Genomic DNA, 72,089 nt, shown 5'->3' on the forward strand with positions numbered 1-72,089 from the left:
GATGGATGGATGGATAGGCGGACGGACGGACGGACGGACGGACGGAAGGACTGACAATTTGCCTCAATTATCATCATTCACTCCATGGATATGTTGTGAATTTTTTCGCAGCACTTCATTCTCGATAGCCACCTTCTGTTGGGAGATATCAGCAAACAAACATTTTTTTTTTTTTTACGGCTAGGAGAGACGGATATGTCCTGGAGTAATTTGAGTGCTGTGTTAATGAAATGTCCTCTGACTCTCTGTCTTTCTCGACAAGAATCGTTGTTATCCCATTTTCGGAACATTTCGGCTGAAATGAAAATCATCGCCAACTTTGCATGAAGGTGTACAGACAACAGAAAAAGTAGCAACAGTCTTTCTTCACCGCTTCATATTCCAACGCGGCGCGGCGCCACTTGCGACCGCGGACGCTCTCTGCCACGCACTTGCGTCTCCCCTTTAATAAGTATGACAGCTTTATATGGTATACAGTGCGAGTGACGCCAATAAAATAACTTCAACATAATTCGAAGCAAACCTTCTGTGTTCTATCCTTGCCCCATATCACAAGCCCGGTGTACCACTAACTAGCATGCTCCGCTTGATTCATTGATTGATTTGTGGGTTTTAACGTCCCAAAACCACCGTATGATTATGAGAGACGCCGTAGTGGAGGGCTCCGGAAATTTCGACCACCTGGGGTTCTTTAACGTGCGCCCAAATCTGAGCACACGGGCCTACAAGATTTCCGCCTCCATTCCGCTTGATTCAGACGAGGTCCTATTTTTCTAGGGGTTTTCTCAGTATGTTTCACCACGACGTTGACACACAATGTACTGAACACTGAGCATTGAATGGCATGCTCTGGAAGTGGCCCGCGTTGCAAGATTTTACACTAGAAAGCTGCACGACGGACAACAGACCCCAGACACGAGAGCATAGGCAGAATTTTATTTTAAGGGGGGGGGGGGCTTAATTTGTGGCGGGGCACCCACTTGAAATGGTCATTTTTCGCACTGTATGCAATGGTGAAAATATATTTCGAGGACGAGGGGGGGAGAGTGGGGGGAGGGCACGGAACTGGTGTGCGACCCTCCGACATAGGACTAGTCAATGGCTCTGAACGGAACTACCTGGTAGGCCCACTGCATAGCTTCTCAGGACTTCAATAAGCTTGTTTTATTATGATAATTAGCTTTTTCTCATTTTTATTGTGCTCCCTTTCGTGGTATAGACAAACCATTAGTGACGCATTACGGTTCCTCAATGACCCCTCGAATGATGGCACCTCGCTTTCCAGCATCTTGGGATTCTGCCGAGCAGCTCCACTGACACAGGCAGTGCCCACATGGCAGCGGCAAAGTGCATCGCGTGACCATGCGTCAGAGTCGCGCACAAGGAAACTGGTTACCTTGTCAACAAGCCACGTCGGTCGCCAGCTGACGCCTGCGACGGCGTGGTCGCGAAAACGGTGAACCCCGCCGAGAACAGTCAGGGTACAGTCGGGTGCGATATGAAGGTAATCGCGCGAGCGTCTACTAAGAGCGAGAACAGCGCCACGGCCCAGAATTCTTTTTTCGGGAGAGGGAAGTAGTAGGCAAGCTTCCCTCACTCTTTTTGCTGTTACTGAAGCTGCGGTCACTCCCGTCCGAGGAAGGTGTTTTTTTATTTCATTTTTTTTCTCTTTACTGGCTTCCGATAATAGAAGGGGATGGTATTTTATGCAACGCATTCTTCGCTATTATCAGTAATCGGACGGCATGAAGGCTGCATCTAGCGTGTGCATTACGTCGCTGCTGCCGTGGCAAACACTGCCAGTGGTGACTACTAAAGGTGCGGGCTCTCTTCAGTTTTAATTTTTCTTTTTGTTTCGCAGAGTCGCGTACTTGACAAAAAAAATAGAAAGAAGGATTGTTTGAAACATGGTTTATTTTTGGTTCACAGTCGTCGAGAAGTTTGAGGGACTCAGAGCATCGCGATTTTCGGACGAGACAGCATGACTTATATCATCATAACAAAGGAACATTTGAAAATAAGATGTTTTTGCATACACGACAGAAATTATTACCCAATATTTTTTATTGGAGACTAAAAAACTCAGGGGTCCCTCTAAATTCACTGTTACAGAACATTTAGTGCTTACAACTTAGTCAATACTTCGATACGCCGCCCGAGCTCTCCTTCACGTCGTTTAGCCTTTTCGGGATAGAAGCAAACAGTGATTTCACCAAATCAGGGTCTCGTCTGAGAGCATTCCACTCCATCCCAACATGTTTCCGCAAAGTGTCTACGTCATTGTTTGTCAAATTGGCGCGAGCCAATCGTGCCTTCATGAGTGCCCAAACATTCTCGATGATATTGAGGTCGGGGCTTTTAGGAGGACAGCAGAGCTGTGCAATGCCAGAAGCATTTAAATTTTCTTGCACGGTGGATTCATTGTGAACAGGGCAGCCATCATGTTGGAAATAAAAGCATCCGTCAGGAAATAGTCCATCGATGGCGAAAGGTAGGAGAACATCGCCGATGATCTCTTTGTAGACTTCGGCCGTAAGTCTTCCGGGGATGCGGAAGAGTGGACCCAGACCGGCATATCTTACTGCGCCCCAGACGTTGACCGATACACGCCCGTTTGCAACGACACTGCGAATGTTTTCATGCTCGTACCTGCAATAAAAGCGATAAATCCGTTTTCTACGCACAACACTCACAGCGTGGTAACTATGTAGAAACCCTTTCGTCGAGCCACAAAAATGGCATAGTGGGTCAAAAAAAAAAAAACGTGAGTTACTGACTAGTCGAAATGGCGAAGTGGGCTGAACATGAAATGAGAGAAAAGGATAATCAATTGTAATTAGTGGTAGCAGAGTGGAATGCAAGAAAAGGCAAGCACAGCTCGGCACGGCAGAAAATCAGTTCGACGGATGAGATTAAGAAGATCAAGTGAATTACGGGACCATGGCCGGCAACAGGACCGGGTCATCTAGAGTAGTATGGGAGAGAGCTTTGATGCAGTTAGGTTACTCAGGGTGATGCTGCTGCGGATTATGATGATTATAAGTACGCTCCTAAACCTAAGAGCGGTGCCGAACCACTGTCTGTGTGAAATGATACACAAGCAATATAAACCTCACCGGCTGCCACGGACTCTCCAAACAAAAAGTCGCTGGTTCCAGCAAGAGGTGAACGTCAATTCATCACTGAAGATGACCTGCTGCCAGTCTTCAGCCCTCCTATGTTCGTGCTGACGCAAGAAGTCCAAACGTTTCATTCGATGTTCACTGGTCAAAAGCGGCTTTCTAGCCGCAACGTGGCTTTTCACACCGGCAGCACGAAGTCTTCTTCGGATAGCCGAAGGACTGAGGGAAAGGCCAAGTTCTTTTTTTTAATTTTCTTCGTTGTCGAGAAAGGGTCTTTGACCACGGTAGCTATTATTAAGGCATCTTCCTCCACAGTTGTCTTCTAGGCCTCCTTTGGTATGGTGCGCCCCGCCGCGGTGGTCCAGTGGCTAAGGTACTCGGCTGCTGACCCGCAGGTCGCGGGTTCGATTCCCGGCTGCGGCGGCTGCATTTCCGATGGAGGTGGAAATGTTGTAGGCCCGTGTACTCAGATTTGGGTGCACGTTAAAGAACCCCAGGTGGTCGAAATTTCCGGAGCCCTCCACTACGGCGTCTCTCATAATCAAATGGTGGTTTTGGGACGTTAAACCCCACAAATCAATCAATCCTTTGGTGTGGTGCATCTTCCAAGCGGTTTTCCTGGTGAAATGCTCGAAGAATGCGATTGATTGTCTCTGTGGCCGGTTCAGCTTACGGGAAATCTCTTGCTGGGACATAAACCTTCCCAAAGAAATAATTTCACGGCGTTCCTCTAATGTAAGCCATCGAGGCATTTTCTTGCGGCATGTGGTCTGTCTGGGGTCACATCCAGCATTGCAGCATTGACACCCCTGTGCGAAAACGTTTGGCACAGTTCTATTGGCTAGTGAAGTCAGTATTACGATGCGATGCCTATATTTTGCGCGACATAGCACGTCACCCAAATGAAGGTTGACAAGAGCTTTCCCACCAACGTTGTTATCGTGCGGAAAGATAACAGCCTACCAAGTTACGCTTGATCGCAACGAATGGAACGCTTAGAATAGAGAGAAAGGGGAGGGGGACGAGTTCGTCAACGGGTGATTGTCGTACACCATAGAACAGCCAACTAGGGAGAGAAGAAAGCGAAATCTTGATTGTTATTCTTCCTAAACATTCCACTAGGGCCTCTGGATGCTTGGCCGGTCGACGCTCGCGTGATAACCTTCAAATTGCACCCGACTGTACGGCCGTGAGCACGGCTTGTGGGAACACCATATCACGTCTGATAGAGTTTTAACAGCGGACGCCTCCCAGCACCAGGCGCGACGCTCGGAACATGTGCGACTATTTTATCACTGCGCACGCTGCGCACTACAGCAAGGTAACCACGCAGCAGACGAACTTCGCATGTGCCGAGCTTTGTGACGGTGCTGGTACATGCTTCCACGTTGAAGGGCCTCTAAACAATCTCTGGAAGAAAAAAAACGACTGCTTTATTATCTCCCAGCGTTTCGCATCCTCCCGCCACAAGGCGTGTAGTCAGCAGTGTGCTCATGTGACGTCGGGATCAAATAAGCTCCTGATCGATCGATGTGCGAGACATATCTTGCGAGTTCTTTCGTACCCTGCTTTGCCATGCAATCGCACGTCCGTTCACCATTATCTCGCATGACTACAGTGAGCGATAAGTTGATTTCACTTCATTTTCTGCATTTGCGACTGCGCAAGCAGAGATAGCAACGTACATTAGAAAAGCTCGAAACACTGACTGCCTCAACGCTTCAAGTTGACATTCAACTTGCTCTGCGAAGAAATAAGTGGCGAGGTGAAGACAGAACCAGTGGGAAGGGTAGTGAAGGCGAGAAAGGAACTACTGTTTCGTCTTCGAACTCGGTGGGAACTAGGGGCCGTATAAGCTGTACGGAACATAATGCCTTGTTCAGGTTAACCATGCTCACGGATGTAAATGACGTGTACTCGCACCAGAGCACACTGGCCGCTACCGTGACACTGCAGCGAAAGCAACAAGAATGTGGGGCAGCACTCTGTAGAGTGGACGTGTTATGCCTAAAGGAAGTATAAAGAATCGAAGTCAAGTTGTACGATATAACCTCGTGGAGGACCAGTATTCTACAATAAAAAAAGAGAGATGTCCACCTCTGGAAGGGTCATAATGGTTGTCCTGCTCGGCTGTAGACCCGAAAGCCATGGGTTCGATCCCCGCCGCGGCGGTCGCATTTTGGTGGAGCCTACATGCTAGATGCCCGTGAACTCTGCTGTGTCAGTGCAGGTTAAAAAACATAAGATAGCCGAAACTTCCCAAGCCGTCCACAATGGCGGGCCTAATATTGTCATGGTTTTGATGCCGTAAACCCGAGATAACATAATTCAATAGAAAACGACAAATGAATGATGCAGTGTGTCTGCTGCACAAAATAGCATCGGAAAGACTCAATATATAGCATGCGCTAGCAACTGGGCATGCAATAGGAAAGTTAGGTGCTGGAGACACAGAAAAACAGAACTGCAGACACGCACAAAAGAAGTTGGAAAAGCGCCAGATAGTGCTCATGTGGAAAGATTTGTGGCGTCCAAGAAAACAACGCATTCATCCTTTTGTTAGAGACTCGTGGTGCAACTCGAGTGCAGGTGGTGAGCATTAAATGCCAGAAATATTGCTAAAGACGTGCTCATTTAATCAGAGCAGAATATTTGCACCCTACTTATTGGGCCCTTTATCATATGTGCGTTTTTGATGCAATTTATAATAACCTGGTAAACTATTAACTTATCAGAACCACTTTCATCTTGCTAACATAGCTTTGCAACACTAAAGCGTGTGTTCTAATATACATATACTGCTGCTGAGATGCACACAAATGCCTTGAACGATTCACCGTGTATTGGCACTCCAGAGTTTTCGAAGATATTGGGTAAGACATTAGGCTGTCGTTTCCCACCGTAAGGAGACGGTTCGTTTTTCAATTAAGTCTACCTCTATAGCGCATAACGCATGCACACGCCATAACACATCAGCACTAAAATCTGCCCAAGCAACAAAACATGAAAAGCTCGTTAGCGTGCCCTTATTTCTGGACGTATGCGTGCATTACAAGCGTGTCGTGCATGCTAGTTTTGTATGCTACCTGACTGCGGCGGGAAAGCGCGATGATCACCGTCGTAGCCGACGACGCAAATATCCTTATTCCTCGTGAACTTACAGAGCAACACCAGAAAAAAATACAGGACAGGGAAGGAGCAAAAGAGAAAGAAAAGACGGCGCTGTCTATTGCTCCTTCCCTGTCCTGTATTTTTTCTGCTGTTGCGCTGTAAGTAAGTTCACGGTGAATCCTAACCAACTGGCCCAACTAACCGTCTTACCCTTATTTCTAGCGGAGTGCGTGAGCTTCACATTTCGAAAACGTCAACGTTAGTCAAAAAAATAATCACAGTATCCACGGGGTGAATGGTGATGAGTGGGCGATGCTCCAGAGGGAATCATCGATAAACCATGAATCTTCCGTGTATTTCGCCCAGTAGATCATCATTTAAAGACGTGAGAAACGCTGTGTGTGTGTGTCGTGCCGCTTGGGCCCCCCGCTCTTGTACGGCAGGATCTTGGCGACGGCATCGCGATGCTACGCGGCGCGCTTCTGCCTCGCGGGCTCGCACATCAGGATTCTGCGAGAGAGCGCGCTGCAGCCGCCTTGCGCGCTCGCCGCTCTGCAGCCTTGTTCATCCGGCGACTCCAAGCACGCGCCAACAGCGAACGATTTTTATTATTGCAACGCTCCCTTTAGCGTACGTCGCCGCACTATATCGAACGATAGCTTCCACGAGCGACACGTGCCATATTTGACATCACTCCTGTTATAACATCTCGCATCTTCCATCATCAACTACAAGTACTGCCATCTAGTGAACACTGCAATAATTAAACTAGAGGAGGCTATATTACTACGACTGCATACCTCAGGGGATGTACAGACCCACACCCTAAGGAGCTTCACCCCTAAAAAACGTAAAATATCAACAAGGTGCAGAATTCAGCTAGTCGGCGCCATACGTCGGTAAAAGTGCTTGAGCTCAGACTCGTCCCGGAAATATACCTTGAGCTTTGCACTCAAACTCCCCGAAACAATACTCACCCGGACTCGGATTCACCTCTCAATCTGAGTTAGTCTGAGTGGGTCGACTCATGAGCCCGTTAGCCAAAGTTCGCTTTTTCGATCATGGTGTCGGCGTTCCTTAACGACAATATCTCGTGTAATTTGGGCTTTTCTTGGCGCCGTCGGACATTCTATCTTCAAAAACGAGTTCCGATAGCTTGAAAATTAGTAGGGTCATTTTTCTTGGAAAAGATAACAGCATGAAATATATTTATCAACAACTTCCCTTGAAGTTTTGGTTGGTTGGAGGTCAAGGCACCTTTCCTACATAATTCGCACCTTTTATCAATATTGTAGTGTATGACCGCCACTGCTTTAGAAAACCTGCAAGCAGACGCGAGTATAAGCGGTAAAACATGCAAGGCTGATAGCAATTCTGAAGATAGCTAGATAGGAGTTCCTCAGGTCAGCAAAAGAAGGTGCGACTCACTCAGACTTACTCAAGAAATATATATTGCGGTTTCGACTCACTCGGACACACGCTCACCAAATGTTTTCAGGGCCGAACTAACCCTAACTTACATTTGCGATAGTTTTCTTCAAGCAGACTCACTCAGACTCAGATTGACCAAAATATTATTCACCTGTACTCACTCAGACTCATTGCTCGATATGAGTCGGAGTCAGTTGATTCATGACTAAATTAGCCAACCTGTGGTCGACACTCCATGACTCGCTAATTCTGGCACAAAAAAAAATTTAGGCATCAGACAAAAGAGACATGGATGGGCGCATGTCAGAATCTGTTTCGTCCGTGATCTAAGAAATGTTGCGCAAGAATTTGTTCATCATAGTGAATCATCAAGCACCGCGAGAACTCTTTACATTAACATTCGCGGCAACCACTACGCAATTTAGTTAAACTGCTACGTATTAAAGAAGCGTCAGTGTGTGTACTCCACACTTGAACTAAAGAAACGTAATACCTAACTATCTGCTCTTTTCCTTAAAGCAACCCAAAATAAACCACCTGACAGGCATGAAGAATGAAGCACAGTAATTTTCGCAGCCACCACTTTATTGAACTGCAGTCAACACTTCGCTAAAATAATGCAAAACGCACGCGTCTAAATGGACATACGATGATCGAATAAGAGATAAGCAATGACTAAAACTTGAGCTAGGCGCTGTAGAGTTACGAACGCGCAGTTTGGTTGTGCGTGAGTTCGATCTGGAACTGCATCGTTCGGTCGCGGAAGAAACCCTTCCTTTTCAGGTAATATACGTTTCCCGTGTAAGTACGGCGGAAGTGCAGCAACCGGTCTGCGTCACGCTTACAAAAACACGGATCTTCGCAATAGGACATCTGAAGGCCGTTGCTCGGTTGGCCGTCGAACACCGTCACCCCCAGAGAAATCAATGAGCCCTGCGGTCCCTGCGCACCCGCCCCGTGAAGCTCAATGCGCACGTAGATCAACCGGTAGCCCACAGAGACTTCAACGGTAAAATAGCAGTTGAGCGTGTGCAACACGGTAACCTTGGCGAGAAAGACGTCCTCTCCCTTCAACGGCACATCGGTGTCACAGTTCCTTAGGGTGAGCAGGTACCGTGCCGGACCACGAACCTCCGACCAGCTGCGCGTCGTCAACGTAGGCTCGGCCAAATACAGAATACCCTGAACGCCCCCCCGCACCGAGTCCTTGGAGAAGGCGTGCTGTGGGTACACCTGGAGGGAAGTCGGTCGCATAGCTTGCATAAGGTCCGAAGGCAAGTCGGCGAAGAAGATTGGAGGGTAGAGTCGCATGTACGCCGCGTCCTCCAATAAGTCGCCCAAGTTCCTCGGCTGGTACTCCGTCACGGGCGAAATCGGAGCCGAAGCCCGGGAACTCCCGGGCTGTGCTGGTGCCTTCACCTCGCGACTCAACACCGCCAAGCGGGATTCGTGTTCTCTCAACTGTTCGACCAGCTCTTTCATCCAGTTCCGGAAGGTCGACTCTAGCTGGTAGTGGTGCGGGTTCGTCAGAACCGCGTTCATTTTTTTCAGAGAAGCATGCACTATTCTGACAATCGTCGCCGCGGAGTCCCAAGAAGCGTAGTCTTCGCCGTAGGAAGTGAGAGCGTAGTTGCAGGCAGACAAGTAATGTGCGGAGAGCTTGCGGTGCAGGACGCGAGCGCCACAGCGGAAGCAGCGAACCACGTGGAATTGGCATTCGTCGTTGTCGTAGTGGCGCAGCATCTCTTCCATGGGCCCAACGAACTGGCATCCGTTAGCCTCGTTCCAGCAGTAGACCTTGACATGAAAAAATAAAGAAAAAAAAAACGGAAAGCTGCTTATTCATCTGATATCCGCTTTCACTTTGTCAGTATACGCAACAACGGGGATTGTTCGAGAGTCCAGTTTCTTTGTCAGACAACCAATCGAACCAACATTCCTAGGAAAGAGTAGTGGGTCATTTTACCAGTGTATTTAAGGCCAGCGTTATACGAGGTAATCTTGAAGTACGCCACGTATACGCCACGTTTTTATTGGGTGACGCCCGCTACTTCCATCACTTGACGCGGGCAGTAGAGGAGAGAATATGACGCATGCGAAATGGCGACGAGCGCTAACGCAAAATCTTGCGTGCTCCGCTCTCAAACGGCGCATGCTCCGGAGGGTGGTTTTGGTCACTAGCGGGTATACGCCCCGCAAAAACGGAATTAGCTGTCGGTAGCGCCCACATGTAACGCCGTTGAAGCTTTCATGTCTGGCGCAGCGGGTGCAACCACTGCAAGGCTCACGTATAAGGCGCACTATTATCACTGTGCACTTCTGTGCGTCGATTGGTGGAGTGGCCACACGCAGCGACAATGAAGAATCGCGCGATAATGTGATTCTTGCGTACAGTTCTAAGTCTTGCGCTTAATGCGGCTCCGCTACCATGAAGACCGAGGAGGTGCGCAGCAAGGGCCACCCAGCGATTCCTTTGGCAATCACGCACGCTCGTCGAGGTGGTGGCTTCCACTCACGTGAGGCGCAGGTCTCAGCCCCATAATTTGGTAGTCTTTTTCATGATTTTAAGTAAATTATTACGATACCGTGTGGGTTGACTGTGTAATTGACAGTATTTTTCACCTCGTCTGTTTATTTCGCATTGCTTTAGAGTGTCGTTAGCCCTGTTAGTGCCCTGTATTCACTACTGCATGACCATAATATCGTACCGTAGGCTTAAGTAGCACACTATGGTCACGAACAAAGACAAGCGCGTCGTCTTTGTACGAAACACACGACAAGAAAGTCTTGTACTTCGGATAAAGATGACACTTGTGTCGCGCCCGAAGAACACGACAACAATGCCGTGTCCTCCGCGTAAGGACCCCACAAGAGAGACTCCTTTGTCCCCGTCCAAAGTGCGCTACTTCACCTTAGAAGATAAGGATCAGTCACCAGATAGCCTAGCTGTCAACCTCAGTGACCAAGTGACAGGACTGTAAGGGCTGCCCTGAAAACGAATGTCCGGCGGCCACCGAATAGGACACACTGCCTCCGCAATAGAGTTCGGTTCTCACCTTCAGGTCGCCTGGATTCATGTCGCGGAAGTCGTGGCCCCTGCATTCCAACGTTGAGAACGATTTTCCATCCATGGGACAGCGCCCATTAGGGGAAATCCCATCGACGCCTTCGCAACTGGATCTGTGGCACATTACGCACAGGACGTGATCGCACGGCAACAGCTGTATCAACTTCGGAACCATGCGGCAGACGTCACACACGCGCAAATGCGGCAACTTCTCGACGAGCCTTGTGGGCCTGTAGTTGACGCCCATGACGGGGTGCTCACGAAAAAAGTGCACATGTCTGGTATCCGCCGTGGTGGTGGGTGACTGACCTTCAGACATGAAAGTTCCGAGTACGGCGCTGACGAGGAAATGCGCTGGCTGTGTCTCTCAATGATCTTATTTTGGGTAGCCTCGTGAGCTCCACCTGACGTAACCGCAAGAAGATATAAAGTTGTGATTATTCCAAGGTTATCGCGTACCGCCCCTGTGGCTGCCCCATGGCCACGTCATAGCTTCAAAACGTAATAGAAACAGCCCTTTTGCTATCCGTGATCGGTGAACTGTTATCACGCTGTTTGTGAAAGAGAGAATGATGCGAGAGTATATATATATATATATATATATATATATATATATATATATATATATATATATATATATATATATATATATATATATATATATATAATTAAAAATAAAGGAGCACTAAGAATAAAGGAACTGCGACCAGCTCCGTAAAGCAATAACCGAACAATAATATCCTTCACAAATAATTGACAACGCTCTCCAACGGGCCAAATGTCTCGATCGGAAAAAGCTCATCAGTAAGGACAAGCGATTAGCGCCACCTTCCCGAACCAACCTCGTTCTAACTCATTCTGCATCTATTCCTAACGTGTCCCATATACTCAGAAAGCATTACAACTTACTGACACAGAGCTATCGGCTTAAGGACATCTTCACTGAATCACCGCGGGTTGTATATCGGAGATCAAGGAATTTGCGCGACATGGTAACTTCTTCCAAGACTAGATTCATTGCTCCCGTTGGTTGTCACCTCTGTAAAAAAACGCGATGTAAAGTTTGTGCGCACATGACCACTGCGACTGTTGCTAAAAGCACGGCATCTAAGTTTTCACTTAGGATTAAAGTGGACTTAAACTGCGATAGCAGCAACATCATTTACTTACTTGAATGCTCAATCTGCCACATGCAATACATCGGTCAAACCGAGACATCTTTTCGCATCCGACCACAAATCACACGTAAACAGTTTGCCACATCTTCCATTGTCCAAGCATTTTCATCTACCAGGTCATCCGTTTGACAAGATTATGGTGACACTATTAGAATCGGGCTTCAAATCGCACCATGATCGCGAAATTCGAGAATCGTTCTTGATTCACAAGTTCAACAGTCTGTTATCCGGCATTAACGAATGCGTAGGCAAAGTGTCATGCCTTTCTACGATGCCCTGACGTCCGAAATTTTGAAAAATATTTAAAGAAGCATCCCTGACGTATTATATACTTCCTAAAGGTTATCACATATTTATTTATATATCTTCATGCGTGATCCTCGTCGTCAATGGTGAATGTTACAAATGCCTTTTATATGCCCACAATCTTGTCTACTGTATTACATTTTTAATGGTTTTGATAGGGTAGTCACGGCTGTTTCAAAGAATTTTTGTGACACTCACATGCTGATCGCACTTGTTTTGTACTGACGTGTTCATGCCTGCCCATAAAAGCGGCCACATACTCGTGTTTCTGTTAATCCTGACGAAGGCCGTGCCACGGCCGAAACGTAGAGTAAACAATTATCAAATTTTCGTAAGTGTGCTCCTTTATTCCTAATTATATTTGCACCGGGCCCACAGAGTTTATTTTTTTGAATCATATATATATATATATATATATATATATATATATATATATATATATATATATATATATATATATATATATATATATATATATATTGTTATTCTTATTTACGGTACCTTAGAGAGCCCGCAAGGGTCATTGTGATTGTGTAAGGGGGACGTCGGCACAGATATGCTTCACAGCTACATAATTTCGGATAGAATATAACTGAAACGACTCCTGAACAACGGCTACAAAAACACAAAGGGCTAGTGCGTCGTTCATTCACATTGTTTCTCGTTTTTTTTTTCGCCTCATTTCATCACGTCATTGGTTTACAGTCCTGTTTGATCGGTGTTCGTATGGCAATGCTACCAGTAATGATCCAAACGCTTCCGCGTTTCGCTACGCACTTGCATGCATGTTCTTCCTAGCGGAATCGTTTGACTTCGCAATTAACTTATCTCCCCTCGAATTGTCTGCCGTCCCGCAGGTCACGGGATTGAATCCCGGCTGCGGCGGCTGCATTTCCGATAGAGGCGGAAATGTTGTAGGCCCGTGTGCTCAGATTTGGGTGCACGTCAAAAAACCCCAGGTGGTCGAAATTTCCGGAGCCATCCAGTGCGGCGTCTCACAATCTTATCGTGGTTTCGGGACGTCAAACCCCACAAATCAATCGATCGCCTCGCATTGTGAATTTTGTACAGCGTGGTCAGAGAAAACATTGTGAAGCCGGGAAGGACAAAGTCCCCATCTACGCTTTAGTTTTTACAGCGCTGTAGAAGAGAGTGGGCGATAACCACATCTCTCGGAACACCAGTGGAGCTAGTCTTGGATATAACGAACCGTGTAGCGAAGCCTTGAGACTTAGTAGTTGGTTTCACTCTCGAGGGCCTTCTAGTAAGTCATCTCCAAAAAAGATGTCCTGGACAGTCGCACGGACGTCAGGATTTTTGTTGACCACTTCCTCTGGCATTGGCTGGTAACCGCTAGACCATCGTTAACGTCGGACAGCTACCAAAGACCGCTATCACTTCGCAGGTAGCTTCCGCGGTAGACGCCAGAGCGGAGTTACTTCGTTTAAAACACCGTCAGTCTAGTGACGTCGCAACAAGGGTCCGGCAAACAAGGCCGTAGCTTAAAGGAAATCATGCTGTAACTCTGACATTTTGATGGCCACGGCGTACGGGAACCACACATGGCGCCGGCGAGCATGCAGAGATGCACTCCTTGCAGTTGCGCCGGTCGCATGCTTATTCGTTTGCGCCGTTTTCCAACAATTGAAGACCTTTCGTTCTTGGTCTTGCCAGTGATCAGCCGTTTGCCATATGACAATTCTGATCTTTTGTCGAGTTGACTTGCCATTTGCCATTGCCGCGGTTTCACTGACGCCTGGATATGAACGCATGATCGTCGTGTTTGCTCGTGGCAACTGAAACTCGTGGTTGCTAGTTTAATTCCCGCTACAAAGGAAGAGAAAACTTAGAGAAGCATGGCGTGACGTGAAAGAAAGAAAGAAAGAAAGAAAGAAAGAAAGAAAGAAAGAAAGAAAGAAAGAAAGAAAGAAAGAAAGAAAGAAAGGAAGAAAGAAAGAAAGAAATACTTAAGACACGCACACGTACGTAACACTTCGCTTATCCCATTTTTTTCGATAGAGTAGGGGCTTCTAACTTTGTTGTTACGGAACTGACTACAGTGATGGGCGTGGGTACCACCACTTCAACTGCACTAGAGTGACTGAGCAACATATATCGCACACGTGTAGCAACAGCACAGCATGTGTCTGTGTATGTTCCTATATTTTTTAATACTCATAAAATGGGGCCTCTACGATGCCCTATTGCACAAATGGAACGCCATTCTTCAAAATACACCATGCGCTCCAAGTTTATCTCTTTGTCGTGTCCTAATATGCCGAGCAAGCGAACTTCCCGAAGCCGCTGCATACGACGCCAACAAGCAGCCGCCGTTCTATCGGAAGCGACCTTGACCACCGGCAGTGCAACGGCACACGCGCGAAACTCTGTGTGACGTAAACAAGCCATGCGACATCTGCGGCGATGTATGCGAAAGCCGCCAGGAGACAAAGCGGCGCCAGCAAGTAAGAAATGCGAAGGGGATTGCCCGTCCTTGCGCAACAAATTCGAAGTTGGGAGTTCTTCCGTAATTCGGGCGCAACTCCGGACAGGCACCTATAGATAGAGTGTACTAGAAGTGTATCAAAATCCAAGCACGGCAGTGGCTCAAATTTTGGAATTAACTGATTATGGCGCCACCGACTGGCGAAGAAACAAACTAGGACGCTTGACGGAATTTTTGCTTCGCATCAGCTCGCAAGCTTCATGAAGCCAAAAGTGTGCATAACTTCACGGCTTGCCTTCTGAAAAATGACATACGGGTGCAAGACACGCCGGTGTTTCCTAACTGTAATCCTCTCAACATGGGCTCCGAAATTTTTTTCTCTTTTTTTTTCAATACTGCATACGGATGCATGTACACGCACAAATACAAACGAACGCAAAAACATACATTTTGAGTGGCTCAACGCCCCCCCCTCCCCCTTTCTGCTAAATAATTCTTGGATACGCCCTCGTCTCCAATTCTAGCCACCGTAACTTATGCGATAACACGCATGGCTCATTACTCTGCGGCTCAAAGGATGCACAGTGTTTTGTGTCACAGCTCCCAGATGGCGCGTGCCTCTGCTAACCTCCTTTCGTTTGTTTATGGGAATTTCCGGGTTTTGTAACAGAGTTTCTCAACTAGCGCGTCTGCGGCGCACACAGCCAATCGATGCGCACCGCAGACACGCGGCGGTGAGGGCGTTCGCGTCGGCAGCGGTTCTTAAAACTCGCGCTCTCCCAACGTGGTCGCCGCGTATCGCGCCGCGGATAACATCGAGGCCTTCCGCAGCGTTTGAAAGGACGTGCTTCGACGCTGACAGTCGTGAGACGGTAAGCAGTATGAGACTGTTCTTTATAATCTCCGCCATCTGCCACTGCGTCCTTGCTGCACGAGCAGCGCTAAGGCCGCGTTCACACTGAGCATTCCGGGCTAAGGTACTCGGCTGCTGACCCGTAGGTCGCGGGTTCGATTCCCGGCTGCGGCGGCTGCATTTCCGATGGAGGCGGAAATGTTGTAGGCCCGTGTACTCAGATTTGGGTGCACGTTAAAGAACCCCAGGTGGTCAAAATTTCCGGAGCCCTCCACTACGGCGTCTCTCATAATCAAATGGTGGTTTTGGGACGTTAAACCCCACAAATCAATCAACACTGAGCATTCCGGCCGCTGAAAGTGCTCCGAATCCGGTTCGGCGGCGGCCAGATCCGCCGAAAGGGCCCTCTCCGCGCCGATCGCTCTCGGACCGATTTTTGCGGCGTCTGCCGCCGAATCGGTCACCGCGGACCAATAGGAGCGCTAGTCAAGGAATTTTGAAAAATGGCAGCCAAGCCAAGCCCTACTCACTTGTTATGCCGCAGTGCACGTAACTGATTGTTGAAACCAACGGGAGTTTAACCTACTCTGTGCCTACTTCGCCTCCGTATTTCGTGAAAGAGGTGACCGAGCTTGCTGTTGGCGTGACCGAGCTTGTTGCGGTCTTGCAGAGCAAAACGAACCCACCAACGCCGCTGGCGTCGGTGGTTTTTCTGCTCTTCGTGCATTAAAAGACAGTCACTTGCCAGCAAAGTAACCAGTACTGTCTTTTCTTGCTTCTTGCGTACGAGAATCGTCGCAGTATACACCACCGGATAGCGTAGTAGCGTTTGCGAGCCGCCACAAAAACCGGGTGACAGGACATCCATCCCGCGTTCGCCCCGTAGTAGATGGCATATTCGGCGGCGCGGGGCGCGTCAAGTGCGAACGACGCCGCGTTTCGGCGGCAGGGGAATTTCGGTTGCTGTAGAAAGCGGATGTTTCAGTGTGAACTAGGCATAACGGCGTGTTACTGTCTTCCTGCGAATCGCAAGTGTCGTCTAGCGCAGAACTACTACGTAGCAGGGCTGGGACCGATACCGAGAAAGTTTTTCTGGAATACGGATATCGGAATGCACGTGCAGGCAGCCTGAAGTACAAATACTAGGATATATTTGTCCTAGTATTAACGGCATATACCGGACATACTTTTGTTAAAAAGGCGAAATAGTATCCTGGAATGCATATGCAAGATTACAGCTACTGGAATACACTGAATTTCGGGGATGTTGTTTATTGAGTGCGACTGATATTGAATAATGTTGCTGCGTATCAGAACTTGAATGTCAATAATATCACTAGCATCACTAACGACCATCAATGAGTTAACCTCCGTATTCAGAAGTGCTCAACGACTTGATCTTAACTTGCTACCGCATTCAACGCAGAGCATTTGAAAGGCGTTTGTGCTACCTGCTTTGAAAGTAGTAAGAAGTCAATTTGAAAGGAAGGGTCGTTTCTGAATACGAGGATAGGTAATTTTACTCAAGATATGTCATGGGGTGCTGCATTATCAGCACTAGCATATTTTCAAGTTGAGCCCGAACCAGCGATGTTTAGTATACTAAACATCGCTGGTTCGGACTTAACGGAAGACTCGCGAAAGAGAAATGTCTGTCTTCCACTTTAAAGGAATTAGTGTTCGTACTATAACGTACTATACCATGTGCCGTACAGTCCTGCGAAATTTCTTCTCGCGTGAGCTAGGTTGTGGGAAAACAACATTGGAATGCTGCGCCAGCCCCGAGACATTTATCGGCAGGGGTCGACAACACTGCCTCCGCAATCTCGCCATTAACGGCGTTGTGCGCTTTTACCACGTGTCTTCCATACTTTGCATCTATAGGGCATCATTTATCGCCATTGCTCGAATTAGCACAAGAAAGTCTTCCCATCCCCCTTGAAAAACACGTCAACTCACTTTCGCAACAAACAAACAAAATAAAACGTTAGAAGATGTCCGTGTCCTGCACAGTATCGCGATACTGGATGTGAAAAGGATTAATGTGCCCAATTGCACCACAAGCAGTCGATGCATCGTACAAGTGTTTCACGACTGGGCACACAGTTTGTCATGCACGACTGTGTGCCCCGCTCACCTACAGACCTTCGCCGGCAGTTTTGGGCAATTAAAGGCGCCCCTTCTTTCTGTAGAAAGGCCAGCCTGATCGTGGATCACAAGCGCAGTCTCAACAGCGCGCAAGTGCACCAAATATGCGTTTCCTTAAATTTTTGTTTGTGTTTCCTGGCTCGATCATTCAGGCACCACCCCGTTTGCTCTGTGATAGGATATCAAAAATGAGGGAGTGGGGGTGAGCGGAAGTAGTAGGTAAGACGACGCGAAAGCTTGCATACAAAAGCTGATTGATTTGTGGGGTTTAACGTCCCAAAACCACCATTTGATTATGAGAGACGCCGTAGTGGAGGGCTCCGGAAATTTTGACCACCTGGGGTTCTTTAACGTAGCACCCAAATCTGAGTACACGGGCCTACAACATTTCCGCCTCCATCGGAAATGCAGCCGCCGCAGCCGGGATTCGAACCCGCGACCTGCGGGTCAGCAGCCGAGTACCTTAGCCACTAGACCACCGCGGCGGGGCTGCATACAAAAGCTTGCAGTGAGAGAAGAAAAATCACAAGGCTCGCTATGCCACGTAGTTTGGCTAGTTGGTTCATAATGGCAAAAATGTGAAGGACGCAACACACGTAGACCAGGGGGAAAGAAAGGAAGGGGATAGGATAGAGCATCAAATTCAAACTGGTTTGAAAAAAAAACAGTTCCTGTTTATTAGCGCTGTTTATTAGCGTGCAGACAGGTGTGCACTTAGGTTTGCGCAGGTCGTTGGCGAACAATCCTACACATTTGGCATCACAATAGCAAAAAAAAATATACTCTACTGCTTTACGCGTGGTGACAGATGTGTCGGTGATATACACAGTTTAATAAAATCTGCCTTCAAAAGTGATGGTGATGTTCCCTTTCATAATTCTGGCACTCACCCACAAAGGGGGATTGGCCAAGAATTGGACGGCAGGATCCTTAAATCAGTAATGTATTGAAAACCATCCAATGGAAAATGAACTAAAATGCTGCACGAGCGAGTGGTCAGGCAATCAGACAGGCTTGGAGCCGAAGATAATAATATACCTAAAAGTAATGTTTTTTTTGTTTCTATTATGTACGCAAACACAGCAAAGCAAACCTCCCTGTGACCATAACCCAATGTAATCCCTCCAAAGAATATTATTACTGCAACATTTATTTCAAAACTTAGCTTCTCAATTAAATCGAGAGGGTATACTTTTTTTTCTTTGATAAGAATATCGGCGACAGAATGAAAGTAAATGGTCTATTGCTTCTATGTCCTTTCAAAAGACATATTTTTAGGTGATTCCGTAAGAGATCCTGCTTTTTTGTTGTTGTTTACAGCACCATGCCCGATAATCGTCGAACGAGGCTGTACCGGCTGAGCGGGCACGCCATCGGCGGCGTCAACTGGAGGCGCACCCGATTTGCCGAAGACGTCCCGCAGACTCACGTGTGCTGCTTGTGCGGCACGATTCCCGCGAGCACGGTGCTGCTTCCCTGCTCCCACCTGTTGTGCGAACCGTGCCGAGAAGGGAGCGCCGGACTGGGCACCGGCCCGTCGTGTCCTTTAGACCGAGAGCCCTTCGATGTGCAAGAGTGTCACGTCGTACCCATGCCCACCAGGAAGTCGAGCCACCTCAGGGTACAATAGAAATATTTGTGCATGGTTTATTGAAAGAAAGATCGCACGAATATTCGTGTTGCGTGTTTGTTCCTGTTCTTTTTCTTTCGTTTTGTTGAACCTACGTGACTTCCTATTTGTTTCATCATCGTCGGCATATGTTGTGTCCACTGCACGACGTAGTCTCTCCCAATGATATCCAACGTATTTCGTCTTCCACAACTTCATTCAACTTCTTGCTCGACGCCTGCGAACTCGACACTTTCGTGAGCCCTCGTAGCTTATATCTTAGATTTGTTAGCCCTATGAATTATTCTAACGAAGCCTTGTACGCCGTTGGTCCTTCTGTAACCAAGTGTTAAGCTACAGTGCACTATATGTACAGTATTAGCTGCACATATAGTGCACTAAACCTTCACACGTAATTAATGCCATTTTGCGCTAGTAGACAATGGCAAAGAAATAATGGGCAGCTTACACGTTTCAGTGATGTGGGACAGTAAATTCACGAAGTCCTCGTGTCTGTTTTTTTTTTTCTTTTAGGCTTACTGCTGGAATGAAGCCGCGGGCTGTGGGTTCGTGGGTTCTCTGGACGCTCTGTTGCTGCACTTCGAACGAGACTGCAGTTTTCACGTAATCGAGTGCCCACGGTGTGACGTGACACTGCTGCACAAAGACCTACCCGAACACTGCGTCACCACTTGCCTAGCGGAGACCGCTTCTGCGAGCACGCAGCCACCACCTTCGCAGGATCAAACGCTGGCCAGGCATGAATTTAACGCTGCGGTGAGTGACTTGAAGACGCCGCTGATCGACCACAACCAACTGCCAGTCATGCAGTCTCAACTGGACGAAATCGTGGAACACTCGAAGAAGCAAGACGCGCAAGTGCTCGAAATCGCCCGCTTGATTGGCGATTTAGAGCGAACGCTGAGAAATGAACTGGCCCAACTTGTTGGCGGTGTGTCGTCGATGTCGTCACTCTTGGAAAACCTACGCCCAGATGAGCGCCAACGTGACTCCTCAAAAGAGGAACGGTTCCAGAAGGGCCCTGTGGATTCTTCCAGTGGAGTCACCCAAGACTTCATACCTTGGAACATGGAGAAGAAGCTTATCCTACGCAAGTTGGAGCTCCTGTTCCACGCGACCAATGCCTCCCTTGAAGACGTGCGGCAGGGAGCGCATGCGGACCAGAGAACGCCTACTGTTATTTGCAGGCCGGTAGGGCCATCGTTCTGTCACGTGCTGAACAGGACACTGTCCAGTTCACTCCTCCACGGAAGAGCGTATGAGCGCAAGACGTACCTGGCGACCGTCAGAAATGCCTCCGTGTTACTGGACCGTTTAGGACCGTGTCGCAAGTTCGCAACTGTAACTCAATGCCACGATAGAGACACGTACTTCGCGATCCACTTCTCATCCGGAAAGAGAAGTGTAATCGAGTGTTTGATACTCAGTATAGAGTGTGGCGGCTTCCTTGAATCGTCGCACCTGTTGTCGGCAGCCTTCAGCGTGTCGGTGCTCCACGACGAACAAGACAAGGATCGCCCCATGCAGAAACTGCTGTCAGGATTTCCGTTTACTGGCACGCACTTCAAGACGAAACTACTAACACTGAAGTCGGAAGGGTTTCTCCACGACGATGAAATAAAGTTTGAAGTTACTGTTAGTTAATAACTGCTGCTCATAAACTAGAGTGTTCTTTTCTGACGCACAAAAAGTAGGCACCCTGCTCGTGTGATCAGTAGCTAATCAGAGCCAACCGGAAATAGAATGAGAAACTTGGGCTCAACAGAACTCAATGCCGGTATGGGACACAGGCTCCAACAATAGCCTCATAAATACATACTTGCAATTTACGTTCAAACGAGAATTCTTCAGCAGCAGACCAAAGGTCGTAGGTTCGATTTCAGTCACGGTGGTCACGATTTCGGTGTAGAGGGGAACGCTAAGTACCCGCGTACTTGGCTTCAGGCGCAAGTTACAGAACATCAGCTTGTCGAAATACGCAGAGCCCTTCATATCAAGTGCCTTGCAATGATATATTAGTTTTGTCATCTAAAACCCCAGCAATAAATATGATTAAGTGAGAATTACATGTTTATCGGGAACGTTCTCATTAACACATTCATACGAGAAGTCTTTTAATTGAAAGTACGTGAATGATCTTCCGAGACGTCATCAGTGATCACATCTTACGCAATAGAGTTTTGCAGTACCAGACCAAGTGACGCAGGCGACGACTGTGCAGAGCAATAAAAACACTTTGAAGCACTCCCACAAAAACTTCAATATTAAATGCGAAGCATTTCTTTTGTGCAGTGCGGGCATTTTTAGCTTGTCTACACCCGTCTGCCTAACGTGTGAGCGACGACCACAATTTGATAAAACTGAATTGCCGTGCCAACTGACGTGGTGAGTCCGCATGCACGTCCTTTCATTTTCACATATCTTTTTAATCGCCGCGAACTAGGTGACTATATGTAGCGTTTCGCGCTATAGGCACCGCTTTCTTTCTTCAATCCGCGACGCGCTCAATTCGACTGGGTCGTGGCGGCGGTTACATGTGCACGCTACTCGCTTCACAGACCCCGCGCATAGAGTCGTTCAACGCGCTAGTGTTAAAAGATCCTTTGGCGGGAATTCCGGTTTCGGTGTCAACGTAAGCGTCGTTGGTGGAACACAAAAACTACAGCGTTGTACACGAGCGGGAACCCAGTGTAGGTGTAAATAAATAAATCACCAATAAAGAGTATCGGTCCTCGTGAGGATCGAACCAACGCGTTCTGTGTAGCAAGAAGGTGTTCAGTGTAACGCGCACGAGCGTCCTTCCCTCGAGGCACGTGTAAAGAACAGATTTAATGGTGTGTGCGGCACCGGTTCGCCACTGAAACAAGATATGCTATCTTTTAAATCGGGGCAAAGCGAGCCGCCACCGTATAGGGAAACATATATATAAAGAGCAGCCACTCGAGGCTCTTCGCTGCCCAGCAAGATAGGCTCTGATCAACCTCTAGATGGCGCGCCCATTCTCGCCTCCACTTTCCTGAAGAAGAAGAAGGAGGTTTTATTGTGCTAAGTGAAGAAGAATACATGTTCATGATATACGGAAAGAGGTCCCATAGTCAGAGACTGCAAGGAGACCTCTTGTACAATGTAGAATTGAGAATGATTGTGATGTACATAGCAGGGAGACAGAGCTACAGTAAAATGCAATTGAAACAATTGCATATAACAATCACAATCACGGCATATAATAGCAATATAACAATAACAATCACAGCATATAATAGCCGCCTCAGGAAAATCATTGAAAACATAAGTTTGGCATGGAATTTCGGAAAGAAAAAAAACTATATTGATTTGTGCAATTTTCCACATCCGCTTTACAACGTGTCCCACTGAGGACATTTAATGCTTTACCAAAAAAAAATCAGTAAGATGTGACTAGAAAGCGTTGTTTTTCTGCATTTATTTTGGACAAAGGGTACAAAATTCATGTGGTTTAGATGTGCTGCAGATGTATTCCTTTCGTGGCCGAATGGGTGTGTAGCCTAGTGGTAAAGACACTCGTTTTCGAACCATGAGGGCGTGGGTTATCGAAAAGAAAAGTTTTGATATTTTATTTATGCAAAAGACATTATCGGGCCCCGCCGCGGTGGTCTAGTGGCTAAGGTACTCGGCTGCTGACCCGTAGGTCGCGGGTTCAAATCCCGGCTGCGGCGGCTGCATTTCCGATGGAGGCGGAAATGTTGTAGGCCCGTGTGCTCAGATTTGGGTGCACGTTAAAGAACCCCAGGTGGTCGAAATTTCCGGAGCCCTCCACTACGGCGTCTCTCATAATCATATGGTGGTTTTGGGGCGTTAAACCCCACATATAACATATCACACATCAATTGTGGTTGCAGTGGTGGTTTCTAAACTTGACGCGATTACAAAGTGGACAAAAAGTGCAACTTCACGGGTTCCGGAGTGAAAACTCTCGGGGATACCTCCTCACAAAACATAAATGGGGGATTACAGGCAACTAGACGAACAGTGAGTCATTTATTTTATAGAATTTCCGTGGCTTTAGTAATAAAGGATAAAATATTCATAAATAATGAAAAATCAAAAAGCCAACCAACACAATCACAATCGTAAATGATAAAATAATTTTAACAAAGTCAGATAGAAGAAATCACAAAAATAATTCAAACAAGGAATAGTGGCATGAACAGCTACACACGCAAATATGTGTCAAAATGGGCAAAGGTGAAACACTTGGAAGTGGCAAACAGCACATTGCGAAGTAGTAGGGTAGACAAAACCTATTGAATTCTATGTGTCCAACAAAGTTTTAATGAAATGATCCTTAGCTTTACGTTTCAATGAGAATAATGAAGATGGCTTTATATCCGATGACAATGAATTCCAAATTGAAATGCCTAAAAAAGCAACAGTAAATTGTCCATAATTTGTTCTAACTTTAGGAAGGAGTAGAATAAGTCGCTTTTAAAATTTTCAATTTTTGTTATTGATGAAGCTGGAGTTAGTAAAACCTGGAATATTGAGATCGGTATTGATAAGACGAAACATTAGTAGTGACACCTTATGATGGAATAACATGCGCAAGGGTAGAACGTTTGCACAACGGAATATGGGAGCAGAGGGAGATGTGTGATGTTGAAATGTAACCAATCGTAATGCCTGATTTTGCAAAATTTCTAGATGATGAAGATCTGTGCAATATGTATTAACCCTGGGTGAAAGGCAGTATGAGAGGTAACAGTGTATGTACTCATAGCATAAAGATATGAGAATGTCCAGATGAAAAAATAGCGAGTTTTTATAATGATGTATTCATAGTATAAAGACATGAGAATGTCCAGAAGAAAAAAAAGCGAGTTCTTATAATAACATGAATGCTGGATGAGATTTTTTGGAATAAGTGATTGTGCATGATAGTGGAACTTCAGATTGTCATCTAGAACAACACCGAGAAATTTTATCGTCGTGGATCTTGAAATCACATCGTTATTTGAGGAAACTGCAATAGGATGAATCAGCAGATTTTTTGACGAATGGAATAGCATAAATGCTGTCTTAGATGGGTTAATAATCAGCTTGTTTTTTTACACACCATGAATGAACACCAGCTAGGTTAGCGTTTAGTTTATTCTGCAATGAGCCACGATTGTTACCAGATACGAAGATGGGGCTGTCATTGGCATAAAATAGACAATGTGCATGTGTTACTTGTGGCAAATCATTGATGAACGTTAGGAATAAAAGTGGTCCAAGTATTGTTCCTTGTGGAACACCTACATTTATAGTTTTCGATGAGGAGATGACATCATCAATCTGGACTCTGTAAGATCTGGCTTTTAAATAACTACGAATTAATTGCAAAGGTGGTCAAGAAATGTTATAAACTTCAAGTTTGTTTGAAATAAGATGATCGATGGTATCAAATGCTTTGGTGAAGTTAATGAAGAGAGATCCGACTAAAAGACCTTGGTCGATGACTCTATACTTGCTCTATATCTATAATTTTATAGATATTACATATGTACTCCTATTATACAGCCGTCCCGGCGGGTTAACGTCAATTGTAGTTAAGCGCCCTCCGCTGAAGTTGAGGAGGAGGAGGAGGAAGGGAAGAAATGAAAGGCAGGGAGGTCAACCAGACGCACGTCCGGTTTGCTACCCTGCACTAGGGGAAGGGGTGAGGGGATTAAAGGAGAAGAGAGAGAGAAGTGAAGGGCAACGTGGGTGTAGATGTGACCTATGCAGCAGTGCCCAGGGCCACCATCATAGCGAGCACCAGCGCTTCATATCAGCTTTCCGCTTCCGGTATTGCCAATATCCATGCTGCTGTTGGCATCATCACGCCACTGTAAAGAAATGGTTATATAAAGCATGTGCGGCTGTTTAACGTACGTCTGTGCGTGTATTTCTTCATATGCCTGGTGCAACCTCATGGCGTTTCGCTCAACAAAAACATTTCGACACTTTCACCTTCCCCGCGCATGCTTCGCATAACATCGATTCTCATGATACGAACGATCTGCTCATATTCGAAATATTTGGAGTGGTGAAGCTCGACTGAAAATATACTTCGCTAAAGCGCGCACATCACCGCATGAAAACGAATACTGATAGCTACTATGTTATAAAAAATCATGGCTATTTGGCATCAATCACAGAGAAACAACAAAGGCTTACAGTTTTTTTTTTATGTTACCTGTTCTCAAGCACTTATGCACTAACATTGGTTATAATTTTTAAATGTCCCCGTTGACCATTTCATTGTGCCGTCGTACTTATTTTCAGGTGTTACTGGTTTTACACTGTGGCGTTCAAGATTGATGCGTCATACCAGACTGATTACTTCCAAGAACAAATGCTGCCGCTCTCGTTTCCTAGTTTAGATTATCTATATGGTTGGAATGCTGGCACTTTTTGCGTGCATAAAGGCGTTGACTCACAGTACTTGTCTATTAAAGCGTGTTGCTCAGTAACACATGGCTGTTAGCGGTGATGGTGACAGTGAAGGAGTACGTGATACATGATTAATGAATACTGCAGACAATCGTTGGGTGAATTGTTCGCACTTGCGCTGGAAGCCTTCGTAAAGCGTGCCCGCCTAATACAGCCACTTCGCGCTGCACGGGAGCACAGCGTTTGGAATCCACGGCAAGCAGCGCCCCAGCGGCTGCACCAAGAACTACAGATTGAACGGCTGCCTACCCTAAGTACTTGCCATGCTACCCCAAACCCTCTCACCCTTACCGTCATTCTCCTCGCCAGAAGTCACGTGTTGGGAGCATCGCGTTTCACTCGTCGGGCATGGTACGTAGAAAACTTGTCTATTGCAGAAGTAATCGTGCGCAGGCACTGCACCGTGCTCCCTACTGGGCTGCAGAAGTTAGGTGCCTTTTTCCTCTTCTAATTACCATCTAATCGTACGCGGAGGCAAGCATTGCGATGTCGACTGCTCGATTGGTACTCGTCCTTATACTCACACTCTCAATCATGACAATGTACGTAATCTTTTCAACTTGTTACATAGTCATGCATAACTTTTTGTTTCCTGTTCACTCTTTTTCTCTGGTACTTTGCCGACGGTAAATTGACACTGAGACCCCTGACCTTTCTCAAAAGTGATCTATCTATCTATCTATCTATCTATCTATCTATCTATCTATCTATCTATCTATCTATCTATCTATCTATCTATCTATCCATCTATTTTGAAGTGAACGATAGCACGTAAAACAAGGACGAAGAAAAGAATGACAGCACGAGCGCTGAGCTCACATTTCTCTTTAGTGCACGAAGGCAATACATATAGCAATGCAAACCACTTGTCCCGCATGCGCGACACCACACGATGAAATCTAAGCGAAGTTTAACATTCACGAGCCTATAAAAAGCGCCTTCTACACTGTAAAAAATATCCGTGTTTTAACGTCGGAGCAGACCGTAGAAACTACAGAGTAACATCTGTTTCCTGAAAAATAGCGAGACTGGACGTTTAAAGCACAAACTGTGCTGCGGTTTATGGGAAACAGCAGGAGTTGCCGTAAAGCAGCAGTCGATGTTTCCGTTCTTTCGCTCCTTCCGTAAAACACCAGAAAAACGTATGTCTTCTGTACTTCAAGAACACGCTTCCGTGATTTGTGTGCACGGCGACATAATGGCTGAACTTTGACCATTCCCCCCGTTCGACAATGATACAGTGAACTAGAACAGAAAGTTAAGCGACAGCCATGGGCAATGCCTTGAGAGAGCTGTCGGCGACATACTGGCTGAACTTTGACCATTCCCCCCGTTCGACAATGATACAGTGAACTAGAACAGAAAATTAAGCGATAGCCATGGACAATGCCTTGAGAGAGCTATCGTGGCGGGTGGCTAACGTATACATACAGCGGCAACGCTGCAGTCGCCGACTAAGATGAGGCGTCCCACAGTGTGTAAGGAATGCGCAGATTCGCATTGTACGCTCATGGAAAGTCAGAAAACGAAGACGGAAAGTGTGATAACTGGGCAGGCTTTGATGAGGAAATTAAGCTTAGAGCAACATTGGGTTCGAAGATAGACTAAGAAATACGAGAGAATGAGGAAGAGAAACTGTTCATTAACTCACAATGGAGAAAAAGAGCTGCATGCAGGATCACTGGAAAGTGCCAGTATGGATACATATATATATTCGGAGAGGCGGAGAAGGATAGCAGCGGTAAAAAAGAAAAAGAGAACGTTTCAGAGTTTTTACCGATTAAGGAAGAGGATAATTACAGCATTATGATACTTCACCGCAAGGGAAGCTAAATTTACTATTAGTAGCGAAGTCGGGTTGCCATAAAAAGTTATAAAGCGAGACGATATGGTGGGCCAGCCTTCGTTAGTGTGGTCACACTGACGAAGGCTGGCCCATCAGCCGAAACATTTGTAATTAGTAAAGGTGTTTCGGCGTACGTCGTGCTTTTTCGCTTCCGATATATATATATATATATATATATATATATATATATATATATATATATATATATATATATATATATATATATATATATATATATATATATATATATATATATATATATATATCGTCGAAAGGCGCTGCACTTCGTTTTCAATCTTGCAAGATTGAAAGCGAACAGGTACTTGTACTGCGTCTATGAGACTTTATTGACAAAAGATAGTGAAAAAAAAACATACCCGTCCAAGAATCCCTGCATATATGTGAATCTTGATGGTGTGCATAATAGTTTACGTTTTTTTTTTTTTTCGTCACATCGTGAGAATGCACGACACACAGAAGAAGAGACAGTGTACATGTTCTCCTATTTTCGTTCCTTTTTTTTTTTCGTGCTTGCAAGCCTTGACTTGTTTAGTGAGAGCAATCCTATAATCGTAGCTGCGTTGTATAGTTGGCACACCAATTAACACGCAGTCAATGAAACACAGTAATGAAGTGTATTTTAAAAGGGTGCGGTTTGCTGTTTCTTTGTATGAACTCGTTGTTTTCACGCTGTTTCGCACCGTCAAGCCTACCATGCAAGCTCAAGCCCAATAATAAAATTTGGAAGGCTCGGGGAAACGTTTGTTCTTTTTATGAATTCATGAGTCTACTCGGTGAACACCGACGGCGACTTCACTTCGTCACCGAAGAATTCATCGGTTGTTGAATGGTTCTCACTACCTGCGACGAGAACATCGATTCTTCAGAACTATTTCCCTTTACACCACTTTTCCTGAATAACCGATAAATTTTTTGCACCACCATAGCTCTTCCCAACCACAACAGGCCAAAAGAAAAAAAAAATGCGTTGATGGTCACACAAAATAACACGACTGCTGCGGTGTGTCCGGCCATCACTGCCCAATAGAATGGGTGCAAGATAGCATCGGTGCATCGTGGTGTCGGCTAGAATACAAAAACAAATTGTAGGCAGGCGCTAAAGTAGTCAGTTTGCCCCAAAGGGAGCGTCGCGAGTTCGATTAAAAGCCGCACCACCCGCCGGTGCCGTTTCAGCTGAGCGCCTCCCTTCGTAGCCTAAGAGGGCGCTACGAGCGTCGTGTACATCAGTCACGGCTGCATCTGCTCCCACAAAAACGCCGGATTGCCCCGGAACTTCTCTTCCTGCCTCCAAGATTCCTGTGCGCAAGGTCAGTAAAGCTGCTAAGACTCTTTTGCAACCAAAATCTTCGGGACTTAAAGCACAGAAGCGAAAAAAACCCCACAACGAGGACGCGCCCGGGGTACGTTCAAGGCTAGGCCTAACAAAGCACCCGCGCCGACCCAACACTGGCGCGGGCGCAACGCCGGCTACTAGTGACCCCAATGCCGAAGTGCCCATGATGCTGTCCGCGTTCGACATGGACACCACACCACCTTTGAGTGCAACAGACAAAGCACACGTGTTTTCCATGCCTGCACCGCTTGCAAGTCATACGTTCATTACTACAAAAATAGGTGTAGGAGACGACAGGGGCAGGAACTATCACTTGGCTGTGTGTAAACTTATTTTGCCATATTTGGCGGAATCTGAGTGACAGCCGTGAGGTACGATTGGTGCTCGCATTTTGCATGCAGGTTGTGTTGCATCTTGTTATTGATTTACGTGCTCAGGACCAAGTAGTGCTAGCAGTTCATTTGTTTGGTTCCTCACTTGTCAAGTTTTTTGGCGCACTCTTCACTTGTTCAGCTCAGTGGTCTCTGGCACCCTACGTGGTCAAGGCAGGCGGCTATTGTCAGAGCTCTCTCACCTTCCTGCGAAGTCCATCACCTGGCACACATCACAATCAGGTAGGCATTTATTTCACCGTTATCGATCATTACCTATCTTATAAACAGTTATAAGGTGCACTCGCATGCCACAGCTCATACGAGCTAGGCATGTAACATGTCTGTCGCTATTATAAGGTGAATAATGAAACACGTGTTTGCCATGCTTGCATCGCTCATACATACCTTATTACTAAATTAGGCACAGAAAACAGTAGGGGTAGCAACGGTAACATTACTGTGCGTAGGCATATTTCAGTGCATTTTGTGGATTTTTAGTGTCGGCTATGAGGTACGACCATAGTGCTCGCACGCTGTGTTGCACCTTTATTGAGTTGCGCATGCAGGAAGCAGTACAGTGAACAGTTTAATTCTTCGGAATTATATGAAGCATTGCTTGCACTCAGCAATAACGGCATTTTTCCTTTGTTAGTGTCACTTAATTGTATTATTGTGGTGAAGCCTGCTGTTGAGTTGCATCTTTGTAGTTTGAGGATGTCACAGGTCAGTTTGTGCACGCACTCATTAGTGATCTCCTCGGTGCCCATGCACATGGCTGTTATAAGGTGCACTTGTAAGCCGGATCAGCAGGAGTCTGCTGTCACGTACACACCAGGCGTGTACGTGTCTTTGTCGTCTTATCGAGCGCAGACAAAGCACTCGTGTTTTCCATGCCTGCATCGCTTGCAAGTCATACGTCCATTACTACAAAAATAGGTGTAGGAGACGACAGGGGCAGCAACTGTCACTTGGCTGTGTGTAAACTTATTTTGCCGTACTTGGCGGAATTTGAGTGACAGCCGTGAGGTACGATTGGCGCTCGCATTTCGCATGCATGTTCTGTTGTGTCTATTGATTTGCGTGCTCAGCAGTTCATTTCTTTGGAATTGCACGACACATTGCTTACACCCGACAACATTGCGAATTTGCACGTCACTTAGCCATACTACTGCTTAACTGCAGCTAATCCAGCATGGGAGTCCTTGTGTGTACCCAAGAAGTTGGTGTATGGCAACAGAATCAAGCGATCGCATATGCGAAGTTTTGGGTGCCCTATCTTGAAGCCACCCATTTCCATCTCTTGCGCGTACTACTGGCAGGCTACGGTGCAATTCATACTTGGTATCAACTGTTTGATTAGTCAATATATCACAAAAAGCTTTAAGTAATTGTTTAAAGTAATTATGTTTCAAGCTAAAATTTTAAAGTAATTGTATTCAATATTGGACCTGGCTGCACTTGAGAGGCTGAAGCTGCTTTCACATATGTGCAAGATATGAACATCTGTTGTCAACATTAGCGATATAATGGATAGCATTACTTAAGTTGTGAACATGTGTAATGTTGGAGCATATGCTAAGCTCACTTTTGACTGCACATTCAGGAATAGCCTTTTAAGAGACCCAAGTTGCGCAAGTATGGGTGCAGTTTTCTGTAGAATTTGTGCAGTTAATGTTACAGTCTCCGTCATTATTTCTTTTCCTTGCGCCGCCTGCTTCAACTTAGTTTAAACATTTGTAGCAGGTCAAGAATATTTATATTCACTGTGCTCTTATATATAGGACTGCTTAAAAAGCATTGGCTAATGTTCATATGAAATTGAACATAACCTGACATGCTAACCAGATATTGGAATGATTCTACTATTGTAGACTGTAAGGTATTATTACCATTGTAGCAGTGTTTTTATTATAAAATTGGGCGGTCTGAAAAAGTGCACAAGCCAGTGAATGTAATTTAGCAAAATAAGTGCTCTACCTTCATTGCAGCCATAACATCAATGAAGAATGCCCACTTGCCGGCATTGCGCACAGACATTTTCAACATTGACCGACTACTTCGAGCACTACCACTATCACAGCAGTGTGTTGGGCGGTGCCCTTTGCCCTTGTGAGCCTTGTGGAGCTTTGTTTAAAAACTATCAGAGCCTAAGAAGTCACGTCTTCAGACATCACAAGAAGCGATGCAGCAAACAGACTGATGATGCGTTTGTCTGCTCTGTGTTGTCATGCGGGGCGAGTGTGCCTACTCGCACGGAGCTTCTTGGTCACATAGCTGCCCATCTGGAGAGTGGAATTGATGCTGTTATGTGTCCTTTTGTGGGTTGTGGTAGTGTGCTGAGGTCAGCAGGTTCCTTCAGAACACATGTTTCAAGGTATCACCGGGGCAAAACTGCAACACAGTGCACGGAAGTACCTGAAATTGAATCCAGTTCAGATCAAGAGCACAGTAGCACACCCCCTGCTGATGTTGGAGATAACTGTGAAAGGGAGTCTGGTTGTGACAGCGATTTGCCGCTGAACCCCTTTTTTTTTTTATAGTGATGTCATAATCGTGGAGTGCACGCCATTTTCCTGCTCATATGCTTTGGTGTTTACAAAAACAAAAGGAGCCTTTTTTATTTTGCAAACAAAATCTGTTGCAATCAATGCTCTATCTCGTCCACTTCTTTTTTTCTTGTCTATGTGGTTTACGTCCCTACCTTTCTTCAGCCTGAACCTACTAGCCAACAACATGTTCTAGTAAGCTGGTGCAGTAGTTTCAGGGTGGTATTCCCCACCAGTCTGTTTTTTGTCTTCTTTTTTTGGCGTGTCACAGCTGTTGCACTCAATTGTAGGGTGGTAATATAGTTCTACATTTCAATCAGTTTTCACTTTAATATCTCTACAGATGAATTCATCTATTATCAAGTAACTGTTATTTACTTTGATTTTTGGAATAATTGCAGGAAATCTTCCAGGAGAGGATGGCGGCCTGTGCGCCTGCATTATTTCAGATGATGGAGGAGGCGCCGACGAAACATACTATGGAACTGGTGGTGCGCGTGAGAGACGAAGGACAAAGAGAAAAAGCAGTCCAGGTAGCTGTGCTACCATTCCTCTGCGCGCATTTTAAGGAAGACAAGAACTACCTTTACCAAGTATTTGAAGTAAGTTTCACTTTGTTGCATTATGTTAGTACAAAACTGGACAGTAACATCTTTTCAGAAAGTGATGTATTGGTTTGTTGAGAACAGCTTTAGGTTCTAGATTTTATAGAATACAGTCGATCCCGGGTATATCAAACTATGATATATCGAATTATTGGCTATATCAAAAAGTTGAGAGATCCCCTTGAATTTCCCATGCAAAAATACGGGACTGCTGTACACATCTATCGAACTCACGCACAGCAGAACATCCGCTAAATTGAACTCTGAGCCACGCTAAAGCCCACAAATTGCATTTTTCCTAACAAATAATGATCATTTATAGCCACAATTCGACAAGTTCCGATCCCTTTTCGCGTGCAAGTGACTAAAAGGGGGTGCTGAAAAGTGAAACATTGAAACTCCATCTTGCTGATCTAGCTCGTTGCACAGCACTTGTGAGTGCACCGGTATGCTTGATGTGCGATCTGCAGGTTTTAACGTGGGGGCATGGTGATGACCGAGGGCACCAAAACGAAGTGGAATGACTTAAGGAAGTTTAGTGATCTCATTGCGATGTTCGCATTCAATCGTGTATGATGGCATGTGGGACTGAAAAGCGTGGCCTTCGAGATGTGCAACTTCATGAGGTATTTTGGTGCTTCCGGTTTTAGAACGCTCATTTCGGAGGCTACGCTTTTTTCTAGCTTTCCGCACCAAAGCAACAGCTGTCGGTTACAAAATGACAAAGCCACAAGTGACATCGCTATCACCAACATGCTGACGGTGGGAGCTTGCTCGTTTGTGGGCAGCATCGCCTTTTGTGGCTTGTGGACCTGTGTACTTCTCGCCTCGTTACTGATAAATCATCATTTGGAAGTCGGCGCTACACATTGATACGCTCGTAGCGATAAAAATCATGGCTGGTGCTAGGAGCGACCTCAAGTAAAGCACAGTCGTGAACTGTTTCTTTGCGGGCTTTGTGCCAGGTGACGACTTTGAGTGCGTCATGACTGCTGTCAAGGGCGTACAATGCCTCAGTAAATTCTATGCCTTGTTAGTGTTTTCGGGCACCATCTCGGACAGCGAGCGGCTTCATTGGAGCAGAAGACGACGTCGCTGGTTCTGACTGCATGGATGCCGAGATGATGCCCAATGTTGACGGTGCCGTGGAATTATTGCTTTCGCCACCAACGCTCTACGGAGCTTACATTGGCATTCAGTGCCACTCAGCGCTGTTGTGGCCGAATGAGCTGAATTTGCTTACTTGGAAGGGTCCAGTGATATTGAGGACAACTGAAACTTGGTGGCACGCAAAAAGAGAGAAAAGTTTACAGACTATTTTCAAGTGAAATGAAGTGCGATAACTTGCAAAAGTAGATGTTCAGGCCTTGTTCTTTATCATATTGTGAGAGAATCATTCTTTAAGTGCTTGTTAGGATTTCAAAAAACTGTTTTTAGGTCTGAGATGCTCTAATTTATGCCTTAAATACACATATTTTGTGTTTCGACTCATCGATATATTGAACTACATATATCGCGATCCCCTTCGAGTTCAATATATCTGGGATCGACTGAATGCTGTGCAGGTTTTTAGCACAAAACAATAGCTTTTTCAGTTGAATTTTGTGAAAAAAGCTGCTTTTGTATAAAGGAAAATTAAACTTTGACTGCTGAAATCAGTTTTCTTCTAATTTCACAATTTCTGAACTTTGAGCAGACTTAACTTTTTTACACTTCTTAATCGATGTATTTTCTTCCCATAAAGAACAAGTGCAATGCTACCGTATGAGAATTTAGTGACCGCTGCAGCAAAATTTTTTGACAGAACAAATATGCTAAACATCCAAAAATACCTAATTCATGAATTGCTGGACACAAGTTAAAAGGAGGATAGTGTAGCTTTGCATATCTTTTGCCTTTGTGCTTCATTTTAAGGTAATTTTGGTGGCTTTGTACAGCAGCATTATTCATTAAAATTACACCGGAACACGCGCTTTGTCACAAGTATCAGCATTTGAAGATAGTGTAAAAAAAAGGCAATTTTCAATTTTTTTGTGGAACTTACTTTGGTTATCCGCATTGTGTCGTAGTCACAAAAATGTTCTGAAAAAAAAAATACACTGCCCTTGAGCCAACAGTTAGTGCGGGCAGGTGCCATTGTTTCATCAGAGCCACTAGGATAGGGAGTGAAGTCCCCAAGCATCCGACTATAAAGTTCACAGAGTGAATGAGAAGGAACGTAGCGCTGTGAAAAGTGAGACTTCATGCAACAAAAACTGTGTTGGGGCATGGTGCACGCATGGTGAACCACAGTGCACAAACTTGGTTTACTAGCCTTTTTCAGGCTCAATGGGAAAAAAAGTGTTTGTGTGCAATCAGAGTGCTCCACATGCACAAAGCATTAGTTTTTTGCAATGCACTGCAGAACAATGTTTCTCGTCACTTTGGCTGTAGTGCCTCATTACGACGCAGTGAGGAGGGCACTAAGAATGGGAATAGGCCAGAGTTGTTGCAAGATGTTGCTCACTTTGTCCCTTGCTGTCGCACATGCAAAATAATTTTAAGCAATACTATCACCACTAACATTGATATATTGACCTGCAATCATTCAGAGTTGTCTATGATGTTGCTGTAATCCAAAGAGAAAAATGAATCAAAATGTGAGCAGGTTTTTTTGCGTGCTCGCTATCCATTCTACTTTGCTCTAAAATTGTTCCAAGTTTCAAGGCTCCTAGGTAGGTAATTTGTACTTGGTGCACACAGCCTGCAATAGACCAGGAACCATGGTGGAAAACGGAATTGCAGGGATCGCATCTCTGATTTATATATTGGAATGGCCGCAACTGTACATATCTCTTTGTGCTTTTGTGTACATGGGATATTTTTGCTCATCCAGGAGGGAACAAGCATCACTGAAAAGCTTGCCGAGTTGCCATCAACGCCTACAATCATTGCACTGGGTGAGTTCCCTTGTCGATATCATTATGTGTTGATTGTTGTGCGAGGAGGTCAAGTAAATTGATGACATTTTACAACATGAGTGTGAGCCTAACTCCAGCTACAAGGTGCAGTAGATACTTATACACTTAAATAACAGATGTTGTCGGAGGAGAAGAGTGGAAGATGAGGGCAGACCTGCAACTGGGTTTTATTCAGTACACTCATGCAGGGAACCTGCGTTCATTCTGATAGTCTGAGTGAAGTATCACAGACACAATCATTGCTTTTGTTCATTAGGAAAAAAGCCTAGGCAAGCTCAAGTGCCATTGGGTCACAACTGCATCTCAATTCTTGTCTTTGCCAGTAAAGTCTGCCATGGTTTACTAAAAGTAAACAATTCGTATGCATTTAAGTTGGGCAGGTGAGAACCTTGTCTGGTCTTTATCAAGGGCTGGTGTTCCCTACATCATTCATTTATACATTGACCTGTATGACCAATGTTAACATTCCTCCATGTCTGAGTGACTTCGTTATCCTACTTGACGAGCGCACGTCGAACTCAGTGGGGTGGCACTTAGTGCAATCTTGCACACCTCATAGAGGCAATGCGGGGTCTTAGCATTTACCTTGAACGGCACAGAAGAGTAACCTTCACCCACAAACTAGCTCACCAGACAAAATGCTGTGCTTTAATATTAACCCAACTTTAACATCAGATCATACATTCTGAACATATTTACCACGAGCATGTGAAGACTTATTTTATGATTGTGCGTATTCGAAGACTGAAAAAGGCCATTGCACATTTTTTCAAAGGAAGCCTTGGAAAAATTTTGGGAGCGTACAAACCACTAGTAGGGTGTGTAAAATTGCACTAAGTGCCACACCTTTTAGTTTGTTAGTTGCTTATCAAACCAGGAGGAATGTTTACATCAATCAAACAGGCCAATATATATATGAACGGCGCAGGGAACACAAGTTGTTGATTCCTGACAAGGGTCTTATCTGCCTCTGACTTCAGTGAAAGTCCATTGATTACTTGTCAGAAACTATGACAGCCATTACTGGCAAGAATGAAATTCGGAGATGCAGCCTTGACCAATTGGCTCCTAAGCTTGCTGAGGTCTTCTTTTTTTTTTTCAGGAGGAAAATGATTGGGCCAGCGTATTTGGCTCAGATTGTACAAGAATTAATGCAAGTCTATGATGCATAGATGAGGAATTTGCAGACTGTAGCGTGTAACCATACGTGTTCTAAATGAAGCCCATTGACGAGTCTGTACCCATCCTTGTGCTCTTCTCATATGTTTCATTTGAACCACACCTTGATAACCTTAAAGGGCTCCAACACGAAAAAGGGCAGCAGGTGCGAAGGTGGCCAGAAGTCTCGCACAAGTGTGCACACAAAGATAATGAAGTTGGCCCAGAAGCTGCGTTTCAATCAGTGAAAGTGTGAGCATGAATCATACACATTTTCTGATGATATCCGGTTATTAGAGCTGAATATTATCTTGATTGTGGCTTTGCATTTTCAATTTAATTTGTTTGTAAGTATTATGAGCCTGGCGTTTTCTTTTTTTTTGTCCTTCGGAGTGTAGTCAAAATATACTGCTATTATTTCACAAGAGCCAGCACATGAAAATGCACTCTCAATTGAGATTTCTATATACTGTGAATTGTGCCAAGGACATATAGTATGTTGTGAAAAGAGAAAAATGGAAGGTTTGGCCTTAATTTTATCCTAGTTATCAATCTCACTGATGCTTCGTTAAAGAACCCCAGGTGGTCGAAATTTCCGGAGCCCTCCACTACAGCGTTTCTCATAACCATATGTGGTTTTAGGACATTAAACCCCATATATCTATCTAATCTCACTGATGCTTATGTTAAACAGGGTTTGGAAATTCATTCATCTAAACCAAGGGCATACACAGAACTTTTTAGGGGGAGGGGGCCCTTTTTGATCTGAACCAGAGGTCTGGGCAGGCAAATGGTAATTTTGCGCTAAGTATTTCATGGAGAAAAAAGTTTGGGGGGAAGGAGGGGAGAGGCACGGGCCCGGTGTGCCACCGCCTGGCTACGAATAAGTGTAGTGTATATTCACATGATGTTTCTTAGTTCAGGTCAAGCTCTTTCAGTTTTTTTACAGGATCCTCAACCCCCCCCCCCTCCCACCTCAGCATAGTGAAAAAAAACATTCTGTGATCAATAAACAGTGCTTAAAAAATTTCACTAAAGCTGCTGCTTGGGCGAGTTGGTTCATGATTAAAATATGTGCCGTCTTTTTTTGCGCTGGTAAATCTATATTAAGAAAGTTCAGCCATAATTTGTAGCTATATGTGGCACATAGAGCTTAACAGCAGAATGCAAAGTTGAAAATCAGTATAGGTATTCACCCGTGCATTCTGCTATACAATAGCAACAAATATTTCTGAAAATGTAACTGCTCATTCTGAGCATGATCAGAGCCAGTGGGAAACTTCTCAGGAGCGCCGGGCAGGCCCTATACATCCTGTGCATTTTTGCTGATTTTAGGTAGTTTTCTCAGTGACTAAAAGGGATATTCATATAATCCATACATCATTTTCTTCCAAACTTTTTGCTCTTTTAACTTCATAATATAGAATTTTTGTGAATTTTTTACCACTAGAGCTTGACTTTTGAGTTAATTGGCATCTATGAAAATTTGTAACACAATAACGGTAAAGTGCATAGCTTCTATTTTGCTTCAGTAGCTGTATACAAAAAAAATAATCAACTGGTTATCTTAAAATACATGGGAAATAATGGTAGCTAAGTAATAAAAAACTGTTTTGAGATATGGAATAAAGTTCAAAAACAGGTGAAAAGTGATCGCACTGTCAGAAACACTGTTCAATTATTTTGTTTAGTAGTTACAAGCTTGGTAATCACTGCCAAAGTCAATTTTTCGCCGTGGAGCCTCTCGCAATGCTTGTCTTGTTTTTTTTTTTTTGTGAGATGTCATTCAGCTCTATCTGCAACGTATCGTCAAGTGTGGTCAACGATTTCCAGCAAATTCATTGTAGTTTGGCCAAGCTTCAATCCTATCTCAGAATAGAGGCTCGTGTGATACTACCATTATTAAATGCAAAAAAAATATTCAATGTCGCCATTTCTAGGACTCTCACCCTAAACAAAGAAAGGAAAGATTCTGTGACTCAATTCCCATTAACTCAACACTTACACTGAGTCGTTCTCACACATTGTTATTCAGTTGCATCAGAAATATTAGTCCATGTCCATTAGAGCATACCCGTTGTCCCCATGTATATACGTGATTCACCTCGAAAGATGCTGAAAAGGCTGGGAGGTTTAACAATAAAGAGCTTGCTGGTTCAGCACCTCAGTACGTCACAGGGATTTATTCACATTAACAAGAAAACTGTACGGGCTTCAACGAAATTTACACTTCCTCAGAACCTTCTTTACCCCCAGCATCTAAGGTTATCGACAAGCACGGCAAATGCAAGGTGTAATGATGCTAGGAGCTGAAAGTGTTCCAACCTATGTATTCTGAAGGCGGATTGTGAATACAAAGGTGCACAGTGTCTTCGGACTGCTTTAGAAGTTACCCGACAATCTTCTATACACAGCTGACTCTAGACAAGCATTTTGACTTTTGTACGTCAGAAAATTAGGCCGTAAGCATAGAGCGAATGCAAGGGGCTTGCACTAGAGTGTGTTTTCACTGGCTACTTCCTTTTGGAAAAACTGGTTTTGAGCCACCAAAAATGCTGTTTATGAAAAGCACGAATGTGGATGCACAAAGGGACACCCCTCCCCAAATTGCAAAGAAAACAAAGCGATTTTTTTTTTCACATTTTGCTCTACCACGTGCCCCTACTTTTTGTATCAAGGGCCATATACATACACAGAGAAGGCATTATAAAGTGTGTGTAAGTTGCTTCTTGCATTCATTTGATCACTTGTTTTTCACATTCTTTTCAGGCATAAACATGCTGAAGTGATGAAGAATGGTGATGTAGCAAGCTACAGCACATGTATTATATGTAAATAAATTCATCTGTGTTTTGTTAATGTTGCATTATTATTTATATGGTATGCAGCAGCAGGGGTGGTTTACACACACACAGTACATAAAGACTGCATTAGTGTAGGTTGAAACAGTACATAAAATTGGACATAAAACTCAATCATGAGAATCTACAGGCAGCCACATAAACATTCCATTCCATCCCGTAAAACATCGGCTTTTCGACAGTACTGGTCAACAAAAGCTTGTGTTAGTTTTTCACAAATTAAGTTACTACCAAAACTAAGTTTATTTTATGCTCAGTGAAACAACTCTTTCCTTCAAGGCAAAGAAACTACACAAAACCTTAGTCAAGCACAGAAAAGCCATTAAACGAAACCAGGTGTTTTACTGAAGCTTCTGTTTTCATTAATAATAACGGAATAATTTACAGCCAGACTGCTCTACAGCGATCTCCGTTTATTCCTCCTCTAAATACAGCAAATTCTGTATTCCTACAAACAGAGTCATGATGTGTTTGAGATAACAGATTTGCTGTGTTTGGGATAACAGATTTGCTGTGTTTGGAATAACAGATCTGCTGTGTTTGGAATAACAGATTTGCTGTGTTTGGGTTAACAGATTTGCTGTGTTTGGGTTGACAGATTTGCTGTGTTTGGGTTGACAGATTTGCTGTGTTTGGGTTAACAGATTTGCTGTGTTTGAAATAACAGATCTGCTGTGTTCAGGAATACAGATATGATGTGAAAGAGAATACGGAAAAATGTATAACAGAGACTTCGTGATACGGAGCCTGCTGTTACTCATTTACAGAATGCCTCCGGCAACGATTTACCAGCAGCTTTTGCTGTGTACCGAGACATTTTTTTTTACAGTGTAGATGCGTGATCCTTTTTGGGCAGGGGGGAGGGGGGGGGCATGTAGGTATGGACGGGATAGTGACACACGGCGAGCCTTTGTTGTGGATGGCTATATAAAGCGGCTTTTATCAAACCGACGCTTTCTTTACTTTGCGTGCTTAAAATGCAGCAAACGCGTAAGTCTGGTGAGCACCCGCCGGCTGCATCCACAGTGAAGAGCCAAATTGCTCCTCTGCTTATGGAAACGATAGCTGCGCTCTATGAGACGAGTGTGGAGGCATCGACTGGTTCGGGCCTATGTACAGTACGGTCCACTGTTAGGGGGAACACGCGAGCGCGCGGCGGCCGATCCACGGGGCGCAATCTGCTGGCGAGATTTGGAAACGCGAAGCATGCGCACTGAATCGCCAGGGCGGCTCCTGCCCTGCGTCGTCTGCTACTCACCCGCCCAAGCGCTCGGCGCGCGCTTGCGCCGTGCTATGTTTCATGGTTGGAAGGAAAAGCTGGCTGTGCTCGTTGCATTAAGCACTAACCCCCGTATTCACAAACGCTCCTCGACTCGACTTTCACCCTTCACTAGACAGAGTTGAGCAGTGCGCCACTGCTCGGCTGAAAATGACGCTGCGCTACTGAAGAATCGCAGAAGATTATCCATGATATGCAGTAACTTGCCGTTCTTAGAGATGGCGCTCCCATCGGCTTTCTCAAGTGAAGGTGAAGCGTAGAGTGATGAGACGTTCTAGAATACGGGGGTAAGCTTCTTGTCTGTCATCAAAAGCAGCCGGCAGGTTCAAGTGCTTGCGCCACGCTTATGACTAACATTTTGGTGATCATTGACACTAGGTTACGCAAGTGATGGGCTTCGTTATCGCTTTCGCTGAACTGCACAGCTGGAGGCGTGATTCTTCGCTGAACAAATTTTCGGTGGCGCCAGCTCTTGGATATGGCATGGCCAGAATAACTGAGGATGAGAGGCTTCGCATAGTCGAGCTTTACACTATAGAATTACAGACAGCGTGCCACTGGTGCCATAGTACACAGGTCACTGAAGGCTGTTAACAGGATTATCCAGGCTTGAAGGATTGAAAATAAAATTTAGGATGCCCCTCGGAGACCAAGGTCATGAGTGACTGTTCGAGAAGAAGATATGTATATTGTTGCCTGCGTAGCTGACAACCCACAAGCTTCATTCAATGAAATACGCCAGTGCTTTCAATTGACCGCTTAAACGTACTTGGACCACTTGTACACATACAAGAGGCCTTCACGGCTGGAAAATAGAAGAATATTCTCGACACAGGCTGCCTTCCACACATCACCAGTCGCATGACACCTCTGTGTGGCCGTATTTTCTAGCACAACCCCTCGCCGGTTCCCACAGCGAAAAAGGTGGACCACCTACTACAGCAGCGCAGAGTAACTGTGCCCCCACCCTCACCCCAGTCCTCTAACTTGAACGTAATTGAAGACGTGGGGGGCAGAATGAGAATCATCTCTCTTCCGCCTGATGTTATCTGATGTTACCAGATCCTCACCAGCAGCTTTGCCTATTTGCGTTCCCTCCAAGGATTTCCTGACATCTTCTGTCATTACTGGTGGGATGTCTTCTGGGGTCACTGATAGTTCTTAAACGACTTCCATATTTACGAGTCTGCAAATTCGGCCTAACTTGCTAGGTGCCAAAAACTCCACAGCTACACGCAATGTAGCCTTCTTGATTCCGTGAAATACGCCGTGTACGAATAGGATGACGCTTCTCCTGGTCCAGAGACAGTTCCCGCCTGGGCTGCGATAACTTTCGGGATGAGTTCAGCAGCATGTCCGCTAGATCTTTTAAAAGCATGGTGCGGAACCCAGCGTCCGTTAGTCTCCTTATTTGAGTGCGGAAACTTGTGTCAATCACGGGATGACGTGATATACCTAGATTGACTTGCACGGCCGCTGGATAAAGAAAAAAAACCTTGTTTATATATCCAGTGGCCGTGGTACATGTGATGACAAGTACAATGTCAATTTTTATGAAAGGGAACACGCGAATGCAAGGTCCGCGTGCTCCGGTGGCTGCTTGTATCACGTTCAAGCGGGAGCGATAGCAAACACAGCCTGTATTCCCGCCATCTAGTGGCGAGCAAAACACCCGGTCATTGGTGATATGCAACTGGAGGCCAGATAGTGACCGCCTCACTTTCAAGGTGATTTAGCCCGGTCTCTTTAAGGCGAAGAGACCGGGCGTAATCGCCTTGAAGAGGTAAGGGGTTGCAATCTAGACCCCGTCCCTGTTTTCAACTATAGGCACTTTTTTTTGTCTAATTCGTTCTATTACGTTCTACTGTGAAAAGATGAGGTTGAACTTGAGGACAGGAGCGTAGGCGATCGATACACTTCGTTTTTTTACATCAGGCGTAACTCTAAGTGACCAAGCAGAACTTAAGTAGCTGACCTCGCAACAATGATTACTTCCTATTAATGATTTCAACGCCCATAATACCTGTTTTTCTCTTGTTTAGACTGACGAAATTCTCGCAGCCCTGCAAAAGAAACTCGTCTCTTTTCACCTTTCCCTCCTTCTTGTTATGCCATTTTAACAATAGGTATGCAATGCTAAGAACTATATACAATATCACTCTAGAAGCAAACTGCTATTACCCTAAAGAAAATGGATGTGGCTTAACTCAGGCATGCTTCGGTGCGCGTTGTGAAATCTGCCGTTAATCTTATTGGACAGATTTAACTGAGCGTCCGCTACAGCTTTGCCAACGCAGCCTGCTATAGGAAATGGCTGGCAGGCTGCGCCCGCAGAGTTGCTGCGGTCGCCCAACTAAATTTAGCTTGGTTTTCTATAAGGTTACTCTTCCAAAGGCATGCGGCTTGTTCTTCCTCTATCTCCGCGGCTGGCTGCCTCCTCTAGGTATCGTTCCGGTGACGAAGCCTAGCTTCTTTCAGTGTCTCCAATTCACTTTCCCTACCTTCCGACGAATCCCCCCGAGCCGTCACCCCATGCAACGCCGGCTCTTTTGTTAGGTTGGAACAGCGTGACATACCACGAACAGTGTAAAACACAAGCACACACACTCACACACACACAGACGCATATACACACAACACATGCACACACAAACACACAGAGACACACACATACGCACACACGCACAACGGGGTGACTTTCTAAACATGCTTGCAACGCGGTTTCACCCAGTCATGTACCGTGCATGGAATTTCCCCTTTTTCGGGGAATTTCCGCCTGTCATTTCGAGCCATAGGGAAAAAAGGAATCTTCGTGACATTCCAGGGAATTTGAGGAAAGGCCTAATTATCCGATCACGACCGATAATAAGCGATAACAGTGCGCCTTCACCTGCTGTAATCGGTTCTGGCACATGCACCACACAAGCATGGCTTTTGAGATTTCTTTTTTCATATATTTACGTGGAGCAATATTTATTTCACTGTTGGTGTTAGACTTTAAGCCCACATTGCGGAGTGTACTAACAATGTATGAATTAATAAAGTCATGCTTTTGTTGTGCGGCAGTGAAGGGGCTAGTCATGATTTCAAAAGTCGCCAGTACGTGAGACACGTGTAATCATGGTATGTGTGTGCCTGGATGGGGGCGGAAATCAGTACCGTCGTGCAGGAAAATACGCTGGTAATTTCGTCAACGTTTGCAGGGGATAATCTCCGAAATAGAGAATTTTCATGTCTCTGAATGAGAACTCTTTGGCGTGGTGCTGAACATCACTGGTTTCACTGGCTGCTCCTCTGAAGTCATGCCAGGTGTCGCGGCGAGCGGTGTGGAGACTAGCCACAGCGAAACGGCGACAATACAACCACTCTAGCTTTCCCAACAAAATACTCAAATTTTTTGACACAACTTTTGTGTTTCTTGTAGTGAAGGGCTCGATTTCGTTCGGTCCTCATTATTACTTTATTATACACCTGCGTCGTAGAAAGTCTGTTGTATGTTGACGCTCAATCTACAACCATTTTCGACAGAAATTTCCCATGTACCGAGGGGCAGAAGCCAATTAGAATTGAGGTGTGCAGAGAAGTGGGAAACGTAAGTAAGGTCTTGTCTAGTCGCATCTTTGCACTTAATTCACTATTCAGAGTGTTGATTCGTTACTCTAGTTTTCGCACGCGCTGCTTGAGTCTTGTTTTAATGTTTGTAAGAACACCATTTTTCATGGCATGACAAAAACGTGATATGATTTGGTGCTAAGAAAACAATCAGTAAACGAAGCATAGCAAAACAAACTCTTCGGCTTGTTCTCTGAAAGAGTGCGAATATAGCCGCTATGCGTGAGTAAAGCTTACTACGAGGCGTAGTTATTGGTGCAAAAAAAGTGAAACAAACATGTTCACTGTATGCATACGGTGGCTGGCCAAAAACATTCCAGTTCATTTTGCCACACATACAAGTTCGTTGGCAGATTAAGGCTCATGCCAATTCTATGTAATTTATTTTCAGTTCTGCGAACCAACCAAAGTGCTTCCATGTGGCTTGGGGTGCTACTGTAAAAGACATTTCCACAACTATGCAGCGAAGGGCCAGTGCACGAGATTTGGACAAAGATCCCCTTTTCGTTATTTCAGACTGTGAATCAATAAAATGGCTGTTATGAAACAATCTTGTAAATTATCTTTCGTTCGTAGAGGAACTGTAAACGAAAGGCAGCTCTCCGCCGATTAGGCGGAGTTGCATGGGTGGAGAGGCCCAGTGAAAAGCGAGACAACCGGTAATGGGATTACACATATTCCCCGTTCGTAAACGAGGGTAGTCTCCGTCGACATACGGTGTCGCTTTTAGTGACGTCACGGCGCGAATTCTCCATTCAGCCTAAAGCTGGCCACGGCTCAAGCCCCACCAGATCTATACTTATTTAAATTGATGCAGTATATACACACAAAAATGCCCTTAAAGAAAAATATTTCCACTGAAACATACAGGTGTAAGTTGAGGAAAGTTCAGTGCCTATTGCCTAAAGTGATGATGAATGATGCAAAGCAGACATTACATTACCAAATCGCACATTTCCTGAATAAATACGAAGCCATTGTCTGCTGGACAGATTCTGAAAAAAAAATGAAACATATATAGAAGACACATTTCATAACCACTGAAATGGGTGATTAACTGTTTGTATACTATTTTGAGTTGCTTTCTATTTGTTGGCAGTGAATTCGTACGTGCCCTACATTTTTGTAAAGCTTTCTGTAACATTGTGGCTTTGTAACACCGTAGTTCTGTAACGCTGTAGCTATCACCACTATCGTATCGTCTGATTACCTTTCCATTTTATACGTAACTTGTTTTCTGTATATGTGTAGGTTTAAGCGTTACTGTTTGCATCATCATCATCATCATCATCATCATCCTAACGACGCCCACTCCAGGGCAAAGGCCTCTCCCATGATCTGCCAATCAACCCGGTTTTGTGTTTTCCGTTGCCACGTTATACCTGCGAACTGTTTAATCTCATCAGCCCACCTAACTTTCTGTCTCCCCTTCAGGCGTTTGCCTTCTCTGGGAATCCAGTCAGTTACCCTTAATGACCACCAGCATATCTTGCCTACGTGCTACGTATCCGGCCCATGCCCATTTCTTCTTCTTGATTTCAACTATGATATCCTAAACCCAGTTTGTTCCCTGACCCAATCTGCTCTCTTCCATCGCTCGCTGCATCGTCCCTAATTTAAGCTGAACCCTCTTCGTAAGCCTCCAGGTTTCTGCTCCGTAGGTAAGTACTGGCAAGATTCAGCTGTTATATAGCTTCTTCTTGAGGGATAGTAGCAATCTACCAGTCATGATTAGAGAGTGCTTGCCAGATGTGCCCCCCCCCCTTCCTTATTCTTCTGGTTACTTCAATCTCGTGGTTCGGCTCTGCGGTTATTACCTGTCATAAGTAGACGTATTCCTTTACAATTTCCAGCGTCTCTCCACGTATCACAAAGTGCTGTTTTCTGCCGAGATTGTTCCCCATTACTTTAGTTTTGTGCTTGTTAATTTCCAGACCTACTTTTCTGCTTTCCGTGTCCAGTTCAGTAATCATGAGCTGTAATTCCTCTCCTGAGTTACTCATTAAGGTAATGTCATCAGCGAATGGCAGGTTACTAAGGAACTCTCCATAACTCTTATCCTTAACTCTTCCCAGCCTATAGTGTCCTGAATACCTCCTGTAAACACGTGGTGAATAGCATTGGAGAGATCATGTCTTCCTGCCTTACACCCTTTTTTATTGGGATTCTTCGGCTTTCTTTAGGGAGAACTATGGTGGCTGTGAATCATCTGTAGATTTCTTCCAGTATGTTTATGTAGGGTTCTTCGATGTCCTGATTCGATATTGAATGCATTACTTCTGATGTCTCGACTGAGTCAAATGCCTTTTCGTAATCTATGAAAGCTATGTATAGGTGTTGGATGTATTGAGCGTATTCCTCTATTACCTGATTGATAGTATGAATATGGTCTATTGTGGAGCAGCAAGTACGAAATCCTGCTTGGTCCTTTGGCTGATTGAACTGTAATATTGTCTTAATTCTATTAGCTATCATTTTCGTAAATAGTTTGTATAGAACGGAGAGTAAGCTGATCGGCCTGTAAATTTTCAAGTCCTTGACATCTACTTTCTTATGGATTAAGATGATGTTGGCGTTCTTCCGCAATTCTGGTACCCTTCCCGTCAAGAGACACTTTTTATATAAGGTGGCAAATTTTTCTAACACAATTCCTCCGCCATCTTTTAGGAGGTCTTTGGTTAGTTTACCCTCACCAGCGGCTTTACCTCTTTGCATTCCTTCTAGGGCTTTCCTAGATAGAATGTCATTACTTTTAGGATGTTGCATTTCACTGGTCCATTATTGTTTCTCAGAATATCATCCTGGTTCTTTTGATTTCTGTACAGCTTTCTGGAGAACTCCTCCACCATATCGACTATCGTATCCATATTGATTATGACAATGTCTTCCCTGTTTCTCAATGCATACATCTGATTTTTGCCTATGCACAAGTCTGCCTTCGCAGCTTTCAGGCTTCGGCAGGATTTCACAGCCTGTTCAATTCTTTCCATGTTATACCTCCTGATGTCGGCTACTTTACGTCTATTGATTAACTTCGAAAGCTCCACTAACTCGATTTTGTCGGTTGCATTTGACGCTTTCATAGTTTGTCATCTCTTAATAAGATTTTTCGTCTCCTTAGATAGTTTGCCAGTTTCCCGCCTAGTGACTGAACCTCCAACTTCAATTTCACACTCTTTGATGATACTAGTAAGATTATCGTTTATTGTGTCAACGCTAACGTCGGTTATATCATTTAATGCCTCGAATCAATTCCAAAGCAAAACTTTGAATTTCTATATTCTTTCTCTCACCGCCAGTTAATTATTTGGCTTCTTGCGTATCAGTTCTTGTCTTTGTTTCTTTTAATCTAGATGAATACGAGCTCTTACCATTCTATGGTGACTGCATCTAATCTTGCCAAATACTTCTACATCCTGCACAATGTCTGAGTGTGCACACAGAATGAAGTCAATTTCATTTTTAGTTTCGCCATTAGGGCTTCGCCACGTCCACTTACGGTTAGCCCGTTTTCTGAACATGTTATTCAACATCCGTAAATTATTACGTTCTGTGAACTCTACTAATAGCACCCCTCCGACATTTCTGAGCCGATGCCATATTCCCCCACTGCATGGTCTCCGGCCTGTTTCTTGCCTATAATTTGGCATTAAAGTCAATCATGAGAATAGTATACTGTGTCTTTACTTTATTAATGGCTGACTCTACGTCTACGTAAAAGCGTTCAACCAAATCATCATCATGGCTCGATGTACGTGCGTAGGCCTGTACCACCTCTTGTTAAACTTAGTTATGATACTTGCCACCCTCTCACTGATGCCATACTATTTTTCTGTGTTGCCAGCGATATTCTAGTATATGAGAAACCACACTCCTAGTGCTTTTCTGTCAACTAATCCATGGTAGCATAGGACGCGTCTATTCTTCAGCACTGTACAAGTCTCACGTGTCCTCCTAACTTCGCGGAGCCCTATTACATCCCAATTAACACCCTCTAATTCCTCAAATAGTACAGCTAGACTAGCCTCACTAGATAGCGCCGCTTTAGCGTTGAATGTAGCCATGTTCATATTCCAGCATTGGCGCCCACCAGCACAAAAACGTGCGAGCTAAACGTTTTTTTTTTTTTTTAATTCGCCCGCAACGTAAGTTGACTGATGCGGCTCTTGCATTTTGAGGAGTTCGATAAACTTGAACTGCATTCCAACAAATCCATGTATGTTCGCGGCCAAATCACTGTTCCTTAGATTAGCGCTCTAAAAAGAAAAAAAAAATGTTAGAGAACTTGAAACAACAATCGTAGATTTAGTAAATAAAGCTGTTGCTATTTTTATTGGTCACTTATCATCTTTGGTAACCCTTTTACAACGTAAGTTTGCAAAAACTTAAACGTGTAAAGGTTCTTTTGTGCACTGTTACTAGCTTTTTGCCTTGCACCTGTATATCCACGTACACCTTCCCAGATAGAGTCAATATTAGCTGTTGCTGGCGATGAGGGTGACCTCCTGCTGCAACCTTTCTGAAAGCGAAGGTGCGGCGGCTCTTTAACGCATACATCTAAGAAAAAATAACACACCACACTGGAGAAAGTAAAGTCACCAGTGACTTTAAGAGAAAAAGGTATGCCGCGCCATCTGGGGCAATGTCCAGAGTTAGTTGGCGGCCTCTGTGACTCCTCATGCTAGCGAAAGGTCCCGTTTTACCACTTCTGTTTTAAAGACCATTCTCTAGATGGCGGCAGAAGTTGCACGCCGGGGTATCTATCGCTCGCTCGTTTCGGCTCGGAGCGAGAACCTGTTTCGACATGACCGGCGCCAAACTAAACGGATGCAAAAGCGGGACAGAAAATGCAAAAGAAAAGAGAATCCAAAGTGCTGTGGCTTGTCAGTATATCCTTCCTGCTGCTCTCAGTGTAATTACGCCTGGAGCATCGGCGATTATCAGGGCCCCAACCGCCGGACGTCTCTCTGTTTTTTTTTTGTTTTTTTCACTTCTTTGATTGCTTTCCCTCGGCGAAATGGAATTCGCTCTCGAAATGGGTAGCGTCTAACGAGTCGTCTCTGTTCCGTAGGCACGCTGCCCGATTAACATTACGTTGTCCAGAGCGGCAGAGTATGTAGTGAAGGAAAATGTAGATGTTCCCCACTGCCTTGACAGTAACGTTCTTACCGGAAAATGCACGTCGAGGGTCATTTTTCGTTGCTTTTTTTTTTTCTTTTGAAGGGGGCATCCCTAATATTCTCATCCTTTCTCGCTAACGTGTCCTCTCTCTCTCCTTTTGTACTCGTACATTCTGACACGAGCATTGCATTGGGTATTATTAGTAGACTGTATATTCCGTCGTCCACGAGGCTTCATTTTCCATTTATAATTAAACAAACAAAGCGGACAAACGCGTTGTTTCCATTTTTTTTTTTTTCTTGTTCGGGTTCAATCACGAAGGATCACAATAACATGCACGAGTCGTACCACAGCCGGGAAATGTTCGTGGTGGTCGCTTGTCGTGAAATTATTTGACTGTGTGTACAGCTACGTTAGATATCAGCTCCTTGTGCTTTTAGAACTACAGTCACTATGGAAGGTTTTCTTTTCTTTGTTTGCTGTATTTTTTTTCGTCCGTGAAATCTAATTTACCAGTTATAATTAAACTCAGAGCGAAGAAGCCAAACGCATTGTGCTCATTTTTTATGTTGTTCATGTTTCATTTTTTGTTTTATTTTCTGTTTTCACTTTCGCGCTGGTAAACTAATGAAAGTGTGTCCCAACAGTCTAGTCCATCTCTGCGCTGAGCTTCATTCTTTTTTACCTTACAAGCTTGACATCTGTGTGGTCCATCGTCATGCATGTGACCATATTTGTGGCCCTTTTAGCAGCACTATATTCTTCGTTAGTACTGATGACAGAAAGGAAATTGGTTTTAATGAAATACCAATTAACCTTCCCAAACAGCTTTCCGATTTCGTTCCCGTCCGAGATTGCGCGAAATGCGACCTCATAGGAGGATCCACAACTTGATAATAATTATCGCGTGGTATTACGTGCGCAAACCATGAAATTATTATTAGGCCCGAAGTAGCACGGTACTCCCGAACAACTGCGACCACTCCGTATTCCTTATCATGCTCCTAAATCTAAGCACATGATGTGTTCTTTGCATATCGACTTCATCAAAATGTGGGAATCGAACCCGCACCCTCGAACATGCTATAGGGTGTTCGTTTTGACTAGACAGTGCAGAACGTTGGTAATTCCACATGCTTGAGTCTTAAGTACTGGATTTGTTTCACAGCCAAGCTATGTAATGCTGGGCGAAATGGGAATTCGTTAGTCGAATGTTTATGAAAACTTCTCCATTGGCTGCGCCGCCAGTGACGTCATCCCCTGCCATACTATAGCCCCTGAATGTTACGATGAAACTTTTTAGATATCGTGTTCTACGCATGCGCACGCGTATTTTTTTGTGTGTAGTAGTAGAACCTGGTGTTAGACCATCTGCCTGCCTGCCTGACTGCCTGCCTGCCTGCCTGCCTGCCTGCCTGCCCGTCCGTCCGTCCGTCCGTCCGTCCGTCCCTGTCTGTCTGTCTGTCTGTCTGTCTGTCTGTCTGTCTGTCTGTCTGTCTGTCTGTCTGTCTGTCTGTCTGTCTGTCTGTCTGTCTGTCTGTCTGTCGAGTTCAATGTACTAATTTCCATGTGAGATTACAAGTCAATCGGATCAATTATGACAGTGCATCCTCCCAAACGCGCCATTAGGGCGAAGCCTCAAGGCAAAGACGTTATCTTTGGCTCCACTGAATAACATTAATCACACTATGCGGAAAAGCAACTGACCACCGGCAACGGCCACGATGTTTCAAAACACGACGGGTTAATTGGACTAGAGCGTGGTTAAGTTGTCGCTACATGTGCTGGCGGGCAGGTGAGCTAGACTATATTAGATGCGGGTGACGCCCAAAGCATAGATGACCTATTAGTGCGTATAACCGCTAATACATTCAGGGTGTGCACGCCAGCATTCGCGCTTAGAGGCAATCGCCACAGAACAACCGTGTTCTTTGGGGGTATTTTTCCAAGCGTTCCGAATAAACAGCGCCGATGGCTACTGTGACATTAGGAACGACTAGAGGACCTCGGACTTTGATATCCAGATCACCAGATAAAATCTTGAGCTGTTTTTTTTTTTCAGCACGAAAAAGACTACGGCGAATGGCCGAGAAAAAAATGAAATAGGTGCACATTTAACAAATTGTTTTCTTCGTTAGACACAATAATAATAACTAACAGGCAATGATGACAAGAAATGTATAGGAGAGGTGATTGCACGTATAATGTAAATGTGAATAAAGAAATGTGCACGAAAAGATAACTTGCCGCTGGCGGGCATCGAACCTACGACCTTCGAATAACGCATCCGATGCTCTACCACTGATTGCACGTATAATGTAAATGTGAATAAAGAAATGTGCACGAAAAGATAACTTGCCGCTGGCGGGCATCGAACCTACGACCTTCGAATACGCATCCGATGCTCTACCACTGAGCTATGGCGGCAGCCATACCCCCCCCCCCCCCCCATTCTCTTCATAGAGTATATACGTGTGCATTAAAGCGTGGGAGTGTCAGTCAGCGCCGCCAGTAATAGTTACGACAAGTGTGGAATACTCGCCGCCATGCGGGAGTGAGTGAGAGAGAGAGAGAGAGAGAGAGATTTGGAAGAAGGCAGAGAGGTCAGTATGAGTTTGACCTCATACTCTGCTCAGAGGAAAATGGGAAGAAAAAAATTGATGGAAATGGTAATGGGGAGATGGGAAGAGGAAGAGGTGATTCTTAGCTATATATGCATGTGGGAGAAGAACAAGCTGGCCTCTGCTAAAGAAACACGACCTGGATTTATCTTTGGGGCTCCGTATACTATACTATAACCACGTTACGCAGTGCAGTGTTGTGTTCAGAGCCCTACCCTTCAAAATGTGTGCTAATGCTAATATTTACAGTGAAATATCACTAATTTCACTCGGTGTTCTTACTCCGACGACTGGCAACGTTGAAACCATGGCGTCTTTCGTTAATACACGATCAGCGCAGGCGCACAAAATACTGGCGAACCTTGCACTAAGACGCGCTATGGCTTGAAACAACCAAACTGGATTATTCTAAAGGCCAACTTCACTGCTTTTATAGGCCTAGCAGGAACAGGGGATGCAGGTTGTTTCTGGGTGACTTCTAGGTCGTTCCAAGCCTTTAGCTATAGGTGACTCCTAGGTCGTTCGTACGTTGATTTTCAGCATTCAGCGCAGAGGGGTTCATTCAAAACTGCACACAGTCGCAGACACGACGCGTCATTGTCGTATAGGCCTTCTGTCGCTTCGAGATCTTCTCACAGCCTCGGTGGCATTTGCCGTTCTCTTGTATTATCTCGTTGAACGAACCCCGGGTCTTCAACTCGCCGCCATTGCCCTTGAAGCCATTTGTCGGGCTTAGTTGCTTTGTTTTTTCTATAGCGAAATGTTTTAGAGATAACAACGAGGGTGACGTACACCGTAGTTGCCCTCTGCCGCCGGTGTCCGCAACCACTAAAGCGTGAAATGAGAAAATAACTAAGCAAATGAACAACCCCAAGGACACCATGGGATTAGAACCCGGGTCTTCTGCGCGCCAGCCTAGTATTATACCACAGAGTGAAGCCGGCGCTTGAGACTCCGTTGCAAACTAGTCTTAAACAGGCTTGATGCCGGGAAAGAAACCACGTTAATATGAGTACCAAAGCGTTTTAGAACAGCAAAGGACCAACCAGTACAACCAAGCGTCACACAATGTGAATCGCACGACAAGCAGGTCGTCTGATGCTCCAACCCATTACAAAAGATTCAGGTATATTTCAGCTTCGTCAGTCACAGCGTCGGGTCATTGCACGAAATTCCTTGCAAGTATGTAGCGGGTGTGGCAGCTTGGGCTGGTTCGGGTATGACATGACGATAGTTATAGCGCGAGAACAGTACGACGACGCTGAGACAAGAAGGGCACGAGCGCTCGTGTCCTTCGTGTCCTTCTTGTCTCTGCGTCGTCGTTCTGTTCTCGCGCTATAACTATCCTTATGTAGCGGGTATCCACGCTTCTCTGGACAATGACGAAGGACTGCATCGCACATGCCTCCGTGTCACACAAAAGTCAGGATGATTTATCCCGTAGTGGCTACCCAGCAGGTCTGCTTGCAGAAATTACCCAAGGAAGTGTGCAACAAAGGCTCTGAAAGGTCGCTCGCTCTTCCAGCTTTCGCTTTGACCGCGCTGCACGTACGCTGTTGCGATCGGTGAGCCACTCTTTGCCGCGGCCGCCTGGACGGAAGAAAGGTCGCCGCCTCACTTTGTGGCGATAAGGGAATGTGCCGAGACGCCCGGCTGGTTTTTACGTACTGGGCGGGTGCATAGTTGCAATTACTCGACGGAGCACTGCTGTCCCCGGGGCTAGCGCGGAAATGCGACACGTGGCGTCTTTGCGCCCCAGGAAAAACCACAATGCCGAGTCTCTGCCGAAGACGGACGTCGAACCACCACGCTGTGAGTCTCTGACTGTTAGGCCGCTGACGCTCAAATCAGCGCCAGATGTCCAGGCCACACACCGTGGTCCAGGCACATGCCCCCGGAGGCGCCTGGCCTGCGAACGCAACGATAGTTATAGCGCGAGAACAGAACGACGACAAAGAAACAAGAAGGACACGAGCGCTACCTTCCAACTGTGTTCAACTGCTCGTGTCGTTCTTGTCTTTTTGTCGTCATTCTGTTCTCGCGTTTTAACTATTGTCATGTCATGCCACCTAGCCCAAACTGCCACACTGCGAATGCAGTTTGACAACATAAATGGTCGGCCCGAGCGGCGAAATGACGAACTCATTACACCCCACTTGCTGGAAGGAACATTCGCCGTATGAGACAGCATAGCCGGGAACATGCACGTGTTTGGGTTGTGTATTTGTGTATGTTAGGTGTGGTATACCGGCATTATGACCCTCGTGAGTGCTGTGGGACCTGTTATTGGACAGTGCAGTGTGGACCTATTCCCCTGTCTAGAGATTTTGGGAAATGAGACTATTTATATTTAGCCCTTGCGGACTGCTTGTAAAGCTTTTCCATGTAGGGCGTTTTCGATGTATAGCTTTTTTCCATAGAGCTCTTGCCTTGTACATAATGTAAATAAATCCTCTGTTATGTTCACCTTCCACCTGTCTCGGCACCTTAAACCTGGATCTCCGGTGCCTGCGAAGGCCAGTCGCAACGCCGCGCAGGCCTGGCAGTTTTCTAGTGGGTGATGTGTGGTGAGGTTTAACGAATTTCTCTAGCTGAACCAATTTGCGATTAGGATAATCCTCTGATAGGCTGCGCGAGCTTCTGTGACACCGGACTATTAAATAACAGTTGCCTTCATATTTTATTGGACCAGTTCTGAGTAGTTGCATTCACCCTATTTCTGTGGCGCATTCCTGTTTATGACGATAAGTTTAAGGACGGATCTAGTTAGGGCATAGCCTTGTCGGCATCTCTCATGCTATACAAAACCGAAACCGAAACTGAACATCTGCCCAACAGAAACAGAAATATCTGGGCAAACACAGACGACGTTAAGTGTGACTCAATCAAATATATAACAGCACAATAAATGATCGTCTGTGCTACGTGTCTCTCCGTCCACGCATTCGTCCACCTGTCCATCCATCCATCCATCCATCCATCCATCCATCCATCCATCCATCCATCCATCCATCCATCCATCCATCCATCCATCCATCCATCCATCCATCCATCCATCCATCCAAGCGTCCGTTCGTGCGTCCATCTATCCACCATTCATACTAGTCGGTGACTTCAACGTAGACATTATGGACCTTGGAACCTATAGCTTCGTCCACTCGTCATCATTCACTTCGTGGAGATGAGTTGATTTGTTCTGCCATGGATTGAACATGCAACGACTTGCTAGACACCTGCGCTGTCACTCGACGGGTTAAAGTTCTGTAAAGAAAATTTCCGGCTGTTATATTACCAACAATAACCATTCATTCATGAGATGACAAATCAGTTGAAATCACAGCAGCCCAGTGTATGTTTCACAACCGTGCCTTCAGGTACGGCTGTCGCACACAACTTCGTTTCACAAAGCCTTTAAACGCCAACATCGCATATATTCTCTCTCTCTCTCCCTCTCTCTCTCTCTCCCTCTCTCTCTCCCTCTCTCTCTCTCTCTCTCTCTCTTTGTTTACGAATTTGTACAGCCTGATTTTGCAAGCCCATGGCTGGCCGCATCTTATACGATGCCACTGTGTTGCCATTGTTCTAGACAAGTTGCCCATAGACTATGCGGCATCATTGCTCGATCGTTTCGAAATACGTATTTAACGAGAAGGTAAACTATACAACAAAAATAACGGCAATTTTTTATGTAAATGTCATAGTGTACGGATCATTGAATACATCTGCACTTTGTAAGTACGAGTTGACGTGCACTTGTGTATTTTGCGTGTGTTGTGGTAATTATGACATTTTCTATGGTCTATTTAACTTCGTCGATAGTTTTTTTCCGAAATCTGCTCTCTTCAAAATTATTTTCTCTTTATGTAAAACTAAATAAGTTTAGACGAGCAACTAGACATTAGGGTCCGAGAACGGTGTCAGAAAAAAAAAACAATTATTTTTCTTACACCGTGGCCTGACAGTGGAGCCAGAGCACTCGCTTTGCGGCCCAAGTGGCCTATTGTGACTGAGAAGTCGCTTTTTGTGACTAACTTGGTCGTACGGCCAGTCCCGTTGTCGCAAGTGTGAACGAGCCTCTCGAGGTCGCTTCGGTCGCAAATCGACTTCTTTGGCACACTCACTCGCTTCTATATTTCACAGTCACCCGACCGCAGACGCAAACCGTTGAACCAATCAGGTGCGCAGGAACGGGACGTCGCTTTATTTTGTGGGGCAATGGTACGACGCTAGTATAAACCATCGTTTAGGGCGTCAGGGCGAGTCGATGATTCATATTAGTTGAGATACGAGCGCCTAACTCAAAGAGAGACGTAACAAGACAGAGACAAATGCATCCTTGACCTTGACTCCTTAATCTACAACGCACTTGTCTTCAAAGTGCTTCTCCTTGTCTTCTTAAAGGACACTAATGTAAACTCGTAAATTGTTTTATATTGATAAAGAGTTCTTTGAACACTCTAACAGCTCAATCTTACCCTCACAAGTTCATTATAAGAAGTGAAAACCAAGGTCAGTGTGCTATTTTTGTAATTTCGCCCCGAAATCTGCTCGCATGACAACCCGAGTTTCAAAGTATACTTGTCGCATTTAATAATAATAATAATAATAATAATAATAATAATAATAATAATAATAATAATAATAATAATAATAATAATAATAATAATAATAATAATATGCAGGGTATAACGTCCCAAAAACACCTTGAGATTATGAGAGACGCCGTAGTAGAGGGCTCCGGAAATGTCCACCACCTGTGGTTCTTCAACGAGCACCCAAATCTGAGCACCCGGGCCTACAGCATTTTCGCCATCAAAAATGCAGCCGCCGCAGCCGGGATTTGATCTCGCGATTTGCGGGTTAGCAGCCGAGTGCACTAGCCACTAGACCACCGCGGCGGGAGCCTTGTGGTATTTCACAGACATTGGCTCTTCGAAATATCTATGAATATCTTGAAACTTGGTATGTTAGGGGCTTGGCCTAATCGGCAGACATTGTACTTCATCTTTAAGTAGTTATAGAGATACGTTCTTTCTCTTCTCTTTCTTCTCTCTCGTCTTTATACTCACATTTCCCATTCTACACCGTAGGGTAGCAATCCGGCCTTGTGCCTGGTTAACAGCCCTGCTTTTTCTCTTGTTTTTCTTGTCCTCCTCCTATAAAAATGTGTAGCAAACACCGTCACAATTTATGACGTCACGGCGTTTGGTGCCAATATTTCAAGGTGGCGTTACCACCCACATTTTCTTTTCTTTTTGCCCGTTTTCTGGCTTACCTATAGTGTCTTTTCGTGGCAAGTGCAGTAACTTTATAATTGTAAAGCGTATACTTTACTAAGAAGAGAAAAACAGTTTTCCCCTTTAGGGTGACTTTAAGGCGTTCGTCTTAATAGAGCATCCGAAGTTCTTGCTTATTCATACGTAATTCCTTAAAATACTTCAACAGAAACTTTTGACGGCATGCTTGTTTCGTAGCGGCATTCTTTCGACCTTCACTGCGTTTGCGCCGGCTGGCGAATTTCACCTGTGCCCACTCGATAAAGAAAAAAAAAAGAGTAGAAACTGGTTTTTGCTCTTCGCCATCTCGGGTCCGGCCACTCTTGCTTGCTCTCGCCTACGGGGGCCGCACAATGGCCCGGAAAAGGTAACCGAGAGGTGGAGAGGGGGATAAACGAAGAATTTTTCAACTCCTTCCTGTTCTCAATCTTCATTCCTCACTCAGGTCCCCAACTGCAATCGCGCAGTCTCGTCGCAGGCTCTCCGCCCGTTTAGAGCAGGGAAGCGAATGACTACATAACGGCGCGGCGCGGTGATCCGGCGACCGGAGTACTTCTACCGCTTTAAGGGTTTGCTGTTGAGTGGACTTGAAAATGCACCAGATTTCAAGCCAAAACTAAACAGTGTCCACTTCATTCGATATTATTTCATAATTTGTAGCCACGTAGAACAGGAGGGGTATTATGAAAGATAGTCTTTACTATCGATGGTATAATTAAGGTCATTTTGAATATGTAAAACGAGAAGTTTGAAAGTAGCCCCGAAATAGCCATGGCGCCAACTTCAACTTTTCGTTTCAACAACTAGGCCGAAAAGTAGCTTGACAACTTCGTCTGCTACCGAGAATGTACTCCGTTCCGTGGTCGTACTATAGAAAAAAATATATTTGTCATTTGATTTTTTTTATACTGGCTTGTCAAGGGTTTATTGCTGTCTCTACCGAAACGGGTGAATTCTCTGTGTCTTTTTAGGGATTGCCACGACTCTTTAATCATTCATATGAGTCATATACGGTTAGTGTGAGTCACATAATTCAGATTTTAAAAAAAAAATACGTAAAAAGGGGTGGATTGTGTGTTCGAGCCAACATATCAACAAGTGGATCTGTCTTCGCCGAGGCTAGCTTCCAAAAATAGATTTAGACAATCTAGAGATTGTCTAAATTTATCTTTAGACTATGTATAGACCGTCCAGCTGGAAGAGAAGTGTACTTGTGGAAACGTAGGCTCGACCACACAACCACCGTTTACGGATTTTTGTCATCACAATCTTCCAACTTCCCCATCCTGCCGTTTTTCTACATGATTCAGGAAGTGCGTGTAAATGAAAGGGTCGTGTTTTTCTGTTGTTGTACGCAAAATAATGGGAACTAACAGACAGTGATCCTTGGTGTTCCCATATCTGTTGATATGTTAGTTAGTGATAACACCATACCTGTTGATATGATGTTAGTGATCTGTTATTCCCATAAATCATGCGACTCAGGCATATGATGGTATGAATAATAATGAACCGATCATACGATAATATGCTAACCGAACATCTGACCCAGAGTTATGACTTCGGAGAGTTAAAATGGAAGAAAGCAAAATGATCTCTAAGCCGAGTTCACGCGTCTCTTGAAAGAGATTCATACTCGTGGCATGTCAGAACGCACGCACGCACAAAAACACGCAAAAGAGTGCAATGACTCTCACTATAGGGGCCTATAAACATTTCGAAGAGTTTTGCACCCTCTTCAGGGTGTCTTCGAACTTTAAGCGAGTTGACGTGTCTCTTCAAAGAGACTCATATACACGGCCAGTCAGGCCCTGCTCCTCCCTTCCTTTTTTCGTTTTTTTTTAGAGTGTACTCTAGTTACGGTACTCAATTACTGAACCGAAGGTTGCGGTATCGAATCCCAGACGCAGCGGCCGCATTTTGGTGAATGCCAAAACGCAAGAGCCCAGTGTAATTATTAAAACTTAGGTGCATGATATGGAACCCCAGGAGGTCGAAATTTCCGGAACCATACACTTCGGCGTATCTCACAATCGTATTCTGGTTCTGAGACGGGAAGCGCCAACACATATCTTCGCCGGAACGGTTTTACTGCGAGCAGCGGAGCTTTCCTGCGATAGAAAAAACGTCCACATCGCCGCTAACTACCACACGTGAAAACACGTTTTAGAACAATGAAAAATAAAGGTGTTTGTTATTTACTCGTAGTTTCCTAATTGAGCTGCCCGCGTCATTCCTATTGTTGTTATTATTGCTATTGTCAAAGCTGCTGTTATTTTGTGTTATTATTGTTTGGGACCTGTACGGTCGCAAACAGTTGTCCTACTTCTTCGATTTCGTACTCCTAGGAGCAAATCCGTCATATTAAGGTCACATTTTGCGTCGGATAGGCAGGCCGTCGCATGTTCAACTTTGTCTTCAACAGACTACTCGAAGAATAAACGTTTAACCGCAGTGGAGATTTTTTTTTGTTTTTTAAACGTACTGGTTTTGAAACACTGGGGACGCGATCTTTTGAAAACCAGGCCATGTACATTTGACGTACGTTTCACTCTACATCGTTGAAATTGATAAAAAAAGACAAAAAAATCCCTCTCTCGATGCACGGGTGGAGGAGAAGGAAGTCTATTCATAAAAAAAAGCCCTGAATTGGGCAGCTCTGATCGATCGGACCCTCGGTCCAGGGCTGTGCTCGCCCGAGTGGTCCACAGGTCCTGGTTAGGTTAAACTATCTGGCTCTCTTTTTCCTCGTTCGCAAGCCATGCCTCCCACTGCCTGTAGAACGTATATATAATCGAGGCATACTTTATTTCATACTACCGGGCACCAAGTCAGACAATCTACATTAACGCTTGAAAAAAAAAATGGCCTCGTATATGCATGCTTGTTGCAGATATCATCGAAAGACGATAATATTCTTCCGATCTTCTTTCGTGCAGAGCGTCGAAATTTCAGCGCAGCCTAAGAAACACTAGGGCCTTAAGAATTACGTATCTGTGTATTTTGTAGTAAAGGAACACGCCACCTAACACTTACGTATTCATGTTGCGCCTCAAGTAAGCGTAGTATTTGCTATTTGATCAGCAATGTTCGCCAATACTAATCCAGCAACCAGTTCAAGATGGCTGGGCGTACAAAAAGTGCCTAAACTTTGGCCGGGTGGGCCAGGGAAGCCGATTTGTGAGACAGGCAAACCGATAGACCAAAGTTTGCGCGTCCAAGTTTCCCGAGATTATTATGTTTAAAATCTGCTGTCGATCCACCCCGTCAAGATGGCCGTATACAGCGAGACTCTCTGCTCGATGATCCCCCGTGCGGCATTCCTTGCCGAGGCCCTTACTGCCCTCAGTATAGGGTTGTAAATAACTCCATAGCCATGTTGCTTCACCAAAGGAAGTTCACACTTTTGAGTCTTTGGCTTTTTACTGGCGAATTGTCTCATCTTCTTTGCGAGCTCGTGGAGCTGAATCTTCAATACGGTGACCAGTTGTACGACTCTATACAGCTGGCTTGCGAGATTACGCGTGGTTAAAAAAGCGCATCAGTATATGATTAGCTTGCGCTATCAGATGACGTGAATTCACCGCCGTAGATTTGAAATGCGCGCGCTTGGACCTGATTGGCGAAAATACGCCAGCTCTCTTAAGGAACCCGCTACGAGTTTTCCGACAAAGCCAACAACTACGGTACATGCCAACCCAAGACAGCTTCGTTATAGAACCACTGAATGTCCTGATGTATAGGGAATCAAACCGAGTACACCTACCACGTCAAAAGTTGACGCGGTTTAGCACCGCTAACGCGTACGACTCATCTTTGCTATCCTCCTTGCTAACCTCCTTGCCATGTAACTTATAGATTCACGCCTCTCTGTTCCGCCATTATGTCTCACTGAACTTACCAGCACGATTACTTTTTGTTCGAACCAGTACCAGGGCCAAAAGACTATACCTATGCACAAAACGTCATTCAAGCATTGCCGAATACGACTCGAAGGTAATGGCAGATTCCACGTATACCTTGGGAATCAACGTTGTGCAAAGCATGCGGAGGGGAGGTGACAGTGTTTTAACTTTTGGAACTGAGCGACACGTTACGAAATGAAGCTAAATATATGTAAAAACGTTGCACGCAAAAGACATATGCTTAACAGTCGCACCAGTTGTTTACACTTGCGCAACAATTTCAACAGGAACAACACTATTAGTAACACGAGAAGCGGCCAGCTAATATGTAATGTTTGTGCTATAGCGAGGAAGGCACTTCTTGACACTGCTACATAAGTTAACTTCAGTGGATGGCACTTACCTACAGCTGACGTCAACCCGGTGAGACGGCTGCATCACAGGAGTGCATAATTAATTTTTATCAAACTGAGCAGCCCAGCATTGCAACCACAATCTATGTTTCAGCAACATCTCACCTGAACAGTATATTTTTCTAAAGCAGTGACGTGAAGCTTCACTTCTTTGTCGCCTTTGGTTGGGGGTTGCCTTCACAAAAGCATATAGAACCATCATCGGATTGACCGACAATGCGGAATGCGACGTCTGCTGCACCAAAGAAGACATCGACCATCTGATATGTCATTGCCCTCGATTTGCCTCTGAAAGACAGAAGCTTTCGGACGCATTGCGACAATTGGACGATCGGCCACTCTCTGTGCAGATGCTACTGGAACACCGTCATCGCCTTTCGTCGGCTCAAAAAGCAGTCAAAGCTGTCCTGTGCTTTTTGAGGACTACAGGCCTATGTGACCACCTTTAACTTTTGTGTAGTGCCACCGCTGCATACGCGCCAGCCGATTGACTGACAATCCTCCTTTTTTTTTTCTCTCTCTCTCTTTCTTTTCTCTTTCCTCTCTCTCTCATCTTTATGCCCCCTTTCTATTCCCCCAGCGTAGGGTAGCAAGCCGGGTATGTGCCTGGTTAACCTCCCTGCCTTCCCTCTTGTTGTTTATCCCCCCTCTAAAGCAGTATACCGAGGCGTGGCGTCGCTCTGTAGAATACTTGATTGTCACGCACAATGCTTGGGCTCGATTCCTGCTGGGTTTCTTATGTTCGTTGGATCAACGCTGTCGATGTCAGCTTTTTCTGAACGCTCTCGCATTTAAATTGCCACTCTCTGTTGTCGCCGTTCCTAGATACATATAAACTGTCAATCATCCGTGACGCATACCCGAATACCAATGACGTATAAACGAATACCAATGGCACATACCCGCCCGCGGGTATGTGTCACTGTTGGGCGGAAAGCGTTTGAACACCTACACGACAGGATTTTGACATTATACACGTCACAACCAGCAGGTCTTATTCGACAAACCATCTTACGCTTTCGTACAAATTTTGGTTGACCCAAAGTTTAGCGGGTGCACGATTGTGAGAGCACCCAGACGTAGGCGGCTAGGTATATTGATCGATATAGACGTCAAAAGTGCCTGCAATGCAAAAACAAATCCTTCGCCTTTAAACGCCATTCATACATTGCCGGATACGACTCGATGGTAAAATCCACGTGCTTTTTATTTTTATTTTGACACCCACTCTACTGCGAAAGCGTTCTGCCCCCGTGTTTTTGCGTTGCCTCTGAGATTGAAGGTACGACCTCCCTGCATACAACGTGTTCTTCAACTGCCTCCGAGGTAGTCGGTGCAAGCTTTCTGCACCCGACGTGTTTGTCCACTGACTCCGTGATCAGCCCACCTTTCACCAATCGACTACACGATAGGATGGCGTTCACGATAGGATGGCGTTATCATGCGTGACGGCATGATGGTTCCATTATGACGTCACAGATGTCGGTGACTTGTGGTGCGATGTTGGTCGTGTGATGATGCCGTCCCGTGATGATTTTTCGTGCCGCTCTTAAAGACGCCGACACGGCCGACGACCTCTTTTCGCGTTTTACGAGGCGTATAAGGGTTTCCGCTTTAAAAAGAGGGGCTGACTGTCCAAACTGTGCAAATCACTCATCCATGATGATTGTTCACCTGGAAGTGCTTTCGCACGATGCGATATGCTTTATGCCTGGGAGAGGGTGTACGTGTGAGTGCGGCTCTGCAACTGAATAAACGCTGTAGATACACGTAGTGAACCAAAACGCACGGAACTACGCCGTACAGAATGTACATACACTGCACGAAACATAGCGAAACGTAGTCCACGTCTATGTACACCGTCCCCGCGTACTCTTAAAAAAAAAAAAAACGCCGCACCACTATAACTCTCAACCCAGCCCCCCTGCATGCCACCGACTGGGAATACAGGCGGCTTGGCGTTGTCGAAAGCAAATTGCCAACGACCATTACACTTCCGCCTTTTGTTACTGGTTTTTTTTTCTTCGCAGCCACCTCTTTCGATACGAATAAAGGGGACGCTAAACGCGCCCAGGTATTTTTCGGGAACTATGCCCGAGTGATGCGGCACCTTTCGAGGGGCAGCTCACGCACCGATAGCAGCCGAGGTGCGCCGTGTAATGAAAATGGCTTTTTATTCACGGACGCTGCACACGTCGCGGACATTGCACTCACCACGTGGAAGCGCCGTGTAGTTGCCGGCGTCTTTTACTCTTCCTTTATTCATATATCTTTTTTTTACCCTTCACGCGGTGTTTTTTTTTTTGGTGTTTTTTGGCGTCGAAGTTGGCTGTTAAGCGCCACGAGTGAGGTCCAGTCTTCGGTGAAAATTGGGAGGACGTCGATCACTTTGGCATAGCACCACAGTACAGGTGAAGCACCAGTACCATTGCAGGCGAAAACGTGAATGCGGCTGTGGTATGCAAGCACATCTTATGGGGAAAGGTTCACCATCAAACGGACCCGTGTGCACTCCGACCTGCTTGATTTTCCTCCGACTTGACTGTCCGGCCGACTTGGCCGACTCACTATTCCACTGTCTGACCGACTTGACTGACCGGCGGACTTGTCTGACTGACAGAACTGTCTGTATTGACTATATTATCCACTATTTTACTTGACTGACAAAATGAAAGACGACTCAGTGATAAGACAGATGCTTGGGCTAGTTGTTGATTGGGAATCAACATATCTGCACAGCGCAAGACTACGAGTAGTTACGACGTAACCACAGAAGAAGAGACAAGGACAGGAAGAGCGCTCTTTCGGTCCTTGTCTCTTCTTCTGTAGTTGCGTTGTAACTACTCGTAGTTTCGCGCTGTGCAAATATGTTGACGACTCAATGGCTGCTTGAATGAATTGAGTGACCAGATTAACTTGATCACTATCTTATCCTAGCTACTACTCATTCAATAACGACTTAATGACAGACTGAGTGACGTGTCTGACCTCACTGAATCGCAAAGTTACCCCACTTACTGACTGGATCAATGGCAACTTAAAGACTCACCGACTGAATAACTAGGTGCATTTGACTGAATGACGGTTCGAGTGACTGGCTTTAACTACATGACTGGCTGACAACTTCACTGTCCTCTCCGGTTTCCGTGACTGTTTGTTTGGCTGACATAGTAACTGATTTACTGACAACTTCCTGACCGACTGAATGACTTGACTGGATGTTACTGGCAGTACTTTACTGCAATGACTTGATTCAATTTAAATCGTACGACCACTTGATCACTGACTGGGCTGATTTGCCAGACTGATTCCACTTCATGACTGATCGGGCCGACTCTCTCGAATCACCAAACGGCTTCATTTATTAACAAAACTGTTTAGGGTTGGTTTCAAAAGAGACTAGGGGTCAATATCGAAACTGTTCTCCCCACCCAGCCACTTTATTTTTTGTTTGGCATTCACGAATACGGCGTCATATTCACGGAATGCAGACATGCCACAGACATCAGGATCAAACGAACACACGAACGCTACATCAACATGCACCGCCCATTCAACCTGAGCAAAAGTGCTTTCATAGAACTGTTCAGGGTTACTTAATTGAACTTTTCCCATTTTCCGCCAGTTCTCGGTATTATTACTTTATGGGCGTGTAACGTCTGCCTTCTTAAAAGAGAAATTTACATTGGCCTAAATTATATGTTTACAGGATGTGAAAGGGTAAAAACAAACCCTTATTCACAGCGTTTTTTTTTCTTTTTTTTTTTGCTGGGCGAAATGTTGAACGAAACTATGCCCCTCTCTATTCTGACATTCTTTTTGGGTCTCTGACAGCATAACACAAGAAATTTATTCATTTATTTGATTTGCATACATGGATACTCGGCGATATAGAAGAAAGAGGGAGGGAGCAAGCTGGCCACTACCACCTGGAGGGGGGGCCCAACGCCCGATCACTCTTTCGGGAGGAGGGAAGAAATAGAGCAAAGCAAGACAGGAGGGGAGAAAGAGGTAAAAATAGACGGAAGTGAAGAAACAACAGGTAAAAGAACTACTAATGAAATCCACATGCTCCCTAGCTTATGCATTCAGTTCATCAACATCATGATCATCATCATCATGATCATCATCATCATCAGCCTGACTACGTCCACTGCAGGACAAAGGCCTTTCCCATTTTCCGCCAGTCAACTCAGTCCTGTGCTTGCTGCTGCCAATTTATACCCGCAAACTTCTTAATCTCATCTGTTCACCTAACCTTCTGTCTCCCCCTAACCCACTTGCCTTCTCTGGGAATCCAGTTAGTTACCCTTAATGACCAGCGGTTATCCTGTCTACGTGCTACATGCCCAGCCCATGTCCATTTCCTCTTCTTGATTTCAACTATGATATCCTTAACCCCGTTTTGTTCCCTAATCCACTCTGCTCTCTTCTTGTCTCTTAAGGTTACACCTACCATTTCCCTTTCCATAGTTCGCTGCATCGTCCTCAATTTAAGCTGAACCCTCTTTGTAACTCTCCAGGTTTCTGCTCCGTAGCAAAGTACCGGCAAGATACATATGTTATATACCTTCCTGTCGAGGGATAGTGGCGCTCTACCTGTCATGATTTGAGAGTGCGTGCCAAATGTGCTCCACCCCATTCTTATTCTTCTAGTTACTTCAGTCTCGTGGTTCGGCTCTGCAATTATTACCTGTCCTAAGTAGACATAGTCTTCACAACTTCATTCAGTTAAAGTTTACAACATGTATTCAGTTAAAGTGATTCAAATGCAAAAGCCACCTTCCTCATTTTGTTCTCTGCCGACTGTGTTGATATCCCTTCCCTGCTCGAAAGCTTCCTGCACCCAATATACGGCAGTAACTGGAAGACGGAAGCTTGCGTTGGGAAATTCCCTAAACAGAGATAACTCGGTAGCCCGTGTTCCTTGAATCAGGGAATAATTAAGGACGGCCCTCTGCTCTCCCATAGTAGAGTGCCAGCTCTACCATGGTGGTCTATAGTCACTAAGGTACTCCGCTGCTGACCCGCTGTTTGCGGGACTCATTCCCGGTTGTGGCGGCTGCATTTTCGATGGAGGCGAAAACGCTGTATAGGCCCGTGTGCTCAGATTTGGGTGCACGTTACAGCATGCGAAACCCCAGGTGGACAAAATTTCTGGAGCCCTCTACTACGGCGTCTCTTATAATAATATGGTGGTTTTGGCACGTTATACCCCACATATCAATCAATAGTAGAGTAGCAAGTACTCTAAGTTGTTAAGAACTTTGAACACATCAGTAAAAAACAATCGGTAAACAGGGGTAGCGTTGGAAATACGTAAACAGGGATTGCGATAAAAACATCCGTAACCAGGGTTAGAGGACACAATCCCTTTTTGCAAATTTTTTCTCTGCACCCAACGTAATTTTGCAGCACCTCCGGGATCAGCGGCGTTGCAAGCTTTCCGCAATAATTGTGGTTCGGCACAGCCTCCTAAATCGGTGGCAGTATACAAGCTTTCTTGCACGTCAAGTGGTTTAGCTGTTGCTCCGGCATCAACCTACCTCTGACCAAGCGACAATGTCATGGTATGACATCATCTCACGTCAGCTTTATGCGACATTACCGCGCCGTCATGACAACGTCACTACGGGCGTCAGAATGTTTGGCGAACTGTGACGTCACGATGACAATTTTTCGCACCACTCGTGCTAAAGCCGCGTATGCGGGCGATCACTTTTCGGCATATTTCATGAGGAATCTGTCTTTCACCCTCAGAATATACAGTCTGGCCAGTTTCGCCTTAGTATACCGAGTCCGGCCAAATCATCGGCGGCGTCTATAACGCCCCATGTCGATAAATTGCTTCGATAAAGACCGACATCCGTGCGGTCAATCGTTTTCCTTATCGGACGCGAAACGCCGCAACGCATAACCAAACACGTTTACATAAGGAAGGTAATAATCAGAGAAAAAAAATTAAGCTAGAAAGAAAAAAAACGCTAAAGCAAATTCGAATAGGTTGATTTATTTTCGGACGCCGTGGCTGCAGCATCATTCATCTTGCAAGTGCACCTGTGTCCGCGCGTGTAAGTGCGGACAAATTGCGCTCACCGATAGCCTGCCAATTGCGCGGCGCATCTTGCGAGCACGTATCGGGTCGAATTCGAAACGTGCACCAGCACCTGCCCGAACAGTTCGCTTCTTCGAACGAACTTGATGCTTCTCGAAGGCAGTGCAATGATATCGGGTAACACGAGGAAGAGGCTAAGGACAAACAAGACAGACCCAAGATCCACGCTATTGGCACTGTAGGCAAAGAAAGAAAGAAAGAAAGAAAGAAAGAAAGAAAGAAAGAAAGAAAGAAAGAAAGAAAGAAAGAAAGAAAGAAAGAAAGAAAGAAAGAAAGAAAGAAAGAAAGAAAGAAAGAAAGAAGAGATAGATAGATAGATAGATAGATAGATAGATAGATAGATAGATAGATAGATAGATAGATAGATAGATAGATAGATAGATAGATAGATAGATAGATAGATAGATAGATAGATAGATAGATAGATAGATAGATAGATAGTGAGATAGATAGATAGATACATAGATAGATAGATAGATAGATAGATAGATAGATAGATAGATAGATAGATAGATAGATAGATAGATAGATGAAGAGATAGAAAGAAAGAAAGAAAGAAAGAAAGAAAGAAAGAAAGAAAGAAAGAAAGAAAGAAAGAAACAAAGAAAGATGAATGGGGACTGAATACAAACAGCACAGTCTTTCGGTATGTAATTAATGCCGTAAGCAAGAGAAAGAAACATCAAAAGAGAGAAAGAAGGAAAGAAAGTGCCTAACGAGACGCGCCGTCTTACGTGAACACGAACGTGAGCAATTACACGGAAGCTGCTGCTTTCTCAACGCCCCTCACGATCTGCTATTTAGCTTCACTTACCCCGTTGTCGGTTGATCTCGCTTATCACTTCTTTTTCTCGTTGTTGTTGGTTGTATTTCACTGTCAAGTACCCTTCGCGATGTTCGGATCATGTTGTGGTGATAAGGTGCCGTCACGCTGCTTGTAGGAATACAGGAATTGCTGAGAAGGAACAAAGAAGCGGAATAAAAACGATAACAATGAAGAAAAACCACTGAAGATTCTACTCTAGATAGCTACCACTGTGCGAGTGTCTTGGAATCACGTTCTTTTTTTTTCTTTCCTGTCCGCGGCAGCATGACAACGCGCGTGATAATGAGGATCAACGTCCCTGTGATGGAAGGAGCTAGTGCAGTGCAACGCAGTAGTTTTCGTGCAAAACCGTGACGCCATTAAGGCAGGGGTGTAGCCAAAAAATAAATAAAATGTAAAAATAGGTAGAAGTGTGGGAGTTGAATACTCCCCATTGAATGTAAAAGCCACCAAATTAGTCCACGTGCCTAGTTTCGAAAAAAAAAAAGAAAACAACTCCTGTTCTCGGTTCACCTGTTCAATAGCCGTGAATTATAGAAACAAAAGAGCAAATGTGAGGTCACTGGACTATAGATCCTGCTCGCGTTTAGAGCACGTGTAAATGAGCACACGCACCCATGTACACATACACACACACACAATCTCTCTCTCTCAAAAGCACTCTCTCTCTCTCTCTCTCTCTCTCTCACACACACACACACGACACACTCAAAATTGCAAAGTTTGTGAAATTCTAGAAAGTTCAGGAGTCTTCCTATGGCAGTCTCATCTTATCATTAGTTCTTATATAGATCCCATCTCAGGCCCCGCCGCGGTGTTCTAGTGGCTAAGGTACTCGGCTGCTGACCCGCAGGTCGCGGGATCGAATCCCAGCTGCGGCGGCTGCGTTTCCGATGGAAGCGGAAATGTTTTCGGCCCGTGTGCTCAGATTTGGGTGCACGTTAAAGAACCCCAGGCGGTCGGAATTTCCTGAGCTCTCCACTACGGCGTCTCTCATAATCATATGGTGGTTTTGGGACGTTAAACCCCTCATATCAATCAATCAGATCCCTTCACCGAGAGTTAATGTTGAATGTTACGAAAGCAACGAAATCCGGTGATGCGGAATCCACATGTCGTGCAACAAAAAAAGTTTTCTTCTGCCAACAGAAGTCGGAGGTCACACCTACTCCAAAGGCCCTTCGACCAAACCGTGCGTAAAAATTTCCTCGAAATTTATGGCGGATGTCGTCGCACCGAATTCCGATGTTTATCTCGGCGAGAGGTATTCCCCTAATCATTTTAACGGTTGCCACCGATTTACCTCACATGCACGAAGCACTTCTTACGCTCGCTATTCAGGCTTGGAACAAGCGTTCCATTCCGTCTCCCTCTTAAAAATAATTACGAGCACTAGGAAACTGCCTTAGGAGTAACATCGACGACCTCAACCGACATCCTCAGCTTCTAATTCCCGCATGCCTCTGTCGAGTACGCCAGGTCAGGTTATAAAGCGATGGCCCTTAAAGCCTTATCAGGGGCGTCAATTTAGGGCAAATACATGACGTATTTCTACCCTACGTAATGTAGCTGATGCAACAGTGCACCTAACTAGCAGACATCTGGTAGCTAATGACGGAAGCTCCTCAGGCACTACTGGTTGAAAGGACTCGTAATCCAGCGCCGGTTATTCGGAAATGATATCGCTGTATTATTGATTGATTGATTGATTTGTAGGGTTTAACGTCCCAAAACCACCATTTGATTATGAGAGACGCCGTAGTGGAGGGCTCCGGAAATTTAGACCACCTGGGGTTCTTTAACGTGCACCCAAATCTGAGTACACGGGCCTACAACATTTCCGCCTCCATCGGAAATGCAGCCGCCGCAGCCGGGAATTGAACCCGCGACCTGCGGGTCAGCAGCCGAGATCGCTGTATTATTAAGGGGTGGGAAGGGGGGAGGGGGTTGTCTGAAGTTTACGGTTTTCAAGAAACTAAACTCTCGCAAGAGGTAATACGGAAACGGATTATCCACGCGTCACGCGGTGAAGTTAGTTTTTTTTTTTGTTACTGAAATTATTCGCGATGGCCGTAAACAATTCAACGACTGTCTTGTTTTTCGTTGAGAAGTGCTGGGGGGGGGGGGGGGGGTAGTAGTAGTAGTAGGAAAACAGGGTGCATAATTAAGAGTACTCGGAAGTTCCGAACCAATATCTGCACAAACGCTACAACCGTAAGTCTTTCGGCGGACCTATCAACAAGTTATATTTTGATAGTTTCTCAAGAAACCAGCACTTAACAGGTTCTGTGATTGCCGCAAATCATGGCAACGGGGCGAGCCGTTGAAATGGGAAATAGCGGTAGTATTTTTCTGCACGGGGTCTTCCCGTAACAAAAAAAATTCAAACGAGAAATAAAGGAGTAGTTGAAGTTTTACACAGCGGCTTCAAATGAAGGCAACGTTACAAACTATATAGCTCAGTGTTTTACAGCCGCGACCACATAAATTGTAAAAAAAAAAAAACATGACGCTAGCATCAAGCCACGCACAGCTTGAAACAGCGAAGCAAGACGACTCTGGATACTAATCTGGTTATCTGGTTGCTTCTAGGTGCATTTGAGGCCGTACCTATATTAGGATGCAGCTTGTCTCTTGGTTGATTCTATAGGTCGTTGCCAGGCTTGAGCTAGCTGATGCTAGATTGTTTCTACGCTGGTTGTCTGCGCAGAGAGAGTCGAGTCAAACCACACACGCGACACGGACGTCCAAAGGCAAGACACGGAAACTCGCGCTGAAACCCAGCCTTCGCACCTGTCGTATAGATTTAACGGCACGTCGTCATAGGCGCATGCTTTCGAGCACTTCGGGGCCTTACCGCAGCCGCGTCTGGCTATCCCATTTCTTATATGTAGTATTGTCTCCTGCGACGTATTCGGGGACTTCAGGTCACCGCAGTTCCTTCGCAGGCATTTGTTGGAAAGCCATTGCCTTCCACATTTTTAAAAAAGTGCGCCATTGATGATAAGTGAGATTAACCCAATTTCCGGGGCACAAACTGTTTTACGATAACAATACTTATGTGACCGGCCTCAGCAACTACGACTAGCCTACACACCTTCGCTATCAGAGAAATAAAAATAAAGTAAGGGTGACTGCATGACTAAAAAGTCATGTGTATGGTCGGAAATCCACTATTGCAGCCATCTTACTCAGTTCTTCATTTCTGCCTTTCATGCTGATTTACTCTCGTGCCTTTTCATTAAAATATATTTCGTGACGGAAGTGACGTCATAGATACTCCACGGAGGCCAACATAAAGGATTTTCGCATAAAAAACTAACTTTTCACCACTTTGAGTGCCACAGTAGGTGCGACTACGAATAATTATAGAAGCATAGCAACCACTTTAGAAGCCTTCCTCCTTCACGACATATTAAAAATATGCAGTTCACTGTGGAGAAGATGGCGGCTTTCACCTTCGAGGCACCTT

At 45.1% G+C, this 72,089-nt stretch overlaps 2 protein-coding genes and 1 long non-coding RNA gene across 3 annotated transcripts; 2 read left to right on the forward strand and 1 right to left on the reverse strand.

Annotated features, from left to right (window-relative positions):
• Positions 1-8,231: 8,231 nt before the first annotated feature.
• LOC119165619 (uncharacterized) lies at positions 8,232-11,168 on the reverse strand. The gene is made up of 2 exons (XM_037417733.2): positions 10,721-11,168; positions 8,232-9,461 (listed from the first exon to the last, which is right to left on the reverse strand). Exons 1-2 carry the CDS (start codon positions 11,048-11,050, stop codon positions 8,367-8,369), a joined length of 1,425 nt encoding a protein of 474 aa, XP_037273630.2. The 5' UTR covers positions 11,051-11,168; the 3' UTR covers positions 8,232-8,366.
• Positions 11,169-15,395: 4,227 nt separating this feature from the next.
• Positions 15,396-20,953, forward strand: LOC119164946 (uncharacterized). Its single transcript, XM_037417143.2, has 3 exons — positions 15,396-15,533; positions 18,983-19,283; positions 19,806-20,953. The coding sequence occupies exons 2-3, from the start codon at positions 18,987-18,989 to the stop codon at positions 20,934-20,936; spliced, it is 1,428 nt and encodes a 475-aa protein (XP_037273040.2). The 5' UTR covers positions 15,396-15,533; positions 18,983-18,986; the 3' UTR covers positions 20,937-20,953.
• A 5,179-nt stretch (positions 20,954-26,132) lies between these two features.
• Positions 26,133-44,890, forward strand: LOC142771629 (uncharacterized). Its single transcript, XR_012886031.1, has 3 exons — positions 26,133-26,287; positions 44,257-44,320; positions 44,732-44,890. It is a non-coding gene; the product is annotated as an uncharacterized LOC142771629 (long non-coding RNA).
• The last annotated feature ends 27,199 nt before the right edge of the window (positions 44,891-72,089 follow it).

The sequence above is a fragment of the Rhipicephalus microplus genome, chromosome 9, assembly GCF_043290135.1.
Source record: "Rhipicephalus microplus isolate Deutch F79 chromosome 9, USDA_Rmic, whole genome shotgun sequence".
In the NCBI taxonomy this organism is placed as follows: Eukaryota; Metazoa; Arthropoda; class Arachnida; order Ixodida; family Ixodidae; genus Rhipicephalus; species Rhipicephalus microplus.

Bases quoted from the DNA above. Each gene is read 5' to 3' on its own strand.
- LOC119164946 (XM_037417143.2), top strand. From the start codon at position 18,987: ATGCCCGATAATCGTCGAACGAGGCTGTACCGGCTGAGCGGGCACGCC. The intron at 19,284-19,805 runs GTACAATAGAAA...TTTTTCTTTTAG, and splicing joins GGAAGTCGAGCCACCTCAGG to GCTTACTGCTGGAATGAAGC.
- LOC119165619 (XM_037417733.2), bottom strand. From the start codon at position 11,050: ATGTCTGAAGGTCAGTCACCCACCACCACGGCGGATACCAGACATGTG. The intron at 9,462-10,720 runs GTGAGAACCGAA...TTTCATGTCAAG, and splicing joins TGAATCCAGGCGACCTGAAG to GTCTACTGCTGGAACGAGGC.